The sequence below is a fragment of the Cololabis saira genome, chromosome 3 (genome assembly GCF_033807715.1).
Source record: "Cololabis saira isolate AMF1-May2022 chromosome 3, fColSai1.1, whole genome shotgun sequence".
NCBI classification, from domain to species: Eukaryota; Metazoa; Chordata; class Actinopteri; order Beloniformes; family Belonidae; genus Cololabis; species Cololabis saira.
The window spans coordinates 42,238,873-42,310,961 of NC_084589.1; positions in this window are offsets into that span (position 1 = coordinate 42,238,873).

Here is a 72,089-nt window from a genome sequence, read left to right on the forward strand (position 1 = left end):
TCTCATGCAAACATCATTGGTCCAATTTGTTTTAGCAGCCATTTAGGAGCAAGATTGTCCTTGGATTCACAAAGGAATCTGGTCCTAGTCACGTAACAAGTACAGCAGGCATCATCCCCCAATCTTAAATCTGCAAAATAATATTCTGGTTTACAGTTTTTAAATGTGTGCAGGTGTCGTATGTTAACCTTTCCAGTATCTTTCCAATATTTCTGCAAAGTTGTCTGAACTGTGGCATAACCAGTTTGGTTCAGACTCAGAAGTTTCAAGTCTCAAACGCTAAGGAATCCAATCCTTGGACTGGGGTTGCTGCTCACATCAGGATGGGTAGGAAATAAAAACTGTTAACCACATGATATTGTTTTTATATCATTCCTGTCCTATATATATATATATATATATATATATATATATCTTCAATCCCCTCTCCCAACCCACCCCTCCATCGTTCAGATATAAATCACACCTTGATCCATCAAATTACACATTCAGTAGGTTTTTCAGTTCCGTTATCAAGTTTGTCCACAGTGCTATTGTTCCTTGTTGCGCTTGATTAATACTTGCATAAGAAAGTTCCAGATACGAGATATTCAAAAAGCTTCTCAGCCCCCTTAATGATGCTTTGAATAAAATATACAAGGTCAAATCTTTACAGGTTTCCACTCATTTCTTATAACAAGGATTTGATGTGCTCCTTCTGCACTTTCATATACTAACCAAAAAAGGAACTGAATTCTATCTTCAGGTTTCCATTTGAAAATTTAGCAAAATCACACGAAATTTGTTTTAACAAGCTTCTTGAAACGATGGCATTAGGCCTCATTATACTCTATTTTATACTGTAAGTATATGCTACCTGCCAGCTTCAGTTGTATTTATTTGTAGTTAAACGCAGTCGGCTTCTGTTTCACTAGTAGGATTTTATGTTTGTTTCGACAGAATTGAGGAATCCGAAGGGCTTGTTGAATCCAAGTCTGAATACTACCTGATCCCAAAAAGACACATATCTGTTAAAGGAGCTGTTAAAAGTTTATTTGAGCTCATCTGAGATCTGTCAGGCAGCGACCTCTGAGAACATGACCCCAGTGTCTCAGAGCAGAGAACACTGCTCATTTTCTTCTGATTGAGAAGAATGTTTTAATCATTTATGCTTGGATGGATGGGTAATTACACATTCTCCTCTAATGGGACAAACTCAGAATGCATATCTATTCCTGCATTACACAGACTTTAAACTTCAAATTGAGCAGCTTTTTGTGGATTTAAGCTCAGGAAAAAAAGATGAATAATAATAAAAAATCATAATAATGATAATTAAATCAACAGATGAGCTAACCTTTTTGATGATGACAATGTGGGATGATTAGCAGTGCAGGAAACAGCTGTGATCATTTGTAATTGAGAATTTAAATGTTAAGTCGAGTCAACTTTATTGTCTATTCTGACATGTGCAACACAATACAGGATATAAATTGTCATCCTCAAAGGCCATACGGTGCAGAAGCTAAACAAAAAAAGACACAATGTGCAAATTTTAAAGAATAATATAAAGAAGAAAAAAAATACTTTTTTCTCACTACTCCCTTAGTGAGCTGACGTGAAATAAACAGACCACACAGGATGTTATATCTGTGTGTGTGTGTGTGTGTGTGTGTGTGTGTGTGTGTGTGTGTGTGTGTGTGTGTGTGTGTGTGTGTGTGTGTGTATATATATATATATATATATATATATATATATATATATATATATATATATATATATATATATATATGTATATATATGTATATGTTTGCTGAAAAAGTATAAACTAAATGTTGTCAGCATTCCTTGAGACTTTATTTATTCATTTATTTTAACTAACTATTGAAATGCAAAAGGACAGATTAACTCTGTGCAATATTAATTTTTTGAAAATCCAATTTTTTTGCTGTGCCATGTTTATGATGGAGGTTAAGTTCGGTGCAGCGTGTGGGCTCATATCTTCTGTCTCTGCTTGGCTGACACCAAATAATACATTTATATTTTTCCCTGAGTCCTCCTATTTGGATCATACTTCAAACTGACATGCTGCAATCTCAATTTCATTAGCAGAGAAGCAGAGGCACTCATATTATGCTGCATGCTCAGCTGGCAATGGACACTGCTTTGCCTTTAAATGTTGCTGTTTGTCTTCTATGTGTTTTGGTTTATTCATAATTTTGAAGCAAACGACCAATTATGCAAATAGAACCCAAAAGTGACCCCTTCAGCAGATTTCTAATGGTCTTTTTTGTCAGTGTCTGCCATGTTTTTTGTGTATTTCTGATGAATCAAGTAAAAAGAACAGGCGATGCCTCACTCTGTGTCATGTGTCATCCAGAAATGAATAGTAGAATGTCAAGCTTAACTTGGGACTTTTTTGTGTTTGGTTCCTTTTGAGGAGTGCACCCATAAAGGAGCAGGTGAGCATAAGTGCAGTTCAATTGTGGTATTAACATTGAACATCTAAAAAAATGATTGGATCTCTGTACATGAGGACAAAATACTCTTTATATCCCACAACATGCCACCGATTCTGGATGGGTGAGTAAAGCATCAGGAATAAAATCAATACGAAAACATTAGGGTCTGTCCCAAATGATGGAGAAGACAGTCATACAGCAGTCCACTAAAAATATATATATAAAAACCACCAACTGGACAAGAACCATGCAGCTCAGGGCCAGAATCTCTTGAGTGCAGGAGTCAACTCACTCACTCCTCAGCCCTTTAAATCCCTGACAACGAGGTGCCGGCCGAGGCCAGGACTGTGCAGCGTACCACTCCCGTCCCTCCCGTCCATGTTATCGTTTGTTTCCACTACTGTCTTTGGATGATCGTACAGCCTGCAAATCCAGTTCCGTTCCCTTCCCTCCCCCCATCTTTCCTCTGATCCCAGTGTCAACATTTACCTTGGAGCCCTTGTCAAATACGTTGAAGGAACATACACATATGGTGAAAGACAGAGGTGGAAACGCACAGAGGTGGATATGACACACTCATGCACACACAGATGGATTCTAGACAGAGTCTTCAAAATAAAGTGACCACAACATATGTCTGTCTGCACATGCTGACAATCAAAGATCAGATTGTGATGGAGACAGTTGGGTTCCTCTTTTATTTCACTAAGATGATTACGCCTCACTCAGATTTTCCATGACGACTTTGTTAGATGAAAGTTTGGGATACAATTGGTTTATTTTCAAAATGTCGCTGGCCTAAACAGCCGTTCTTTTCAAGAGACAGTTGACCTATAACAGCAACAAACACATCAAAGCTAAATACTTTATCAGGGTAGTTTTCAGCCTTTGAGCTGGAAAGTTTTAGCCCACGCAGTCAACAGATGGGAAAACCTCACTCATGACCTGCACCTTGAGCTTTCCTGCACCTATTATTGTCATGGTTTTGGTATTTAGTTACTGTTATATTTTGAAACCCGTGTCTTTGTCTTTCAGTTATGTCTTGACTTCCCTTGTTCCCATCTGCCGTGATCGTCTGCAACTGTGTCTCGTCAAGCCTTCTGTGTATGTCTTGTCTTGTCTTTCCCTTGCTCAGTGCTGGTCAGTACAGTTTCTACCCTCCTTGTGTCCTGTCAGGTTTTTTTGTCTGCTCTAGTGATTAGCTCTTGTGTTTTTGGTAGATCCTGCTCAGCAGCGCTTTTGGTTTGTTTTTGTTAATAAATCACATCTTTTGGAACTCCTGCCTCCTTAGTCTCCTGCATTTGGGTCCTACAACCACCACCTATTTAACCAGGAAGGGCAATTTCTGGTTTTTGCTAAGCTTGGTCCAGAACTTCGAATTTAAATCTCAAAATGGTTATCAGGGAAAAAATACCTTATAATTGTTCCACTTTTGAATGATGATGTAGAAGCTGAGGCCCCGTTTACACGTAGCAAAAACGCTGGTGTCATGCATTTTGGCCATTCGTTTACACGAAAACGAAGCTCAAAGTCAACAAAAAATATCATTTCTTAAAACTCCAGCCAAAGTTGATATTTGCAAAAACTCTGTCTTCACATTTGCTTGTAAACAGAGGGAAACGGACATAGGCTCCACAACGTCACATTATGCTACAGAAACGTCACCAGCCATGTGTCATGTGTGCGACCTGTATTTACAATTTGTTTGGCCCCTGTAGTTACTTGTGTGATTTGTTTTTTTCCAGGATTCCGATTGGCCCAAATAACTTTATGCTTCTCGTTACACTGCCGCCTGTAGGTTTGGCATGCTAATAGAACCCCTTAACACCATATTTATGCAGGTTCGTCTAAATGAAGAGATTTTGAAAACAATCTGATGTAAATAATGGCATTTTCCAAAACATAGAGGGGGAAATATCAGTTTTTGTAAATAGGAAACAAATATTCAGGCCACGTTTACTATGTGTAAACGTGGCCTGAATATTTGTGACAGATTCCTTTTGTCATGATATCTTGTCGGATCTTAAATAGTAGGCCTACCTGACTGATAAAATAATCAATGCATGTGTTTCAGAGCACTCAAAACATAAAGTTTTAAACCATTTTTTCCCTCAAAGTGGTTTCTCTTGACATCTTGACAATGATGCTTTAGTCACTGTGAAGTTTGGCTTTGCTGTTTTCTTCCGTGTCACTTTACAGCAATTGTTTTCTACTTTGGTCGGCGTAGTCAGTTATAAATATTTTAACATGTGAATATACTGCAGTGTTTCACAAATTAGGGAGGTTAGATCGTGCAGTGTGAGTGGATAGCAGATGGAGCTCTTTTTGCTGAAATGTGTGTTTTTGGTTTTGGGCTTGGAGGTTTCGATTGGTGGTTCCAGCCGCTCATTAATAAATGAATGGTCCTAAATGTAGAGCTCTGTAAAAGACCTCGACTTCCATGACCATTCCACAGATGACACAGATTTGTAACCGAGATAGGCTCCTGATCACCTTCTGTGGGCCATTCTGCAACAATAACAACAGAGTAGGGATTATGTGGTGTCAAGGAAGCAAGATGGGGTGTTGAAAGAGGCAAAAATACAAAGAAGAGGCTGTTCGATCCAGAAAATCCTGTTTTTGTTTCTTTTTTGGGGGTGGGGGGGTTAAAGATTAATCGGTCTTGCCAGTGTGCTCTTTACAACATCAGGAAAATCAGACCCTACCTGACAGAACATACGACACAGCTCTTGTTGGTTCAGGCTCTGGCCATGTCACATATTGACTACTCTACAGTTAAACCTCTGCAGATGATCCAGATGCAGCAGCATGTGTGGTCTTCAACCAACCCAAGAGATCATGTCGCTCCGCTGCTAATCTGTCTGCTCCAAATCTCTGCTTCTGACTACCAAACAATTACCCAAACGGCTCCTGTCTACCTTCACTCTCGACAGCTCCGCTCAGCCAGTGAAAGACGCCTGGTGCTTCCACCACGACGTGGTGTTAAATCAGTAGCCAGACTCTCGTCCTCCATTGTTCCCCAATGGTGGAACGACATACCAAACTGTCCGATCTGCAGGGTCTGTAAGAGCAAGCTAAAGACTCAGTTCTTTAAGGAGCACTTTTGCATCTACAGTAGTTAACTTCTCTGCTCATCAGAATGAGTTAGAAGTTTCGTCCAGGTCTTTGCATGACTCAGCACTTAGAAAGCCAAGATGATTATTATGTCAAGATGCCAAGAAGATATCATGATGGCTTATTTAAGACCTAGTTTTGCTGAATAAAGGGACTGTTGTGTTGGGTGGGGGAAAATCCTCTAGCACTGGCATGGCAGCACTTGTGTCCAACTGGACTCTCAGCAGTCTGACCAGCACTTATGCAGCTGGACCCTCCTGCGTGATTTCTCGCTTGTTTTATTCTCTCAGATGAAAGTCGCTTTGGATAAAAGTGTCTGCTAAATGACAGTAGTAGCAGTATTAGTCAAATGTTAACTGTAGCAGTTAATCACGATAAATAGATTTAAAAAGGCCTTTAAAAAAAACACTGAAAGGAATAAATTAGGAATGAGCCCATCTCAGATTAGCGAGTGCTATTGCAGTGTCCCTACGAGGACCAAGGATAAATGCTTGAGAATACTTCTGTCCAATGTCCCCCATCGACCTTTCAAGTCTAATCAAAAAAGACAACAAATCTCCGACTAAAGTACAGAGAGTCAAGCTCAGACGGGACAAAAGCAATTTTATTAGCTGGCAATATAGCAAATTGTTGAAAAGCACAAAAGCACTACAGAATAATGGGGGAAAAATAAAAGAAGAAAAAAAAAAAGAAGGAAAAAAACAAACAAATGAGCAAGATCGTACCTTATTAAAAAAATTATGAAGTTGGAATCAGAGAATACTGTTCCAGTCAGTGCATCTAATGTCATTACATGTGGAAACCAACACAAATGCTCATATGACAACACGGTTTTTGGACTGCAGTTCACACAGCTTCAAGGTCTCAAGAACAGACATTCACGCATACATAAAATATGAGTGCTAATGACCAGTTTCTCCATCACTGCAACATGCAATTACCATCGTAATGTTTTGCCATTCATTTGCTTTCACAGAATTGTGAAAAATTGGTTTTAATTAATAATTTGTGAGTGAGGAATTAATTGGAGGATGCGTTTTTTTTTACAGCTGTGTGAACGTCCCCCGTCTTGCACTGAGGGCACAATTAAGTGATGATTGCCGAGGCTGCCATGCTGAAATCTGACGAGCTTTGAAGACCAAAAGAAGCAACGATGATGAGAGTTCGGAGGGAAGAAGTGAAACTGACAAACAAATGGAGGGTATAGGGTTTAAGGACTGTCACTGTGTCATCTCTCACTGATGCTAGCCGCTGGTGTGGGAAAGGGTGCTGAATACTAATATTTGTTTAACACAATGTGACTCATAGAAATAAGCTTTTAAGTGGCTTGTGGCCTTCTGTGTGTCTGACAGAAGCTGTCACTGTTGTGGCATCATAGTTTAGTGAAGACATTTTTGACCTTTATGCCCCAGACGCTTCCAATTTCCAAAGCAAGATTCCAAGAAGATTAAACACATCTTTCTGAGGGACAAAGAAAAGGACAAACAACTGAAATACTGTGATTTCAACAGGATTGGTTCTGTCATCACTGTCGGTTTCATCAACAAGGAATGGCAGATGATTTCCTGTGAATTTGTTTATTGCAGATTCAAACAGCTACAGTTAAGCTACGCTGACAGGGCAGTTCTTTCTTCCTCTCCAGAGCCCATCAGCGACCACAGCAAAGAAAGATTATTATTTCAAAGCCTCATTGATCACACAAAATACATTTCATTGGCATGTTTTATTTAGCTGTTGTTTTTCTAGGCATTGCCATGCATCTTTTTTTGCATTATGCATAAAATCAGACAATAATGTAATGCAATAAATGGACTCTCTCACATCTCGCTTATCTACACGCTTTGTAAGGCACTTTTTAAAGAATCGTACTTACTCACGGACAGGGCGACAACACATTCAGAAAAATAAAATCAATATATAATAATGGAATACTTTTATTAGGGCCCGCGCACTGACAGTGTGAAGGCCCTATTGTATCTGTAGGAATTTTTTCTTTCTTTCTTTCTTTCTTTCTTTCTTTCTTTCTTTCTTTCTTTCTTTCTTTCTTTCTTTCTTTCTTTCTTTCTTTCTTTCTTTCTTTCTTTCTTTCTTTCTTTCTTTCTTTCTTTCTTTTTCTTTATTCTTCTGACGAAAGGAGGGCCTTTTTTCCCCCCTAAACGTGCCCAAAAAGTCACCAAATTTTGCACGCAAGCCAGGCCTGGCGAAAAATTTGATATTTAATGGTTTGCATTAATGGGCGTGGCAAAATGGCTCAACAGCGCCCCCTAGAAAACTTTGTGCCTCAAGCCCCACAATACGGTTTGACGTACATGCACGAAAATCAGTACACACCTGTATCATGTCGCAACTTAAAGAAAAGTCTCTTGGCTCCATGGCCGAAACCAAATAGGAAGTCGACCATTTTGAATTAATCGTGTAATTTTGGCACAATTTATGCCATTTCTTCGGCCGTTAATGCGGCCCGAACCGTAACTTGCACCCAGGTGTGTTATACATCAAAATGTGAGTCTAGATCCTGCGACGATGGGCATTATTTTTCTCAGTCAAAAGTGTTACCGTGGCGACGATAGACGCCAAAAAGCGCGCCCCCCCTTTATCTGATTGGTCCATATTTGATAGTTCCTACTTTCTGCCATAACTTTTGAATGGTTTGAAATAAAGAGTCATGGGTGGTGCCATCAAACTCGGTTTTGAGTCCTTGAACATAATTGGTACAAGTTAGCCCCGCCCCTTCTTCTGATTGGTCGATATGTGATAGTTCCTATTTTCTGCAATAACTTTTGAATGGTTTGACATAAAGAGTCATGGTGGTGTCATCAGACTCGGTTTTGAGTCCTTGAACATAATTGGTGAAAATTGCACGCGCGAGGGCCAGTTCATCGCTGCTTCCAGCTTTAATTCTTACTCTTCTGTTGTACACCTAATTATTTTTATTTCCCAGTTTTGGCAAAGAGTGCTTCCAAGTTAGAAGGAATATTTTCCTTCACCTCGATGATTTGTCTCCCTTGCACATACAATAATGTATAATACGGTTAAAAAATGTACAGCACAAATCTTAATACCCAATAATGCAAATTTGGTAAATTTGTTCCACTTTGATAGCCTAGAAATCCAGACGTACTGCCAGAAAATGTAAACTTGCTTTGCAGGTATGTCTAGCTAGCATTTGTTGGAGCTCATTAAATATGCCCAAAACTCAAGGGGAGCCAATCAAATGACTATTCCTTGGAGAGTCTCTGGGTTAAAGATTGAACAGAAGGCGGCACTCAAATCATTCCTTTGCAAGGTAGATGCATTTCCTTCTTTGCAGACAGGCTACAGCAAAAGTTTAATTGACTCTTCTACACAACTCACTCTCCTGTCGACATTTTGAATACATCCCCTTGGTCATTGCTCTGATTGCTCATAGCACGAACTAACTCTGTGTAAAGGCAGTTTGATAAGCAACCCTTGGTCCCGCCCCTTGGATGCCGAAGCTGTATGGATCGTTTTCAGACCCTACATCTTTCGAGTCTGAAAACTAGTATTTTGTTGGACCACTTTAGCTTCAAAAATAGTCAAATTTGTCATGCCAATGTTTCATTAAGCTTCTGCAATGTCAAAACAATTATTTCCAGTCAGAATTGCATTCATTTAAGATCTTGTACTGATGATGAGTTGTATCACTGTGTAAAATCTTCTCCAGCCTGTCCCAGAAATTCATAATGGGTTTCACATCTGGACCAACAAAGGTGTGAAAATGACATCTCATGCTCCCTGAACTGCTCTTTCACAGTTTGAAACTGATTAATCCTGGCATTGCTGTCTTGGAGAGCATTTGTGCTATCAGGGAGGAAAACTTCTACTGATGGAAAAATCTGGTCATTCAACATCTCCAGCCTGTTATCTGACCTCATCTTTGTGTGCAGAGCATGACTGAACCAAGCCCTAACTAAATGACAACAACATAACATAATACTGGCTCCACAGGCTTACATGGCGGACACTCGGTATGATGCTTGCATCACTTCCTCCCTGAGGCAATTATGACTCTGCAATAGAACACATTTGGACTCAGACTGCATGACCCTTTTCCATAACTTCAGAGTCCAATCTGAATGTTCTCTAGCAAATTGATTTTTTCTCCCCCAAATTAGACTCCTTGATAAATGGTCTTCTTCAGGCTTGAATCCACTCCCACTTCGTTATTAAACATTGCTGTGAGTTTTACTGTTCATGCTTAAATTCGACATGCAACACTTAAATAAATGCATATTTCCAGGATCAATGAAGCATCAAGATATACCACATAACCAGCAATATCCGCCTTACATCCCCTTAAACCAACGAAGAACAGAGCAGGTCAGCAAAGAGGCATGCAAGTGACATCACATTTGAGCTTCTGCGAAGATGGCTGTGACCTTGTGGTAAAAATGTGATACGTGAAAATTTTCCTGCTAAAGTAGTTGAATTCAAGGTTTAATTATACAACCACTCACCTTTCAATGTTAAAAACATGATTCAGTTTCACTTCTTTATGGTGCTATTTTCTGAAGTCATATTTCAAACATTCAAGACCCTCCTGAAACAGAGACATATTTTCTGTGACTACGTGATGCACCTCCATTATGGACACTTAACAAATTAGAAACTGCACACGGCAAGAGATGGGGTTACGCAACTTGTTGCAGAGAAAAACCTAAATCACTTACCTCATGCAGGGTGAAGGACTGTGGGACATGTACCCTTATAAAGGCAATAAAACAGGTTTGTTCATAAATCCTCCATAAAATCAGGTCTGAAAACATTGCTCTTGAGTAATGTGGCTTGAATTGTGATCTGTTGGCGAGACTGCAACCAAAACCATAAACATGACAGTCCAAAATGTAAAAAAAAAAAACTTCCATCCATCCATTATCTATACCCGCTTTATCCTTTGCAGGGTGACTCACGGGGGTCTGCTGGAGCCTATCCCAGCTCATTTCAGGTGAGAGGCCGGGGTCACCCTGGACAGGTCACCAGTCCATCGCAGGGCAAAAAAAAAACTTTTCTTATAAATACATTTCTTATAAATTAAATAAATACAAAAACACCAGCAAGCAGTATATACAAGCAGGTGGTATAAACAATGTAAAGGTTACTGAAGTATCGTACTTTCTAGACTATAATCCGCTACTTTTTTCACACACTTTGGGGGCACTCTGGGGCTTTAACAACGATGCCTGCTAATTTATGGCTTTTTACGGGCTAACAAGCTTCATACACAGGTACACATTTGCAGTGATTAACAAGTGATAATTCAGATGGATTACTTTTGTTCTAAACTTTGCTTTTGGAAGTGTCTTAATGGACAGATTATTTCCCATCAAGGTGAAGAAAAATCCAAAATGTGATGGAAATATTGGGTTCCGGAGTTGTTAAAGTCTCCGCTAGTTTGACTAACTACTTAGCAAACTGTGTTGTGTTGAGTACATAGTACAATTAATCAAATCCGGCAAAAACGTCAAACGTTTTGACGTTGAACCCAGACCGAAATTTTGAAAAATGCTAAATTATTCTTTTGGGGCTTTTTACAGGCTAACAAGCTTCATACGCAGGTACGCATTTGCTGTGATTAACAAGTGATAATTCAGATGGATTACTTTTGTTCTAAACTTTGCTTTTGGAGGGGTCTTAATGGACAGATTACTTCCCATCAAGGTGATGAAAAATCCAAAATGTGATGGAAATATTGGGTTCCGGAGTTGTTAAAGTCTCCACTAGTTTGACTAACTACTTGCCAACTGTGTTGTGTTGAGTACGTAGTACAATTAATCAAATCGGGCAAATCCATCAAACGTTTTGACGTTGAACCAGACCGAAAATTTGAAAAATGCTAAATTATTCCTCATTTTCCATTAATAACACTTTCAGAAAACATATTTAATTTGACTGGTAATATGTCCAAAGAGCCAGTTTCTGGAGCACAGGACTACACCCTCACCTGCTATCCAAATCAAATAGCTCCAGACCCATACGGTCCATAAGGAGACCAAATTCATGAGGCTGATTCCGTCTCAGCCTGGCTGGACTTCATGGGTCAAGATGGGTCCCCTAGTAAACCTTGTCTGGGTAAAAACAATGTGATCTGTTGTACTCTCTCCATATAAATCTCTATCACCCTTTGTCTGACCTTTCTCACAGGACCAGTTTGCCCTGGGAGACCCTACCAGGGCCTACTACCTCAGATAACAGAGCTTCTTGGATCCCACAGGGACACAAACCCCTTCATTACGACAAGGTAGTGAGTTGAAGTGAGAGAAAAAAATAAGATTGCCAATACAAGTGCCGGAAATGAGTTTCCTCTTTGGGGTAGCTGGACTCTCCCTTAGCGAGTGAGAAGTTCAGTCATCCGAGAGGAACTCGCAGCAGAGCCACTGCTTCTCTATACCAGCCCACTGAGGTGGTTTGGGCTTCTGGCTAAGATGCGTGCAGACTGTGTGGTCAGGTCCAACTGGGACGAGGCCCGAGGATGACCCAGAACACACAAGAGATTATACGTCTTGGCTGGCAAGGACTCACCTTGGTGTCCTCCTGGAGGAGATAAGAGATGGAAGTTGATAGGAAGGATGGATATGAAACTATTTAATAAAATGTAAGTTTAAAATATAATATAATACAACTTAATGTAATATATTACTTTGATAAAGCATGACAACCCTTCTTGTGCCACTGGTCAGCTCTGGTCGAGGTGAACATGGATACTACCATACAGACCACTGATTTCATACTGCACCAGTGATCTATAGCCATGTGCCATATGACAGAAAAGAAACGCAAAATCAATCAGATTTTTATTAAAGCAAACAAAAAACAACCAGATTGTGTCCACCTGCAACCGAATGGCGGTCACTGACCTCAGCACAGCCAAACACAGAAGTAATAACCAGCCACATTCCCTTGAGGTCTCCTCTCTGTCCTCTAATCCATCTGAGACGGGCTGCACTGCTCCAGTGGAGATGAATAACCACAGCGCTCAGTTTCAGCACTCTCATACACGTTATGCACCAAGGGCATTCTTTGCACACACAAAATCAGCCCTGTACATCACACCAACAACTATGGACACACCTGGAGAAAAAAAAAGAGTCCAAGTAGCAGATCAACAGTCCAGAGGTGGGCATGCTCTCCTGGACTGACAAGGTTGAATCTGTTATAGCAGTTACAATGACGTACCACAACATGCAGCATAGCGCTGGAAAGATTGTTTATATTTTCCACAGGTATCTAGATAGAAACTTGTAAACCCAAACGGATTATGCACCTATTCCAACTGTAATCCTTAAACAGCACAAGTGACACCTGAGGCCTTATTGTTTCCACAAAGACCTCAAATATGAGGACTTTGGATGCTTGTGACCTATAAAGCTGTCTACTTTATTTGTTTCACTTTTACTTTATCATTATTATATATGTAAAAAAAAAAAAAAGAAACAACAAAAAAAAACTTTCATTCTAGGTTATTTTGCTTTGGGAAAACTAGCATTGTCACTACAGATGAAAACAAGTTCTCCTCTCTGAAAAAGCTGTCATATTTAGGCTAAGATTAGAAAAACAACATATCATGAGGTTATTGTTTGCTTCTCTGCTTTTGCAGCTCATTTGTGTGTTTAATTGAATAGACAAAAGAAGATTTGACGGAAAAACAATCCTGCTCATTCAGAATATGCTGTTAACAGACAAAATTGAGCGTGAAATACTTTGTATGACACCAACATATAAATAACAGCTTTTCATAATAGAAATGATCCACTGGTGCAAATACACGAGTCACTCTTAAGGTTTCTCCTGTTTCCATTGAAGAAACTTGCTTTATGGATCGTTGGAAGGTCATCGACCCAAACAGCTTCCAAAACAATCAATGAAGTGCACTCAGATTTTTCTTTTCATGATTTGCGGGAGTAGTGGCTGGTGCACTCTACTCAGCATCAAATTATGGTAAAAGTAAGTGGCCGAAGCCCTGATTCAATTCTGACGGAAAACCCTGGAGCTTCTCGCGCCAGAATTTAGAAGTGCTTTGACCTCTGAATGTCCCTACTACTACTACTACAACTACTACTACTGTCATTTAGGAGACACTTTTATCCAAAGCGACTTACTGTACATCTGAGAGAACAACACAAGCACAGTCACATAGGAGCAGTGCTTTAAGTGGGCCGGTACGGAGCGGTACGCAGTACCGGCACTTCTAAATTTTACCCATCAGTGTACCGGAAATTATTTACTGTGTGCGGCGCGTACCGGTACTGTTCTTCCCAGATTCCCCATCAGTCAGTAACTCCCCCCGATCTCCCCAAAGTCCATGCGCGTCGCCACCATATATTTTGGGGGGGGGACGCGTCCCCCCCACTCTTGAAAAAAAGTCGTTCGGACCCCCTCACATTTGCTAGTCCAGCGTGTTTTCATTGCTTCACAATCAAATCCGTTCCACTTTATGAGTAGGAGATTACCCATATCTACAGAAATCCACCCCGCCTTTTACTTCTGTTTTTTAACACGGCAGCAGCAGCATCATTCAAAACATTCAGTCAGTCTGAGGCAAGCCGATGTGGAGATGCCGAGATGGATATAAGAAATTAAGTAAGTTATCAAGTTTTACCTTGAGTGGCCGAACAGCAAAATTGCGTTGTTCCATGGTCAAACACAGCCAGCTTATATATATATCGACGCAGAGCCTACGGCGTAGGGTACGGCGTACGTTGCGCGTCGCCACGTAGCCTACGCCGTAGGCTCTGCGTTGGTGTAACGCAGAACCATAAATCAGCTCTGGAGCTGGGAGGCAGACAGAAATCAGCCTTTATTCTGGCGAGGTCGCAAAAACGTGCAAAAAAGTGATTATGTACATTCACTGAGTGAATATTATGAAAGTAAAATATATATTTCTCGCTGTATGACGACTAAAAGCATTCTGGGATTTTATTTTCTCCCTAGAAAACTAGTTTTTTCTTTTTAAATCAGAGGGTGTTGTGTAAAATGCCCACTGTGACGTACTGGGTGCCTTCACAGGTGTTGAACACTGGCCTGCTTCTTGTTACACCTCACATCTCACATATAGTTGTATGTTCTGCAGGTCACTAAATAGTTTGTATTTCCTCATTACTTTTTTTTCAAGAGATTTTTTGTTGCATGACATTATTAATCCTCATTTAATAAATTGCCTAAAAAGTGCCAAAAAAGTTGTCAGTGTCAGTCCTCTATGAATTAAACCAACACATAATAGTAGTCAGTAATTGCTGACCATGCCAGCTCCAAGGAAAAACAAAGAGAGAGGGAGATTATTTTGGGTGTAAAATGCACCAGAATGCGGGAAATTGAATCTACTATTTTCAAAATTTTCTGGGGGAGGACCCCCAGACCCCCCGCCATATATCTATATATCTATATATATATATATATATATATATATACATATATATACACACACACACACACACACAAATTTACATAGTCCCATATTTGTATGACTGGAGGGGGAGAGTACCGGCACTTATTTTTTCCCACTTAAAGCACTGCATAGGAGGGTACAGCTGGATAAGTGCTGGTCAGACTGCTGTGAGTCCAGTTGGACACAGGTGCTGCCATGCCAGTGCTAGATTTAAAAAAAAGGTTTTTTCCTTTTCTTCGCCCAACCCAACAGTCCCTTTATACAAGAAAGCTACGTCTAAAACGACACCATGTCCCTGCAAGAATATGACATTGAAAATACATACAGTATTGAACTGTGCCACTTTAGCTCACTCGTCCGCCAGCCTCTAGTTTCAGTCAAATATTGATTAGAAACCAAAGATAAGTCAATCTATCCAGGGCTTTTCAATGCATCATTCCAACTTGGCCTCTATAGTATAGTTAATGCATATAACACTAGTTAGTTGGTGTTCTAAGGTACCAACATTTTTAAGTTATTTCAGTATTCTGGACTTTAAGGGACAAAATATGGACCTCTGAGTAGGCAGCACAAACTCCATTTTGCTGAGGCCAGTTATATGTACTGTATGCTGGTGACTAATAGACTATAGGTGGTAAATAAGAAGACATGAGCTGGGAAAACTCAAACCTAATATTGCCATGTGTTGTTTAAGCCAAATGTTGCCCAATTTGAAATGGAATGCAGCAAATGTTAGGGCTGAGTATGATCTGGAGAAAATTACAAACTGGGCTCTGTCTAGACTCTAGACTCTAGAGTCTAGAGGATATGTAGGCTGCCACACTCACATTTATTCAATTTCATCAGACAAAGCAAAATTTGGGCCAAAGAAAACTGTTGATATGGCCTAGCTTGGATCAAAACGTCTTAGGTCTAACCCACAGCAAGAATGAAAAGTGAGGTGGTGGTAATCTGGGTTTTTCAATCCATGTTCTTGCTGGTGTGACAAATGCATTGAAACAGAAAATAACTTATGTTTGTTCGTTTGTTAGCTTTTTTCAATCAAAGGTGCTCCACAAGGTAAAACAACTTTCTCTGCTTTCTTAGTGTAAGATGTAAGCCTGTACGCCTGGCTGGCATTGGGATCACTGGTGTCGCACTCCGCTGGTTCACATCATACCTCCCTGACCGCCAACAGTTTGTACAGATAAGGGACCGTAAGTCTGGGTGTTCAGGTGTTTCACTGGGTGTCCCCCAGGAGTCAGTCTTGGGACCACTCCTCTTCATCATCTACCTCCTCCCCCTTGGCACAATTCTTCGTCATCATGGGATCCATTTTCATTGCTATGCCAATGACACACAGGTCTACATGTTTAGTTTAGTTTAGTTTATTTAAGGATCCCCATTAGAAGCACACAAATGTGCCTCTAGTCTTCCTGGGGTCCTGAACATAAAAATACAGTACAGTGCAGTCATACAATAAAAAAACGACAACAAAAACATTAAAAAAAAACAATTAAGCAGGCTGCACGGACTAAAAATGATAAAAACATAAATTTAAGAGTAATACTGATAAACAGTAAAGTAAGTAGAGCCAAATTAAAAATAATCAAGAGAGAACAAAGACAATCAGACAGGCTGATTGTATAACAGACTATACCAGACACAGAACATGCTCAACGGACAAACAGTATAATCCACAGAGTACCAACAAATAAACCAACACAAACAGACAGGCAGAGCCATATGTGAGGACATACTTCTCTTAGTTGGTGAGATATTTCTTGGTAAGTTTTTTGAAAGTGATTTTGTTATTTACAGTTTGTTTGATATGTTTAGGCAGAGAATTCCAGAGAGCTATTGATCTGTATATGACAGTAAGCTTGCGAGAATTTGTTTTTGGAGCTGGGAGCGATATATTACCAGAGGCAGCGCCTCTAGTGCTGTAACCGTGCTCTGATGTCATTTGTAACCGACGAGCCAAGCTCAATGGAAATTTGGTGCTAATAATGCATCGCAAAAACGTTAGAAGACGTAATAATATTTTCTGCTCAACAGTCAGCCACATCAACTGTGCATGCATGTAGTTTATGTTGGTTCTAAATGAGCTACCAAGAGCAAGCCGAGCCGCCTTATTCTGAGCAACCTGTAACTTCTTCAGATCAGATTTTGAAGCTGAAGACCAAATCACAGGACAGTATTCCAGATGAGACAGAACTAGAGAATGCAGAACTGATTTCCTTATTGAAGGAGTGATGAAGGTAGCACACTTTCTAGTCATGCCAATTCCTTTTCCCATTTTAGTGACATTGTTATTTATATGATTTGACCATGATAGTGAGCTATCAATGGTTACACCCAGCAGTTTTAATGTACTGACTTGTTCAATATTTATGGTGTTTATATCCAAATTTAATTTAGGGTTTTTTGCCAACATATGTCGAGTTCCAAACACAATGGACTTTGTCTTGGAGGTATTTAAAACTAGCTTATTGCATTCAACCCACTCATTCACTTGTTTTAGTGCATTATTTAGGGAACAAGTTACTGCTTGCTCAGACAAAGCAGCGTAATACAGGGTAGTGTCATCTGCATACATAACTGTGTTGACATTTTGTATATACAAAGGCAAGTCATTGGTAAAAATTGAGTATAACAAAGGCCCAAGGCAGCTTCCTTGTGGGACCCCACAGTCCATTGCTTTCCAGTTTGAGTAGCTGCCATTAAGAACCTGAGAGATAATGCCTAAACCATGAGGTTGCAGTGGGAGAGAGGCCATAACATTGTAGCTTGCCAATTAGTAAGCTATGATCGATTACGTCAAAGGCCGCACTGAAGTCCAACATTACTGCTCCCACTAATTTCTTATCATCCATGCCTGCTAGCCAGTCATCAGTCATATGTGTAAGTGCAGTGCAAGTTGAATGGTTTTTCCTGTATGCGTGTTGGCAGCCAGAAAGTAGATTATTTTCAGAAAAGTAGTCCATCAGTTGCTCAAATACAATTTTCTCAATAACTTTACTTAGTAATGGTAGTATACTTATTGGGCGACTGTTAGGACCGTTAAACATTTTGTTTTTATCTTTTGGAAGAGGAATGATTTTGGCTTCTTTCCACATGGTTGGATGAATCCCATGGCCTAGGCATTGATTAAAAATGTGACATATTGGAGTGGTAACAGAGCTGACAACAAGCTTGAGCAATTTACTTTCTAAGTTATCAAGGCCAGGAGAAATGGAGTCAGGCTGTGACATAAGTAGTTCTGCAACAGTTTTACTATCAATCTGACTGAATTTGAAAAGGCAGTTTTTGTCTTTCATAATAGTATTCTGTATCAACGTGTATGATAGTGACCCATCACTGCATTGCTTATTCGCTCTTAACTTTTCAACTTTACTTTTAAAGAAGTCATTAAAATGATTTGCAATGTCCTGAGGCTTAGTTATAAATGCTCCATCTTCAGATTGTATGAACGAGATAAGTGTGTTGGTTTTCCTGCCAATTATATCATTCAGTGTGGACCATAATTTTTTTCCATCATTTTTTGCCTCATTAATCCTTTGTTTAAAGTACTCTTTCTTCTTCCTTCTGTTTAACTTGGAAACTAGATTCCTTAATTGACAATAAACTAATCTTTCTGGCTTTGAATTTAGTTTGTTAGCTTTTTTCTTTGCATCATCCCACATCTCCTCCAAACACACCGGCGCCATCCCTACCACCTCCATCATCAACTGCCTTGAAGACATCCGGAGCTGGATGAGCCTGAATTTCCTGAAGCTGAACGGCAATAAAACTGAGGTCCTGCTCATTGCCTCCAAATCCTCACTCACCAAATCTCAACACAGAGACCAGTCCCACCCATCTTCATTGACGGATTCTCTGTACCCTTCTCCCCCCAAGTCAAAAGCCTCGGCATCATCCTGGACAGCCCTTTCATTTGCACCTCACATTCAAAACATCATCCGGTCTGCCTTCTTCCACCTCCGCAACATCTCGCCCATCACTGCCACAATCCAGCACCGAAATCCTGGTTCACGCCTTTATCATTTCCCGCATCGACTACTGCAATGCCCTCCTCACCGGACTCCCCGCCAAACTCATTAACAGTCTGCAAATCATTCAGGACTCGGCCTTATCACCCGCACCAAATCGTCTGACCACATCACCCCTGTTCTCATCCAACTTCACTGGCTCCAAATAAAATGTATTATTTTTATTATTTTATGTATGAAAAGTGAGTGAAATAATACAAACACACCCCAATTTGTGGAGCCAGGTTTGACCACCGAGATGAAAACAACAGCTTCATTTTTACTCCCTTTTATTGGGACAGAATTTGTGTTGCTGGGCAAGCTTATTAGCTTATTACCACAAGGCAATTATTATATTGGCAACTGTATTGATTACATCAGCTTCTAAGTAGTCCTAATTTGATCCTTTTTATGGAGCTCTATGGCCAAAACAGATCACAGTTCTGGTAAATGCATTGAGGAGATTAATGACTAAATGTGCGGCAACTTTCTCCAGTTAAACAAAAACAAACCTGAGGTAATTTTCTTTGGAGCCAAAGAGAAATGATTACAGGTCACCACAGAACTTCTATCTATACACCTAAAACCATCTGGGTATAGTGATGGATTCAGACGTAAATTTAGAAAAACACATACATCAATTGTCAGTCTACTATCACCATAACAATATATCACATTTAAAAGATCTGATGTCTCAGCAGGACCTGGAATAACTAGTTCATGCATTCATATTTAGTAGGCTCGATTAATGTTACATCTTTACAGATTTACCTAAAAAGTCAGTTAGACAACTGCTGCTCATTCAGAACTCTGCTGCTTGAGTCCTCACTAAGACCAAAAAAGTGGACCACATCAGTCCAGCTCTGAGGTCTTTACACTGGCTGCCTGTCTGTCAGAGGATAGACTTTATTGTGTTTAAAGCTCTGAATGGTCGAGGACCAGAATACATCAGCGACCTTCTCACCCAGTATGAACCTGCCAGACCCCTCAGGTCATCTGGATCTGGGTTTTTTCATCAGATCCCAGAGTCAGAATCAGACATGGAGAAGCTGCATTCAGGTTATATGCTCCAACTCCCAGACAGCTTCAGGTCAGCTGAACCGTTCAGTGTATTTAAGTCCAGGTTGAAGACTCACCTGTTCTAAGCTGCATTTGAGTAAAGCTCTAAACCTGCACTGTTATTTTTAAACTTGTTTAGATCATATTTGATATATTGATTTTTATTTTTTTAATGTCTTTGTAAAAATCTATTGCTGTTATTTTTTTCTTTTTTGTTTAAATTTTAAATCATGCTTTATATTTATGTTTTAATGTCTGTAATGTCTGTAAAGCTTGTTGTTGAATTGTGCTATACAAATAAACTTGCCTTGCCTTATCATGCGCTTTACAACCTGGTGCGTCTTATGTATGAAAATAGACCTGTTCACTGATATTGCGCCTTATAATCTGGTGACCGTGCGCCTAACACAAACAAAGGAACTACACAAACAGGAAAAAAAACACAGGACTGACGAGACACAGGTGCAAACAATCAGGGCAGATGGGAACAATGGAAGTAAAATCTTAACGAAACACAGGGATACAGACTTTCAAAGGCAAAGGCAAAGGCAGAGGCAGATTTGAGGAGCACACAGATACAGGAATCGATAACTTGAAGACTAAAAAAAAAGAAAACATAACTGACTTGACATACGCTACCACAGAGGTGAGTGACAGGGCTCTTATAGGTTGCTGATGAGTCTGAGGAGCAACAGGTGTTCCTGCTGGTCATGTGAAGTATTGACCTGATTACAGTCACTCTCTCACAATAACCCAGACACACACACATACACACACACACACACACACACACACACACACACACACACACACACACACACACACACAGAGGAAACCAGAGGCCCTATGGCCAAAATAAGAGTGTGCGTGTGTGTAGGGGTTAGTAGGAAAGGATGAGAAGAACCTGCTTCTCTCCTTCACACAATAACCTTGCTGGCATTAAAAGTTATTCCATTTTCACTCCTTCATTTTAAATGTATTTATAGGAAAAATGTATATGTTTTTTACAATTTTATTCAAAATCAGGATTTATATTAAAAAATTGAATTACAGTTTTGACCAGTATTTGATTCTTTCCTTAGCACAGTCACCATACTGCTCCTCAAACGCAATCTGTCCCTGCTACAGACACATTTTCTGCTATAACTCTTTTTAGTGGGTTACGAGCACATCAGCACTCTCAGGCGACATGGACGTGAATGAGAAATGCTTGTGCAAACAGTTGCTAAGGCCCAATCTGTAATCCATATTGTTTGTCCTACTCCATGAAAAAAGGAATACTTCACTCTTATTGCTTGTCCTGGCCCTTTCAGACAGAATGTAATTCGTTCTCCCCTCTCCTCTGGGTTCGGCACATGCAGTTTGAGGATTACAGGACAAAACAGGGCTTTTAAATGTTCACAGTGCCAGTATTTTACAGTATATATTGCACACCTACAACGGGCCTTCCAAGTTAAAACACACATGCAACAAACCTTTTTTTAGGTGAAAAGCTGCTTACAAGATATTGCTTTCCTTCTTAGGTTCAAAATAATTGAAAAAGTTGTGTTGAACTATCCCAGAATGAGCTATGTTTTCATTTTGCCTTTGTGTCTCACCAAAGACCTTGTCTATAGACCAAGTGAGTTGTTTTTTTAACAGCTTGCCTATTGTGGAGGAACTGGCATGGGGAAGGTCCCTGTGCATGCTGGTTCCATTGCTGCTGTTTGATCACGGTCATCCATGTACATGTCACCTGAACCACCTCTCCATCAACTGGGATCGAGCCTTAGCAACTTTTAGGGTATTACATTGAGAGTGACCCAAAATTAGACTTATTTTAGGTTTCTGAAGGGTGATTTTGAAGGAGTGGACTCTGGCCAACCGCTGCTTAATCAGCGGGCAAATGTATGGAATGAACAAGCTTGGTGGTTGGTGAAAGAGTGGAAGGCAGCGCCGAGCAAGTTACGCCACCGTTTGCGGATGGATTGTAGATGCGTGGGCTAACGTGTCTGCTGGCACTGTTGTTCGAGCTTTTGCAAAAGCCGGCATTATTTCCAAGGGGCCGCACGGCAGGGAAAGTGACTCTGGCAACAGAGAAAGTGGAACTGGCGTATTTGATTTAGCGCAGCTGTTTAATTCAGAAATGGAGGATGAGGACTTTGATGTGTTTGATTAATGACGATTACCGGTAATTTTTGATTATTCATTGGTGATTTAAAAAATGTTAGTACTTTGTAATAAAGACTTAAATAAAGCACAATCAAACTCAGTTTTGCTCCCGCTCTATTTTTAAATACGCACACTTGTATGCTTGTGTGTGTGTTGTTGTAAGGCGGCGCGACATATGTGTGTGTAGACTGCGCCTTTTTGTACGGTGCGCCGTATGTGTGTGTTAAATACAGTAATGGCACACATAACTGAGACTGCGCCTTTTCGTATGGTGTGGCGAATGGTCGTAAAAATACGGTACTTGGAAATGTTACAAATATCTGTAAAATAACCACAAGCGACTTATCTCATTCAAATGAATCAGAATTTATTTACACTGTTTTTAAGTATTAGAGATGGTGGAACATCAACCCTTGGAATAAAGTTCTGATATCTAAACTACACATAAGCAAACAACTAAACATGAACACGTCTGAATTATAGAATTGGTGGACTAAATCACGGGGTGACTGAGTGTCGCGATATTTCGTCTCACCCAGTGAGAACACAGACACACAAAGTCTGAGGAGAGGCTGCCAGCTAGAGCGGTGTGTAAAGTTCTGTGAAATTACATACCTTTGCATTTCATATATTAGGCTTTGGTGCTAGATACGAACTGATTCAATGATATTCTTAGAATAATCTTAAAGACAAGACTAACCTCCAAATGAGAGGAAGTATTTGTATATCTAAACCAGACTGGCTTTCACAAAAAGTGCTCATTTGCACAGACATCTAACTATTTTAGCTTGACTGTTTATTTGCATGTCGTGTTATATCCTCTTTTATGGTAAATGCAAGCTGTCTACTGTAGATGTGCACAATGTAGCTCAGGCAATAACGCTTGTCTCAGGCGTTCTTTTAAAGAGAGGTCACGCCAGTGCCACTTCTAATTAGACAAAGCAGATGGTGTGGTGGTGAATCACTGTTAAGTCATGGCACATTTTCTCTAAAAGAAAAAAAGAAAGACTGAAACCAGTCCAGGCAGTGATCCCTGGAGACTAAACTGCATTTTCATGCAGCACGTGAAGGAGAATCACAGATTGTTTCGGTCAAGTTTAATGGCACTGACTTCAGCCACTTTATTATTTTCTCAAACTAATTGTTTAATCATAACTACAAAACATACAATACTGTATTGTTACTTTATTTTATAAGTAAAAACTTTAATAAATGTAATGGGGAGTTTTTACCTGCCATTGTTTACAGTATGTAATAATGCTCGGGGGTCATGTTTTGGGTCTCTTTAAAGCACCTACAGAAAACTCCTGTTGCAGTAGACGCCATTTAAATAAAATTGAATTGAATTAATTACTAAAAGAATTTCAGTAATATTAACAATACTATGAAATGGAATGAGGGCATTACTTTTATTGAATTTTATATGATACTCTACTGTACATGATATTGTTAAAAAGCACAGGTGCAGAGCAGAGACGAAAACTTTCAGATCCACTGGCCTGAAATTTAAGCATTATTTAATTTAGTTGAGAACAGAGATAACAGGAACAGAACTTAAAAAAAAAAAATATTTTACCTATGTGCCAACACACTTTCCTGGACCACAAATCTACAACCACTGATGTCTAGATCATTAACCTTAAAGCAATCTAGACTCTCAGGATCACATTTCACTTGATTAACAAGTTAAGTTTTGTGCTACAAGAAGTCCATCAGAGGAAAGCGCACTTTTGTTCTTGTCACTGTGAATGTTTAACAGATTCAATCACGTTATGGCTTTTCCAACTACGTGTTGGCCATAGTTATTGATAATGAATAAAACTTTTATTTTAAATGTGCCAGTTTGCTAATTCTGATCAGACGTTTTCTTTCTCTAAAGAGAAACTTCTCCCCCACTGTGACTGAAGACTAGAATGAGGAGGTATCATCAGACAGCTTTTATAGATACCATCTTCAATGAATGTGATGAGGATTATTTTTTCCTACCTCTCTGCAGTTGTGCTTCATGTAGTACTGGAAACCTTTACAGAGTTGTGGCTGCAGGAAATAAGACAAAACTCGACTCTTTTGCCCTTTTGGGATCAGTGTTACTGGTACAAAGAGCCATTCTCATATCACCTTAAGGTGGTAATAATTGTTCTGTGAGTGTGGATGGTTGTCTCATTTGTCTCCGTGTGCTCCTGTGATAGACTGGTGACCTATCCAGAGTGGACCCCAACTTCTGCCTGGTGGAGGAACAAGTAAGGAACAAGTAAGCCAAGCTTGGCAGGTTGACGGAACAGGCCCACCTTGCCAGCGTTGCCACAAACTTTCTTACCCTAGGTTAGATATGTTCATGTTTAACTATAATGCTAACCAGCATTACCTTTATTCATTCTAATCAAATCTGTCCATCCGCAGCCAAGTCCGGTCGGCTAGCCGCCCTGGAAGAGCTCGGCTCCCAGCGTAGGGCTGTCCAGCGTCTCAGAATGAGGTGGAAGTGGCTCAGCGGGAGCAGACAGCTGATGAACCTGAGGCCATGCTGGCGGTCCACTAGGTGAGCCCTGCTTGCAGCCGTCAGCAGTAATCTGCAGTCGTCTCCTTACCTACTGTAAGCTTCACCCCTGCAGCCACTGAAGCAAACCCATAGCCAGTTGCAGCGGTCTCTCAGTGCATGATCTACATATTGTCTAATCTAGGTAGGGTAGCCACCCGTCCCGTAAAATACGGAATTGTCCTTTATTTGAGAAAAAAATGCTGCGTCCCGTATTGAACTAATACGGGAAGCGATTTGTCCCGTATTTTCATTAACGCCCCATACACACGTCTGTCACACACACATCAACACTAAATTTAATAATAATGAACAAAATAAAACACAGGAAACATTAAGGCCAGCAAAATCTTTGTGGTGGGACAACAGGACCTGCTGCGTCTGTGCCCAGATCTTTATATGTGCCAGAAAGCGGGGAGGACTCGGGCTTCACCTCCAGGTAGGGGTTGGGAATTGGGAATTAAAAGTTGTGTTCCGTATTGAACCAATACGGACATATATTATGCTCTTATTTATTGATGTCATAATCTACAGGTGAAGGTCGGAAAATTTGAATATATTGCAAAACGTCATCCGTAGTAAATTTAACTAAAGGTGAAACAAATATATTATTTCCCCACTACATTCAAAGTGAGATATTTCAAGCCTTTATTTGTTATGATTTTGGTGATTATGGCTCACAGTTTATGAAAACCCCAAATAAAAAATAAATTAGAGAATATTTTATGAAATCAATAAACAATTCCATCATCAAAATTATAACAAATAAAGGTTTAACATATCTTGCTTTGCATGTAATAAGACTAGGTAATATATTAGTTTCACCTTTTAAGTTAAATTATTGAAATAAATTAACTTTTACACCATATTCTAGTTGAATTATTGAAATAAGTTAACTGTTACACCATATTCTAGTTGAATTATTGAAATAAATTAACTTTTACACCATATTCTAGTTGAATTATTGAAATAAATTAACTTTTACACCATATTCTAGTTGAATTATTGAAATAAGTTAACTGTTACACCATATTCTAGTTGAATTATTGAAATAAGTTAATTTTTACACCATATTCTAGTTGAGTTATTGAAATAAATTCACTTTTACACCATATTCTAGTTGAATTATTGAAATAAATTAACCTTTACACCATATTCTTCACCTGTAGGCTATATTATACATCTTGGCTGATGTGGACATACGTAGCATAGGAGGCTATTTCAGTTGCTATATGCTTGGCTGTCTATACAGTCATGCAAGTTCAATGCTATCAAAGCACTTTAAACTTTAAATCAAAGCATTTTGTTTTTTCATATAAAATAAACAAATTTGTATGCAGTTTAGAAGTTTTGGAGCTTTTTTTTTGGCTCCTGCGCTGCTGAAATCGGGGCGTCCCTTATTTCTATTTCTGAAAGGTGGCAACCCTAAATCTAGGTCTTATAATGTACAGCTCAGAAGCCAAGTTCACCAAAAGGGCTAAGCTAAAGTGTGAAATTCAGCCAACACATTAGGATTTCATGTGCATGTTATTCTACACAGCGTGAATTTGAGCTTCTGAAGTTCAAGAGGTTAAAGGCAAATAACCACTGCCAGCCGTCAGTGTCAGCACATCTGTATTCTGTTGTTGTCACAGTCAGCTGTTTTTCACAACAGGGCCAAGCAAGAGTGGGGAATGTAATTGGATGAATGGCAAATCTCGTTACTCACACTGTATGTGCAAAGCAAAGAGACTTTCAGCAGCGCTATTCTTTGGCAATACTGTAGTCCTCCTGAAGGATTATGTGCTCCATGTGCCACTACCACTTGTCATCATGCACTCAGAAATGACAGACAGGAAGGCAACCTTTGACAAAGGCATCTGCTATTTAAAAGCAGCTCAAAAAGAACAAACAAAGTAAATAAGTTACCAAAAATGTACAATCAGCATCTCCAAACAAACAGTTGGAAAAATGTCCTGAAGTGTACAGTGTATCTGTGCTACCCCCAGTTTCACAGGTCAGTGATGGATGGAAGTCAGCAGATTGCTGCAACCCAGACCGATTCATCCAGGACTGTTGTGACATCTATTTCTAATGGCATCTGTGCTCCACGTGAATCAAACCTAACACAGTCTGACAGAAACATATGTCTCTGATGTGCCTGCGTGGCTCTGCCTCTCCAGGCTCAGCTCCACCGTAGAGATGAAAATGAAAGCTTTGTTTCAATTCTAGCAGCTCAGACATGTAGTTGATTCTCCTTTGATATTGTTGCAGACCAGCAGATGACTCTTCGTTGCAAGCAGGGAGGCGTTACCATCGAGAATCTTTCATTTTGCACCAGATCCTGTTTTTGTACAGCAGCCACCACTTCAGCAGTAATTGCAAGGTTGTCTGAGCTTTGAGAAGAAATAACTGGAAAATTAATGTAATTCAAATTTCACCCTGTCAAACAAGAACCTTTCAAAGGGCTTTATTTGGCAAAAGACTATTAATATACTATTAATTATTATACTTGAGTAGGAGTGGTGGTTTTGATGAGGATACTATACCTTTTTTTTTCTTTGCAATCAGGAAGCAAACACTAAGTTGCACTATAATCTTCTCAACCTAGGACCATGTTTATTATAAACAAAGAAAGTGAAAACATTTTTAATGATTTTGGATTAATGTAATTGTGAAATCTGGGTTAACTATAGATTCCTGACATGGTGAGGGCAGAGCAGGACCCAGATGCAGGAGTTCCAAAAAACGTGATTCATTGTAGTGAAAGCGCTGCTGAGCAGGAATGCAAAGAAACACAAGCGCTTAAACATGAGCAAAATATTCAAATGCATGATAGGCCACATGGAGCGTCAAATACAGATCAACAAGATGGAAGGGAAAGACAAGACAAGATATACACAGAGGGCTTGACGAGACACAGGTGCAAACAATCAGGGCAGATGGGAAGGGAAGTCGAGATATAGCTTAAGGACATGGACTTTCAAAATACAACAGGAACCAATACAGTATACCAAAATGCATTCATTTTATTAATTCAAGTCCAATTTTATTCTTTTTTGGGGGGGATGTATCCATCTGAGGAAGCAACAGGACCATAAATGGTATAAGAAAGTTTTTTTTTTAGCTTGGATATCTGTATTAAATCTTTAAAAGCTTGAGTTTTGATGCTGATTCACATTATTTGTCTGTTTTCATCAGGAAGTCGGAATGAAATAGAATTTAATAGCTAATTTTGGATGCAGAAAAAGGTTACTTGATTTAAAATACACAAATAAATACCCTCATAACTCTGTGACAAATGGCTATTAGCATAAATAAGTAGGGCACCTTTGTAAAAGACAGGTGTTCAGTGCTAAATTATTACTTTTTTTGATTTGGCAGTGTTTGAAAAGAACACGACTGCGGGGCTGGGGAGGAGATATCATGACATGATGTTTCATTTTGACCTCAATAGATCAGAGATAAAGCCCAAAAGAAGAAGAAGAAAAAGAAAAAAGCTTTGTTAAATAATTTGTTGTCAAGATGTTTCCTTAGTATTCAAAGTGACCTTATGCTTTACTAACGTCGTTTGGTAAAACTCAGGACAGGTAATGTTTTAACACAGCGTCATTGTGTAACTCGCTTTACTGAGACGAGGCTTAAAGCAAAACTTGGACATGTTCAAAAATGTCAAAAACTAAATGTAGTAAAGTTAAAAAGGGCTGTGACTGCAATTTTTGAAAAACAAACAAAAACATATACACACTAGGGGGGTGGGGGGTTCACACTTACTGAATTTTTTTTTTTTTTATACCTTAATTATAAATAACAGGAAATATGATTTTAATGACAATTCTCGACTGTTAGGGATTTTGTTTCAATAAAAAGAGAAGCTGGAAAGTAGGGAAGTAGAAATGTCAGATGTGTGTTTGACCAAAGATGTAATTCTCAACTAATGCAACTGCATCAGGGCGCATGCATGCGGAGGAGGGAATTGAATGCACCATACACATTTAAAAATGTCAGAGGTCTGTGTCTAACCAGTAAAAGTCAAATTAATGAAAATCTCATGTATTACTGTATCTGACCCTCTAAGGAACTGTAAAAAATTAAAAGATGAATAAATGGAGCACACATGGTTGGAGATAAAACTCAATACAATCTCCATGAACCACATCATTATTCAACTCGGTAAGACTAAAGGCTGAAAGTTTGATATAAAGTGAATTACTTTTTTTTCTTATCAGGAAATATTCAAATGAAAATATAATGTACTACTTAAAATGTAAAATGCCAGAAGGAAGATTTATGGTTATTTAATGTTTCATACTGTACTTTAAGCCTATCAGCAGTCACAGGAAGGGGAATTTGAAAGGTAAGGGACAGAGGAAGTGAGGAGGAACCTGCACATCAAACTCTGTCTGTTGGAAGCACCTGAAGAATTGCAGAGGAAGAGTTACAGTGTGGAAATGATAAATGGTCTTCCTTGACCACCCCACAAAATGTGGTCAGATGAGGAAGACAACTAATCTATAATCTCTTAGAAAAATTACTAGCAATTTATCTTTGAACGACGCACTCAAGTCCAATTTCTTTCAGGTGGAGTTACACAGCGATTGACACTTCGTTTCCCACCAGCAAATCCCACCTGGTAGAGTTGGACACAGATGCAGGAGACACAAGGAGGCACGAGTTCCAGAAACGTGATATATTTTAAGTTAAAACAAAGAAAAGCGCTGCTTAGCAGGGCTGCAAAAATCAGAACATGAACATGACAAAATCCAAAATAACCTGACACATGGGGGGGTAGAACAGTACGGACCAGCAGGGAAAAATATATACTCAAAAGGCTTGACGAGACACAGGCGCACACGATCAGGACAGATGCATGTCGCTGATCTCCTACTTCCAATGTTGAAATTGAGGTAAAGCTCAAACAGTTATTGGGGCTCAAATCCAGACACCATGGTCACATTAGAGTAAATTGTAGTTACAGACTGAAACTTTGTCTAAATATAGGGGTGTAACAATATATCGTGCCACGAAATTTCGCGATACAAAAACCCCACGAAACGTGTCGTGGAGGTGACAAAGTGTATCGCGATATTGGGTTATTAATATTAATCCATTGTGTTTACTAGTAACGCGCATCCGACCGCGCTTCGACCCGCGGACCAATATCTTACTACGCTCAGAAGAAAGTAGTACCTTTTTGCGGTTCCAATCACGGGACAAGGGTTTTGAGCTCTGAACTTTTAAGTCTGGTGTAGAGTTAAGATTTACCTTATTAAATTAAACGTTTTTCGGGTCGTGAGTAGGATAAACACGGGAAAACTTCTTCCGAGTTGGAGTGTACTTTAATGTCTGCTCAACAGTGTAGGATTTTAGAGCATCAACACAGCACCTAGTGCTGTATCACTCCGCCCAATCTAAAACAGACTAATAACTACAGATAAACTGACTAGTGTCATTATAGTCCCTGATTTACATCAGAATATAAAGAATATATTTATAAAATAATGAACCCTGAATTACCAAAATAACCTTCTTAACAAAAATAAATCTCCTCTTACACTTATAAAGTGAGCATGAATCAATCTTTTTATGATGTAAAATTGTATGTAATTATTTACTTTTATTTATTTATTTAATTTTAGTTGTTAAATTTCTGGAAGAGAAAAAAGTCAAATCATACATGAGAGAAACTATTCAGTTTGTGGCTAAATATTTTTCCTTGTATGAAACTGAAGATAATGCAAACCTGACATTTACTTTTAGTTCAGTTTGTGGAAAATGGTTGGCCTGGCTTTCTCTTTAAAACTTAAACAGTTATAAAGCATTACAAACTGTAACAATAGGGCAAACGCACAGCATTGTTTTGTATTTTGTGTCTTTCAAATAAAATACAATTTTTTCCAGTCATATGTTCCTCATTCAAGGTTGTTAAAAAAATACTGCTATAATATCGTATCGTTATCGTGACCTCAATATCGTGTATCGTACCGTATCGTGAGATTAGTGTATCGTTACACCCCTATCTAAATACAAACATTAGTCCAACCTAGAGGTTGGACTAATGTTTGTATCCAGCCTCAAGCTATCAAGGCAAAAACACAAAGGTTTTGACCACGATTGTCCTATACTGTGAACAACCCTTTGAAAAGCCAGCTGTTCTACCTGTAGTGCTTCATTGATGGTTGGTGAATAAGTCTGGTTAGTGCAAATCATGTGTATCCTTATGAAAGCTAATGTTGATTTGAAACAACCTTGTCAGAAATGGTACATTCTTTCTCAGCTTGCTCTGCACATTTTCCTGTTTACTTATGTTTTGTTGATGAAAGCTGAACGCGACGCCATTTAAGCTGTCTAAAAAGGTGCCACTTTGTTGAAAGACTAATCATTCTCTTGTCAAGTCTAATTGAAGCTACCTTTCTTTGAATGTTGCCACAGTAGGAGTTGGCTTTTGGTGCTTAGCTTGTGTGTAAATCACTAAAACCTAAGAGCCATGTCAACACTATTTGATGGGATTTTATGTGGCATTGGGATTTTAAAAGCTGTGACAATATCATCATTGTGAAAACTGAAGAGCATAGTGAAAAAATGACATGCATTATTTAGAAAATCTATTTTAAAAAAAGCTTTTATTCCTTGTAGAGTTTTCTGCTGGCCTTGCTGGGCTCAAGATATTTGCAGCTGATTCTAAATACAGCTGGGAGAATAAAGTTGTGAGGAACATACAGTCGGTCTGGCCGTTTTCTGAAATTGTACGTAGCTCTCAGCAGAAATCCACAGCTGACTGAGTTCTATATATGTCTTTGAGCACATAAAAATACCTTCTGAATATGTGAACAAGGATAAAAAACAGATTTTGTTTTGATTTCTTTATAGGAAAGAGATTTTAACACTTACTGAGGACTGTTCTTTCTCTTTCTTTACCTTATATTAATATGCAATTTTCTGTTATTTTGTTGTTTTTATTCAAAGCTCTTTGTAATAAAACGAATAATCAATTTTTTATAAAACTCTATACTTCCCTTTTTTCTGAATTTTATTTTTGACCTCTTATTATATACTGTTTGTGTGTCATAGAATTAATTTATTTAAATGTCAAAAATGTGGTGTTCAAATTAGCTACAGTGCTCAATCTCCAACAATTTAGCTGTACATTTGGGTGATGTATGAGTGTGTGCCCAAACAGAGATGAAGGATGGGCTGTCTACGAAGCTCACTTTGTTTAACTTCATTTTGACCCCCGACCGGTCGAGGCAGATGGTCTGTTTCCTCTCTTTTTCCCTTCTCTGTTACCTCATGGTAGCACAGAATAGGGGTCTGCACCGAAGACGAAAGGAAAAATTTCTATAATCTGCTGGGTTCTTTAACTGTGTTTTTGTTGTTCTTTTTAATGGATAGACATTAAATACATTTTAAATATGAACTGTGCTGGAATGAACCGCATTCCATCCATCCATCAATCCATCTTTGTCAGCTTATCCATAACCGAGTCATAGGGGCAGCAGCCTCAGCAGAGATGCCAAGACTTCCTTCACCCCAGACACTTCCTCCAGCCCTTTGTGGGTAATCCGAGACGTTCCCAGGCCAGCCGAGAGACATAGTCTGTCCAGTAGGGGTGTAACGATACACTAATCTCACGATACGGTACGATACACGATATTGAGGTCACAATAACGATACGATACGATATTATAGCAGTATTTTTTTAACAACCTTACATGAGGAACATATGACTAGAAAAAAATTGTATTTTATTTGAAAGACACAAAATACAAAACAATGCTGTGCATTTGCCCTATTGTTACAGTTTGTAATGCTTTATAACTGTTTAAGTTTTAAAGAGAAAGCCAGGCCAACCATTTTCCACAAACTGAACTAAAAGTAAATGTCAGGTTTGGATTATGCATCTTCAGTTTCATAAAATAAAAATATTTTGCCACAAACTGAATAGTTTCTCTCATGTATGATTTGACTTTTTTCTTTTCCAGATATTTAACAACAAAAATTTAATAAATAAAAGTAAATAATTACATATAATTTTACATCATAAAAAAGATTGATTCATGCTCACCTTATAAGTGTAAGAGATTTATTTTTGTTAAGAAGGTTATTTTGGTAATTCAGGGTTCATTATTTTATAAATATATTCTTTATATTCTGATGTAAATCAGGGACTATAATGACACTAGTCAGTTTATCTGTAGTGATTAGTCTGTTTTAGATTGGGCGGAGTGATACGCCACAGCACGGCACTAGGTGCTGTGTTGATGTTCTAAAATCCTACACTGTTGAGCGGACATTAAAGTACACTCCAACTCGGAAGAAGTTTTCCCATGTTTAACCTACTCACGACCCGAAAAAGGTTTAATTTAGGTATGGCTTAACTCTACACCAGACTTAAAAGTTCAGAGCTCAAAACCCTGCAAGAGTCCCGTAATCGGGACCGCAAAAAGGTACTACTTTCTTCTGAGCGGAGTAAGATTTTGGTCCGTGGGTCGAGGCGCGGTCGCCACGCGCGGTCGGATACACGTTTCTAGTCAACACAATAGATTAATATTAATAATCCAATATCGCGATACACCTTGTCACCTCCACGACACGTTTCGTGGCGTTTTTGTATCGCAAAATCTCGTGGCACGATATATTGTTACACCCCTACTGTCCAGCGTCCAGGAGGCATCCAGTACAGATGCCCAAGCCACCTCAGCTGACTCCTCTCAATGTGAAGGAGCAGCGGCTCGACTCCGAGCTCCTCCCAAGTGACCGAACTCCTCACCCTATCTCTAAGGGACCGCCAGCCACCCGGCGGAGGAAACTAATCACGGCCGCTTGTATCTGTGATATTGTCCTTTTGGTCATTACCTAAAGTTCATGACCATAAGAGAGGGTGGGAGCGTAGATTTACCAGTAAATCGAGAGCTTCGCCTTTCGACTCAGCTCTTTCTCCACCACAACAGTCCGGTACATCGACCGCATAACTGTGGACGCTGCACCAATTGGTCTATCAATCTCATGCTCCATCTTTCCCTCACTTTTGAACAAGAGATACTTAAAATCCTCCACTTTACACACTACAAACCGCTCCAGCACATGCTGAAGGTCCCGGTCCGATGAAGCCAACAGGACAAAATCATCTGCAAAAAGCAGAGATGAAATCCTGTAGTTCCAAAACTGGATCCCGTCCGGCCCCTGGCTACGCCTAGAAATCCTGTCCATAAAAATTGACTAGCTCTGATTAGACTGCACTGGATTTATTTGCTTTCTTTGTGAACTGAAATAACTTTTGTTGTGAACTGGTGCTATAGAAATAAAATGAATTTATTTATTTTCTTTTGTTTTTAAATTGTACTTTTCACCCACAAGAATGCCTGATAGAAGGTGTAAATTGATAACTTTTTGTTGAATATTTGAGATGAAACAAAGTTGAAAAAAGTGCAATAAATCATTATTCAAAGGTTTCCTGACAACATATTATTTAGATTTTTGTAAAAAAAATAATGGGGAAAAATTTGAAATATAACTGTAATATACACCACTATAACAATAATAGTTTCCTTGTATCACGAGCAAAAGAATAAAGTTTGTAAAAGGTGATTTCAACGAGAAAAAGAAAAGACTGGTAATAAAAAAACTACAACAATAACCTTCAGGCAATCGTCAAATCCACATTACTAAATAATAATGTTTATCATTGTGCTTGGTCGTATTGCTTTTTCTTTTCTTTTTTTTCATTTAAAAGTCATAATTTATCCAGTCACTTTTGTTTCTCACGTCCTCATGTAGACTCTAACTTTTTTTTTAATGTGTAGACTAAAAAAACAAATGTATTGATGAAGTTCTTGTCCCTGCAGCTATCTCAGCAGAAATGAGTCAAACTGAGGTCAAATTTTGTTTCTCCAAGAGATTAAATGAAAGCAAAGATGCTGATCAACACATTTTTAAACACATTTTTCCACCTCTTCCCTTTACAATTCTCATTAGAGTTGTTTAATGCATTTCGGATCTGCTCAACACCTTTTTCCCTACTGAAAAGCTCTTTATTCATTCAGAGAAGCGCCATCCCCTGCTCCCACTTCCCCACTGACTCAGCAAGGCAGCATGAAATAACACTGCTTCAATTTAGACTGCTCCTCAAATAACCAGATAGAGTTCAAAGGGTGCTTAATCTCAGCTGTCACTCAAATGGCGGGGAAGGAAGGCCGACGTGAATGAAGAACAAAACGGAAGCTGAAAGTGTTTGATGGATAGCGGCACGCTGAGGTGAGCCAGAGGGCTTTGATTACTTTTCTCAGTGGATGTGCACTGTGGATTCATAGTCCACATTTAAGAACACGTATTGTGTTATTTGATGTTGTCACTTTCAGGTCCCCCTCCCCCCCTGTTTACAAAAAGAAAAAACAAAAACATATTGACACGTTCATTAAATTGCATTTAATTGTCTGAAGTTGGCAGAAAAAAATTTACAGCTAAAATAATCCATCCTTAATTCTGATGGTGCTCAAAGAGTAACACTATTTTGGTGAAAAAGACCAAGAAACTTGCAAGAAGCTTTCTTAAATGAACATTTTATGAAAAATATCACTTTTTTTGTGCTTTGGAGTTTATAATTGGGTGTTTGATAAGACCAATGACATTCAATGGGTCATTTAGATTTTCAGCGTAATGCTATGTCACCAGGCCGGCTCAGAGTAGAATTAGCCATCTTCCCTACCGTGATCTCCAATTTTGATCTCCACCCACCTTTAACTTAACCTTAGAAGTGAGAAGTCAAAACCTTTTGGCTCTTTCTTTTGCTTTGCAATTAAAAGCCAGTTCTCCTCACTGGTTGCAGAGTTACTTAACTGAAAGCTACCTCAAGAGACAGCAAGTCCCGCTAGAGGTGTCGAGGTTAAGACGCTTTTATGACGGTGTTTAAGATTTACCCTCATTTGGTCTCCTGCTTGGTCGCCCTCTCATTTTCTCAGCCATAATTATTTTCTTGAGTCTCTGCCATTATGTCAACTGTAGCTCTAGAGTGATATGCGGTTGTTGCAAGATATGGGGCACGTCAAAAACTGGAAATCACTAACTAGTCGTAAAGTTATAGTCATAAAACAGCCATTGAAATTGAATTAAACCTGATATTTTAACTCAAATCTAAACTCCTGTGTGTTGCTTTAAGAAAATGATGAGATTTCTTTACCAGGGACTGCTTTCACAAGCAGGAAATCCAACTTTTTTGTTGGTCTCCTTTTATTTTTTTCTCCTTTTCTGCAGTGTAACATTTCAGTTTACTATTTTTTTCATGAATCTTTTCCCAGGGTATTATAAGCTTCTTGGTAAAAGCCTGGAAGAGAGAGTAAAAAAATCAGGTTTTTGACATTGGAAGTAACAAAATGTGACCACGTTCTTACCAGTTTGCTGTACCTGAGGCCATAAAATGTAATGTATCCTCTTTCAAGAACACCTTCTGTCGTGAATTGGGCTCTCTCTTTAACTTCCCACGCTGCCCTTGAACGTCATCTTAGCTTCACGTGTATTTAAATACTTCCTCATAGGCATCTACTTTGTGATGTTCTATGTTACTGCAGCTTGATTGTTGTCCTTTGTTGTAAGTTGCTTTGGTTAGAAGCATCTGTTAAATGTAATGTATTGTATCTGTTAGTCAAAATGCCTGGAAAATATCTCACATCTTATCAATTTCCAAAAGGCATAAATGTAACAAATTTCTTGTGTATATTTTAGTTGCACCATAACACATGTGAACAGTACACAATGCAACTCCCTCTTCAATAACCTTACAATTTACAAACATTTTATGAAAAGTTTCAAAGTTGGGGGTATTTTATCGGACATTCTGTAAGATTTATGGGCTCTCCCATATGGACAAAGGGTTAAGTTCTGGTGGGTGGAGCATTATATGTTGGCAAATCCTTCAGTTTTTTCCTTCAGAGGTGAATTTTGAAACACATTTGTCATTGTAACCCTTAAGTAAAAATGCTCTACAGGTACTGGCATCATGCGAGTTTGAAGTCCAGGGTCTGCACAAATGTAATTATGCATTGAGCCTGCGCAGACGAGTTCCTGCTCATGCTAGGCTGAGCCAAATGGTGAGCATGGATGACCATGTCATTCAGTTTACATTGTCGTATTGTGGACAGAGATCTTTATTTACAACACAACTTGGTTGTGGCGTCTGCCTTTCTTTTGAGGTGGATCATTGAATTCTGCATATGGATTTGCCATGGGGTTTTGCAATGCCCTTCCTGACAGAGCCCTCGCCATTTATTGGAACTGTGACTGTAAAGACACTGGCTTTTATCCCCTCAGTAGCAGGGTTAGCACGGAGTTGACTTGCTTTAAAAATGATGGATTAAATCCTCTGACTAAATTCTCTGCACCTGCTTTTTGTGCCTCTCTAAATACTTACGCATATCTGCTATATGCCCAACTGAGCCAATATTGAATCTTCTTTGGAAAACACTGGTGCAGCAACTCAATGCTTATGCTCGGGCCAACTTGAATTGTTTTGGGAGCATGTGTTGTTTCCTTGAAACTAAAGTTCTTGCGTTGCAGCCCCAAATGTTATCTCCGTCCGAATGAACTAATCTCTCAAAATTAAGGATGAAAGTTTTCAATGCAGCTGTAGTGGACAGCCTGTTATGTGAACTGAATGATCTGCCATACCTCCGCGTGTCTCAGCATATGCCTCAACTCCTAAAGACCCGTCATTCCTTTCTGCCACAGCCTGATAAATCAAGGTACCTAATCAGTGTATAAATATTCATGAGCCCTGTTCAAAGTGCTTTTGAAGGTGTAACTCTTCACAATACCTTGGCCCACAGCCTTCTTTATGCCACAAATCCTCCAGTCGAATGGCAAAGTTGAAAAGTGTAGAAGTGGAGTCCGTGGCTGAATTCACCCTTTTAGCATTTAGAGTAAGTTCTCCCTATGAGAGCACAATAAACTTTTTTTAGTTTTTAAATATCCTATGTGTACTTCTATCTCATTCACATTCAAGATTGAAATATGAGGTGTCAAAACATAACCAATTATGAAAAATCATAAATTTGAGTTGAATTTGGAAAAGGGAATGAGGTTGTCAGATATCTGAGATGTATGCGTTTTCAATTTAGAGTCTCTTAATGTCGCCAGCTTCTCTCACCATTCCGTTAAACTGCCATTTCTCCTTGTACTAATTGAACACTCCTCTCGTTCTTGCCTCACACCATCATGTATTGCTCATCTATCATTGTTTGTTGGGAGCACTGTGGTTGTCCTTTCCACTGACTTTGAGAGAGCACTTTATCTTATTTGTTTGTTCCCTGACATGCGCATGATGCACTCGACCAGACCAGCCATTTAGAAGCTGGGTACCATTCAAGAACAGCCTCCCTTGCCATATTGTGTTACCAAGTGCATTGGCTTTGTAAACGGCCTGCGTACTGTGTCATTTATCACTTGTAAACTAAAACTATTTACCACTGGCATCTAATTTACTTAAAAGATAAGCTACAGAAGCAGCACTCAGAGTGGCACAGACCTGCGATCCATAACGGACTAGAAACAGCTCCATTTTTCTTTAGTGATTTGTATTTTAGGGATGCTATGGAGCACAGACTCATTCATCTACTGCAGATACATTGTTAGTTAAAAATTAATCAGATGAGTGATGGAAGGTGCCATTTACTGGTCACATCAGCATTACAGAGTTGGGGAAAAAAGCCCTGTGTGTTATTTATTCATTTGGAAGGGGGATGAAAGAGTGATGATGAATTTCAACAGGTAAGGACACGGTGAAGTCCATATCAACTCTGCATGCATCAGGGCTCCCCAAGTCAGGACAGGCATGATGAATTTAACAAAACCCGAGTCTGTGTCGTGCAGACCACTTTCAATCAATTCCCAGTGATTACAATCATAGTATGTCTTACATGGAGGTTGCAAGGAATGCTTTAAAATGAAATAATAACAATGTGGGACCAATAAATTGTCAGTTTGCAGCTTTGCAGTCTTATAGGTTATGGAGTTTGCTGACAGGAACCCTCAATACAAGCCAAGGCTCTGTTAGCACAAGCTGTGTGCTGCTTAGCTAAGCTTTGTCTCCAGTTGCGGTAGTCTGTAAAATATGAATTGCTATGTTCTGTTGAATCTTTATTCATGTCAGGGTTTTGACACTTCCTCCCAGTTTTAGTTCCAGTTCTGTCTTGCCCCGCCTGTGTCCCATCTGCCCTGATTGTGTCCGCACCTGTGTCTCGTCTTGTCTCGTTATCCCCTCAGTATATCTTGTCTTGTCATTCCTTGGTTCCCTGTCGGTCCGTACTGTGTCTTCCTCCATGTCTCCTCGTACCTTTTTCTTGATCCTGGTTTTTTGTTCATCCTGCTTTGCAGCGCCTTGTTTTGCCTTTTTGGAATAAACCCCTTGTTTTTGAGAACTACTGCCTCCAGCCTCCCTCTGTCTCCTGCACTTGGGTCCTAAAACAACCTAACCATGACAGAACGGACCGACCAGGTGGACCCAGCGGGAGAGTACCTCACCATGTTGGACTTCCTCTGCCGTGAAGCGGCTAAAAACGTGCGTGAGTGTTGGGACCCCTTTTGGGGAACACGCCTGGCTCTGGGTGGGCCCAGGAGCCTGCAGAGGCAACGGCAACGGCGTCAGCGCCAGCCCCAACCTGTCCCTGTTCCTGTGGTGGTCCCGGACGCACCTCTCCACGTTCCTGTGGTGGTCCCGGACGCACCTCTCCACGTTCCTGTGGTGGTCCCGGACGCACCTTTCCACGTTCCTGTGGTGGTCCCGGACGCATCAGCCCCTCCTCCGGTGATGGTTTCGGACCCCCCTCAGCCAGCTCCGAGGGTTCGTGTCCCCCCCCAGCAGGCTCCGAGGACTCGTGTGTCCCCCCAGTCGGCTCCGAGGACTCGTGTTCCCCCCCAGCCGGCTCCGAGGACCCGTGCCCCCCCTCAGCCGGCTCCGAGGACCCGTGCCCCCCCTCAGCCGGCTCCGAGGACCCGTGCCCCCCCTCAGCCGGCTCCGAGGACCCGTGCCCCCCCTCAGCCGGCTCCGAGGACCCGTGTTCCCCCTCAGCCAGCTCCGAGGACCCGTGTTCCCCCCCAGCCCGCCCTGGATGTGGACTGTGGGGACATCTGGGATCTGTCCCTTGAGGGGGGGCCAGCGCCCCGGACCCGGGTACCCCCACAGCCAGCACCTCGGACCCGGGTACCCCCGCAGCCGGCACCTCGGACCCGGGTACCCCCGCAGCCGGCACCTCGGACCCGGGTACCCCCACAGCCGGCACCTCGGACCCGGGTACCCCCGCAGCCGGCACCTCGGACCCGGGTACCCCCGCAGCCGACACCTCGGACCCGGGTACCCCCGCAGCCAGCGCCACGGACACGGGTCCCCACTCGGGCAGCTCCGGGGATCCTCTGCCCCCCGACGCCGGCTCCCCGCATCCTGTCTGCTCCTGTTCCGGTTCCCCGCATCCTGTCTGCTCCTGTCCCGGCTCCCCGCCTCCTGTCAGCCCCGACTCCGGATCCTGAGGCGGTCCCGCAGTCCTCTGTTCCTGAGGCGGTCCCGCAGTCCTCTGTTCCTGAGGCGGTCCCGCAGTCCTCTGTTCCTGAGGCGGTCCCGCAGTCCTCTGTTCCTGAGGCGGTCCCGCAGTCCTCTGTTCCTGAGGCGGTCCCGCAGTCCTCTGTTCCTGAGGCGGTCCCGCAGTCCTCTGTTCCTGAGGCGGTCCCGCAGCCCTCGGTTCCTGAGGCGGTCCCGCAGCCCTCGGTTCCTGAGGCGGTCCCGCAGCCCTCGGTTCCTGAGGCGGTCCCGCAGCCCTCGGTTCCTGAGGCGGTCCCGCAGCCCTCGGTTCCTGAGGCGGTCCCAGAGCCCCGTCAGGTTCCCGAGCCCCGTCAGGTTCCCGAGCCCTGTCAAGTCCCCGAGCCACGCCAAGAATCCCTGTCACGCCCCCCGCCAAGACCCAGGCCTAGGCCTCGGGGACGCCCCCCCGAGCTGTCTCGCTGGTCTGCCCGGTTCCGAGGTCGGCCCCCGGAACTTTGGCCGTGTGTGGCTTGTGGCAATTCACACGAGCATTAAGTAGCAAAAGCGATGACAGCTAGCCAATGGCTATGTTAGCTGCCAATCAGAAGACCACACCCACAAATATACATAAATGTGATGCTTTATGTAATTGTGTGGTACAAGTCCTAAAAAAAGCATGCTGAATACCTGCAGTTGCTGGCAACTCCACATCGAGAGCCAATGAGAGAGCAAGTCATCAGGTGACGTCACCATCAGTGTGTAAAACCCATTGATGTTGTACAACAACAAAGCTATATCAGAAATATCAGTGAATATGTACTAACGTGGCAATAAATCATTATACAAACAATTTGCAGCACTCGTTCCCGCTTTACTGTTTCACGTTGTTTCCTGTGTCACTTCTCCCATGTGTTCTGTTGACTGAGCATGAGCCCCATTCTTGCAGCTCGTTTGTTCCTCCACTGCCGCACCTTTATTCCACCCTGCTGTGCTTTGTGAATCATAGAGAAGTGAAACAACATGGCATTGTGCCTATTTTCCCTTTGGGGGAGCAGTAACAGAGGTATAAATGAGAGTTGGATGAATTAACAATGAAGAAAAGGATGACAGGAGTGAGAGGATGGCTACAATCAGCATGCAAAAGTGGAAAAGTCATGCAAAGGGTCTGTCTTGTGCAAAACACCATAATGCTTCGTGAAGGCACAAACTTATTGGGCTGTCATGGGATCATTGTGAATGCACAGCTGGAGAATGGAGGTGGAATAAAGAGGGGATCTTCAGGGTGTCTTTTATAGCACAGCCGCTGTGTAAAAGTGGCTGTGGTTTGGAGACCAGATAGAAATGTTGGGGGACTGACCCCTTTGCTTAGCAGTCAAATTATTGCTTTTCTTTTTGGTAATTTTAATTTTGCATTGAGCCTTTACTTAAAATGAAAAAGCGTACCTGATTACGTTTAGAAACCAACATTTATGTTTCCGTTTAATAAAAAAAGAGATGAAAATTTACTGTGGTAATGGGGTGTGTCTGTCTACCTGTCAGTATTTTGGAGAATAGCCGGACTCTTCTTGATGATTTCATTTTCTCCACAATTGTCCTGTAGTTCAGAATAATTAAAAATGACTTATTATAAACATGGGCGTCAGTTTGATTTCAGAAGTGCTGGGGACATTTACCATAAACCTGAGTAAGGTTTGAAAAGTGCTGGGTACGAGCTAGGCCCATTACTTCCGAATTGAGGTTTCATGATAAATAATAGGCATTGCATTAGATGATGCGTATTGACGCGATATTGTCCCCATATTAAAAGCCATCTGCGCAGTCTTATTTAGGTCGTCGGAAACATAAACATATTGCAAGCCTTTTATTATTTTAATATTTCTGATCATGGCTTACAGTTTAAGAAAACTCAAATATCCTATCTAAAAATATTAAAATATTCTGAGAATCTTAATCTTAAACTGTAAGCCATAATCAGCAATATTAAAATAATAAAAGGCTTGCAATATTTCAGTTGATTTGTAATGAATCCAGAATGTATGACATTTTTGGACTCCAGAAAAACAATCACAATATTCTAATTTTCTGAGACAGTCCTGTAAACTTGTTTGTGTCGTTGTGCTGAACCACTTCTGAATATCCCCGGTTACTTTGTGTTAACGGAGCAGCAGAGAGCAGCGTCTTGCTGCTGCAGGAAACTGCGCGCTGGAAGCAGATGAGTGACGGACACTGGCTGATTTATGGTTCCGCGTTGCGCCAACGCAAAGTGTACGGCGTAGGATACACAGGGATGCGAACGTAAGGTACGCCACGCTGCGTAACCTACGCCGTAGGCTACGCCGTCGATTTAACGCGGAACCATAAATCAGGCGCATTTGTCAGTTTTTTCAGACTTTTCGTCTTTTCAACTGAGCATGAAGACACATAAAATGAGGGTGCAATGCATGCTTATGCACCCTCGTAGAACCGGGCCTGCAGAACGCAACTTTTAATTCCCAATTCCCAACTCCTACCTGGAGGTGAAGCTCGAGTCCTCCCCGCTGTCTGTCACACACAAATACAGATCTGGCACAGACGCAGCAGGTCCTGTTGTCCCGCCACTAAGATTTTTCTGGCCTTAAAGGGATTGTGACATGAAAAACAAATTTTTCTTGATTTTTTGTGTTTTGTTGGGTGTCTTGACATCAATTACACCCAAAAACAACGAACTTTTAACATTCAGTGTATTGTGTGCTTTCTGGGATTTTCCGCATAACTGTGCAAAAACGGCGCACCTGGTTTGCTGGCGGGCCGTTACGTAACGGCCCGCTAAATCACCGCCCCCTCCACCCAGCTCCCTGCCTCCTCTCCTCTCCAGTGCACCATAAAGGCTGATTTATGGTTCCGCGTTACATCGACGCAGAACCTACGGCGAAGAGTAATGCGGCGACGCGCACCGTACGCTGAACCCTACGGCGTAGGCTCTGCGTCGATTTAACGCGGAACCATAAATCAGGCTTAACACGGAGCTGTTTACAGCCTCTTCTGTTCTCATCAGCGGAGGAAAACTGCTAAGAAGACCCGCGGCCACTGACTGGACTTAAGATAAGGGGACACTTTATTTACATGCCTTTATTTTTATGATTGTTTGCTGTGGTTCGCCCTCCTGCTTTTCCATGCATGCTTCGCCTGTCGCTCCGACGCCGCTGTGAGCGTATGGCTGGAGGAGGAGGAGGTTTGGAGGAGGAGCGGAGCAATGATTGACAGGAAAGGGGGGAAAGGAAGCATTTTTCACGGCGCAAAAAAACACTGTAATAAAAAGCCAGGAAAAGAGTACTAGAGTGAAGTTTTTCTTGTTACACTCTTTTAGACACATTTGAGGGATGTTGGCCAAGACTTTTAATAGTGTTAAAAGCATGTTAAAAATGATGTCACAATACCTTTAATGTTTCCTGTGTTTTATTTTGTTCATTATTGATAAATTTAGTGTTGATGTGTGTGTGACAGACGTGTGTATGGGGCGTTAATGAAAATACGGGACAAATCGCGTCTTACTTAATTTTTTTTTTTTTTTTTTTTTTTTTTAAGTGGTGGGGACAAATCTGCTCGTCAGACAAAGTGGTGGGGACGTGTCCCCACCGTCCCCGGCGTAAATGACGCGCCTGATTATAAAACATTTCCATTCACATGCAGCAACCTTGTGAATGAGACCCCTTGCAAAGTTGATCTCCTAACTCTGTCTGAGCTTTACTAACCCACAAGTAACAAAGTTAAATCTTTGACAGTGAAACATTTTTATCTCCTGGCTTTCCCCCCCGATTCTTTTTAGAAAAGGGTGGGTTTGATGTTTTTTCTTTAATTAGTCTCTGAAACCCACCATCTGTTGCAGCCTAAAATGATGGTGTGACATCAGTGAGACTGAACTAGAAGAGCAGAGCTGAAATTAGTAAAAAGCTGGATAAAGTCCACACAGTGTGTTCAGCAATAGTGGAAGTATCTCTTAAATGATACATCATGAGAATGTGGCACAAAAAAAAGGATGATTTCCAAATCCTAGCCTGCTCACCTGCCATTATGGAAAACAAACAATAAAAATGTGTTCGTGTATGGGTCTGCTATCACCCAAAATGTAAAAGAGGAATCTCAAAACTTTGCCTCCAGTTGCTGCTACAGTCTCTTTATCCATGGTTACCATGGTAACGTCAGGTGGTAATAATTTGGAGAAAATGTACTTATTCTTTTTACCTTTAAAATGCAGTTAAAATGGCAAAAAAAATGACTATGAATGACCAAACAATTTCGGTCTCAAAATGACTCTATTTCTAACTCAAAAGCCAAGAAAATAGAACCAACTCGTAGCTTTTTATTTACCTTGGATATCATTTCAGTTGATTTTCAAAACTGTAAGTACCATTGGCATCTGAGCCTTTGAGAATTGTCCTGCAGCTAAATCCCCCTCCTCCCAAGTAACTTGGCATTAACAAGCACCTCTACATCAAGGTCACCATTTTGATCAGGTTTGCAGCTAGGGGGCTATAGTGGAGAGAAAAATTCAGCTTTTCCTCAACGAGTCTGTTCATGTTTTTTCTGATGATATTCATTGTTGTGGGTGGACAAAACTGTTTTTATTCTGATGGTTTATCGTCTTCCCTCCAGGGGAAGCTGTGGAGGAGGAGCCAGTGCTAATCAAAACTGCAGAGCAGCTCTTTACGGGATCCAACAGTTTCTCTGAGGAACAGAAGCCCTGGATGGAGGCGAGGTGACCTCGGATGAAACCAACTCAACCTCCAACCACTTTGAGTTGCTCAGGGCAGTGAAGCTGCAGCCACGCTGGAGTGGAATGCAGGGAAAAGGAATTAACTTCAAGGACAACGCAGACAGTGCTGCAGGATTTAGGCAGTGTGGTTAAGTGTAACAGCTCTCTTGTTGTCTATTCCCATTTACAGTTATGTATTACTAGAATGGGCCAAGCAGACCAGTGGTGATTAAGTCAACATTAGCTTCGAAGAGACAAATTTAATCACATGTTATATAACAGATATAAAGGAATTCCACATTTTCTTTGTATAAAAGCAATTAATTTTAACTCTAAAAGACACAAGAGCTTTTCAAAATGCTTTCTTTTCCCTTCATGAACTAATTAAATGAATGCTTTTTAAATTTTGTGAAAAATGCTATGGCAGTATGGTAAATTTGTTCAGGTGCTGTTATCCGCCGTCCCTTATTCTCCGTCCTTAAAGACATGTAGCAGGAATCTGGCCCGTATTGCTGGCAGTAAGTCAGATGGTCAGATGGAGGTGGGGGTTGGACTCCATCGGGGCTGCCATTTGTCACTCATTCTGTTTATCTACTTACTTTTTAATCTAACTCCTGTGGATAACATTTCCAGGTGCAGCCATCTAAAAATCTGGACCTCTAAAAGGTGCTTTACTTTACTTTTGTAACATTTCCATAAAGATGTCCACAAATTGTACTCCAATGGCTTTTACATACTGGCCCAAAGAAGAGAGAAAGATCCTGTAAACATGCATCCTTTTATAAAGTCTATATTTATAAAGTCATATATATATATATATATATATATATGACTTTATAAATCTGATCATAAAAATACAGATTTATATTTCAGCCCTGGAGCATATACCGTATTTTCGCGACCATAAGGCGCAACTTTTTTTTTTTTTTTAAATGTGCCGGGCGCCTTAAGAAACGGTGCGCCGTGTCTATTACCTGAATTACGGTAATGTCAGGTCGGCCACCATGAGAAGGTAAAAAGAGAAGGGGGCGGGTGAAGCTGAATGAGACCATCCACTGAGCTGTTTAATGCGAAACAGATGATGAAGACTTTTAAGGATTTGCTTGATGTGTAAAGTGAAATAAAATACAATCAAACTAAGTTTTGCTCCGCTCTATTTAAATAAGCACACTTGTGTGTGAGTGTTCTGCAGCGCCGGCCGGTCGGAACCGTCCACATTCCCCGGTTAAAGCAGCGGCTGCAGCAGCGCGGTGATGGTCGCTGCTGCAGCCGACTTCCTGGTTCCCCAAGCGGGTCCGATGACCTGGTTCCCGGCCGCTTTAAGAGCAGAGATTTCTGGGGTCAGTCTCAGGTCAGATCAGCTTCACTTTCCGAGATTTGCAGCCAAATCTGTCGGTTACAAACCCGGTACCGGATCCCGACATGCGCGTGTGTGTATTCGCGGCGCGACACACAGATTCTCATGTAGGCTATGTGGTGCTGGACTGGCGCAGCTGATGGACAGAAACTTATGGTGATTTTTAAAAGAAAAACTTTGCATAAGAGGTTTCCAGCCGGAGTCATTATAAGGGTGAATGAAAAGAGGGGGCTGGATGAAGGGATGATGATGATCAAGAAGCTGAGACAGGTCTGGAAATTCGGACTGGCGCAGATGAATTAACGGAGCTCCTGTCGGATACAAACCCCGGTACCGGCTCCCCGACAGCGCGTGTGTGTGAGCGGGTCCAGCGCGAGGGTCCCGGGACGCGGGACCGCCGCGGGACCAGCGCGGGGGGGGGGGGGCGGACCGGGACCCGGTCCGCCGCGGGACCAGCGCGGGGGGGGGGGGGCGGACCGGGACCCGGGACCCGGTCCAGCGCGAGGGAGCAAACGGGGAGCGGGACCCGGGACCGCCGCGGTCGGGATTTTTAAAAGAAAAGCGTTCCCTAAAGAGACTTTTCCAGCCTCTTCCCTAAAGAGACTTTTCCAGCCAGAGTGAAATGAAAAGGGCTGGATGGATGAGGAGATGATCAGTGGCTGAGACAGGTTTGTGCAGCAACCCGGTGGTTTTTTTAAATTCTTTAATGCAGAAACAGAATATGAACCTTTGAAGGGTTTGATTGATGTGAAAAGTGAAATAAAATATCAAACTAAGTTTTGCTTCTGCTGTATTTTTAGCGCGTGTGTGTTTTGCAACGCGTGTCTGTGCAGCTCCGTCTCCGTAGACGGCGCCTTTTGGGTCGGTGCGCCGTATGTGTGTTTTAAAACCAAAAATGACACACAAAACTGAGGGTGCGCCTTTCCACACAGTGCGCCATATGGTCGCGAAAATACGGTACACAGATTAAGCCATGAAACTACACAATTTTAATAGTTTGGGAAAAAAGGAAGTCTCTCTCCAGACTTCACTGAAAGAGGGGAAACTTCCAGATATTTATAGTGTATCAGCTGTTTGAGGGCAACTTTTAGAAAATACATGTGACGTGTTACATGTCCAAATGCACAGTTTCACAGCTTTCACTCCTCGCTCACACAAAAGGTGTCGGAAGCGTCCTCGGCATCCATTGACTTTGAACGGGGTGACGTCAAGCACTACTGAACTGCGTTGTGTGGGGTCTGTTCGTTGTGGTGGCAGCACTCCTTCCACCAAAAGTTGAAAAGCAATTTTCCATTTTTCACAGTTTGGTGCAAGCATCAGCCAATCAAATTGTTGCTATACAGCCAGTGTTAACCTTTGAAGTTGCAGAGGTGTCAAAAGTATTCACATTCATTACTCAGGTAGAAGTATAGATACTAGAGTTTAAAAATACTCCTGTAGAAGTTGAAGTATCAACTCAAGTTTTTTACTCAAGTAAAAGTATAAAAGTACTGGTTTCAAAACTACTTAAAGTATAAAAGTAAAAGTAATGTAAGGGGGAAAAAAGCCATTAAGGACAAAAGCCATTGAAAATGAATGCATCTTAGTATAATGCAAATATATTAAAGAACCATATATGTGTACTATTGAGCATTAACATGTGTTTCAGAGAGCAGGAGATATGATGACTAGTTGCCTATAAGTATTGTAATGGTGCAAAAAGTCAAACTTCAGAGGCATGTTATCATTTATCCTAACCTTTATTGGAATGTACATTCAAGTTTAGTTGCAGGAATCTGAGGGAACGGATGTAAGAACAAAACTGGACAAGAACATCTGAAACAACCACAACCAAATTCACTCTATCCGGATGGAGCAATTTAACTGGATAGTTTTTTTTTAAAGGCCGAAATGAAATAGAGTAACGAGGCTGTTTTTAAAATGTAAGGAGTAAAAAGTACAGATAATTGCATGAAAATGTAAGGAGTAAAAGTAAAAAGTCGTCTGAAAAATAATTACTCCAGTGAAGTATAGATAACCAAAATTTCTACTTAAGTAAGGTAACAAAGTATTTGTACTTCGTTACTTGACAACTCTGTGAAGTTGTTGACGGAGAATCTTAACAACAGATCTGTAGTTAGGGTATGTCAGAAAAATCCACCGTCAAATGTTGTCAGAATTAACCTGCAAGATAGCAGGAAAAATAGAGTGTAAACAACAAAAGAAGTAGTTTTTTTTTTCCTTTTTTTTTTAATTCTCATGAAAGTTGATAATTTCCCTCTCAGCAGTAGTATCGTTTTAAGCCTGCGGCACACCGTTATATTTGTTTCGGTATTACTTAAAAAATCAAATAATGCTTTAAACTTGTTTTTTTTTTACACAAAATGTATCAATCCCTGCAGATCCAATCTTTTTCCTATGAAGTCAGACTTTGATTTAGAAATGACATCTTCATCATGACGTGCCACATAGACCACCATTATAGAATGGCATTTCTGAAGGCAGGGGATTATACACTATTGTTTCCACCACGTAACTTGATATGAAATGCTGCTTAATGTCTGATGTCAACATGCCAGTCCCTTTGGCTCCAGGACGCAGCTCTGTTGGACTCCATGGAATCTGGTGACATTTCAGTGGATTGTTTATTTCAGAAATGCCTTCTCCCCACTGGAGAAAAAAAGAAAAGTTAGGTCAACAGAATCCGGCGGGTGGGAGGAGTGATAAAGCTCAGCTTTTCACGGTGAGTGTGGTTGCTTTGAAAGAAGAACACATACAGAATGTGGATGATAAAAGGAATATCCTGAGCTCTGTCTGTGAGCCACGGGGGTCCTCTCAGGAACATATTAACATATGAATCAGTGTGTTATGACCGAGTCACAAGTGACTGAAATATGTGATGAACCGTATGAGGTCTGCTAATGAGGCAGAAAGAGACAGGGGTGAGGCAAACTAAAGAAGTTTAGATCGTAGAGAAAGAAAGTTACATGTGCAGAGGCATTGTCACTCCCAGCATATTTTATGGCAGACTCTTTGGCACTTTTGAAATTCACAACATTTTAGAAAACACTGTCCATATCAGTCAGTTGTATCGCTACCTGTTTTCTTTAACCCTTGTATTGTCTTTGGGTCAAAATTACCTAATTCTTCTGTTCCTTCTTTCCTCCTGCTCTCTCCTTCCTTCTCTCTTTCTTTCTTTCCTTCTTTCCTTCCTTCCTTCCTTCCTTCCTTCCTTCCTCTCTTCTTTCCTTCCTTCCTTCCTTCTTTCCTCCCTTCCTTCTTTTCTCCCTTCCTTCCTTCTTTTCTCCCTTCCTTCCTTCTTTTCTCCATCCCTTCCTTCTTTCCTTCCTTCCTTCCTTCTTTTTTCTTCCTTCCTCCCCCCTCCCTCCCTCCCTCCCTCCCTCCCTCCCTTCCTTCCTTCCTTCCTTCCTTCCTTCCTTCCTTCCTTCCTTCCTTCCTTCCTTCCTTCCTTCCTTCCTTCCTTCCTTCCTTCCTTCCTTCCTTCCTTCCTTCCTTCCTTCCTTCCTTCCTTCCTTCCTTCCTTCCTTCCTTCCTTCCTTCCTTCCTTCCTTCCTTCCTTCCTTCCTTCCTTCCTTCCTTCCTTCCTTCCTTCCTTCCTTCCTTCCTTCCTTCCTTCCTTCCTTCCTTCCTTCCTTCCTTCCTTCCTTCCTTCCTTCCTTCCTTCCTTCCTTCCTTCCTTCCTTCCTTCCTTCCTTCCTTCCTTCCTTCCTTCCTTCCTTCCTTCCTTCCTTCCTTCCTTCCTTCCTTCCTTCCTTCCTTCCTTCCTTCCTTCCTTCCTTCCTTCCTTCCTTGACCCGAAGACAGCACAAGGGTTAAACAAAGACAGTTTCTCTTTTGCCACTAATAAAATCTTGCACAACATCAGACCCCCCCCCCAAAAAAACACCTAAGAACTGTGCCTGTAACTATGGACGACCAAAACTGATATAATTAATCACATTTTTGCAAAGAAATGGGAAGGATCCTGCTTTTTCCTGTTGATTGACCAATAGTAGAGCTGGATCAAGAAGGGCAGCCCTCCTCATTAGCATAACGAGGCAGAAATGCTTAAAGTAAAAAGAGGAGACAAGGAATGTAAAAACAAGGAATGCACGTATAAGGAAAGGGGGAAAAACAAAATGCATACATTTCTGTTTCATCTTTAATTATGTCAGCTTGGGTCCTCCATATGTAACCGAGGAGACCACTGTAGTACTCAAAGGCAGTTTTCCTAAATCATTATTGTCATTATTTATTTGGTGGCAGTTGATAGATTCTGGCTGCTTGTAGGCACAGCTGCTCGGGGACACGCCGAGTCTCTGGTCATTAGAGTGATTATCAGCAGGTGTGCACACCGCAATTAGTGCTTTCTGTGCCAGACAATGCTGAGGAAATGATGTGTTCTCCAAATAAAGAAATAAATAAACACAAAGTAAAATCAGAAGTATGTCACAAACTTAGAATGGAAATGTACTAACCAGTAATGTTTTGTCAACAGCCGGCTGTGTAGGTGGTGAAGAGATAACAATGTGGGCTACATGGAAAGCTGGAAGAAAAAACTGCAAAAAACAACAACTACCATGGTGTGATCAAGAGAGGTGGCATCCATTGCATTTTGGATGGCAGAAGCTTTACTGTATATCTAGAAATATTGATATATTTGTAAGCCATTCCAAAGCCTGTGAATCCAAGGTTGAGTCTAGAAGGCAGAGTTGTCGTCTCGGATGATTATAAACTGGACTCAATTGGGAAGAACTGGATTCTTTGGTAAATGGATGATAACAAATTCAATTTTAAGTGGAAAATAATTGGATTTTGCAGTATACAGATAAGCCCATCATGGGTGGTTTAGGGTCACGTCATGGACCTGCGATCACTGGTGCATGTCTCGTTTACCAAGATAGGCTTAAATGAGAGTTTCAGAACCTTCACAGGGTTGAATGATGCCCTTGCCTGAGGCTGAGGACTTCAGCGCTCCCCAAAAAGCTGCTGGGGGGGAAATGGGGTAACTCAGTGTTGATTGGGAATGTCGTTGGCAGGAAACAACGTTGTTCAGGCCTCTCGTGTCCCTCCGAGCTCAAGTCTTTTTTTTTTTCTCCTTTATCACCACCATTTATCACCGTTTCATGGCTTAACCTTTGTCCTGTCTTTGGGTCAAGGAAGGAGGAAAGGAAGAAGGGAGGAAAGAAGGAAGGAAGAAAAGAAGGAAGGAAGGAAGAAAAGAAGGAAGGAATGGAGAAAAGAAGGAAGGAAGGGAGAAAAGAAGGAAGGAAGGGAGGGAGGAAAGAAGGAAGGAAGGAAGGAAGGAAGGAAGGAAGGAAGGAAGGAAGGAAGGAAGGAAGGAAGGAAGGAAGGAAGGAAGGAAGGAAGGAAGGAAGGAAGGAAGGAAGGAAGGAAGGAAGGAAGGAAGGAAGGAAGGAAGGAAGGGAGGAAATAATGGAGGAAAGAAGGAAGGAAGGGAGGAAAGAAGGAAAGAAGGGAGGATAGAAGGAAGGAAGGGAGAAAAGAAGGAAGGAAGGGAGGAAAGAAGGAAGGAAGGGAGAAAAGAAGGAAGGAAGGAAGGGAGGAAAGAAGGAAGGAAGGAAGGGAGGAAAGAAGGGAGGAAGGAAAGAAGGGAGGAAAGAAGGAAGGAAGGGAAAAAAAGAAGGGAGGAAAGAAGGAAGGAAGGGAGAAAGGAAGGAAGGAAGGAAGGAAGGAAGGAAGGAAGGAAGGAAGGAAGGAAGGAAGGAAGGAAGGAAGGAAGGAAGGAAGGAAGGAAGGGAAAAAAGAAGGAAGGAAGGAAAGAATGAAGGAAGGAAAGGAGAAAACAAGGAAAGAATGTACGAGGGGGGAAAGAAGGAAGGAAGGGAGAAGGAAGAAGAGAGCAGGAGGAAAGAAGGAAGGAAGGGAGGAAAGAGGAAGGGAGATAATCTGTGTATGCTCCAGCAGCCATTTTATGGCTCAACATTTATGTTCTTGTTGCTGTTTTTCTTCTTTTACTATACTGAAAGATGACAAAGTGACCAAGAGTGGTGCAGTGTCAGTATCCAGTACCACGGAGCGTTAGCTTGGCACGCCAGTGGCTTCTGGAGTCGAGACTGTCACGGAGACTCAGCGGCTGAACGGAGGATGAGGTCGACCCTGTCACATTTACCGCCTCCTCAGTTTTACCCCAGACACCCACAAATGGACCCCCCCCTTTTGTAGTCTCAGGTTTTATTCATTTATATGTTTACTTGACAAGAACAAATGCATTAAACATTGCTTCATAAAAAATATAAAATAGATGACATGCATACAGGTTTCCAGCATGAGCTAATTTGCAACCTCTGTCCCTGGTTAGGCTTCCGAGGCTCACACTGATTTAACCAGATATTGAATTTTAAAGTACGGCATCCAGTAAAATAAATGAATACTAAAAACACTGTTCTTCAACAGTGACAGAAAATCAGCATCGGAGGACAAAAGGGAACCTTTTAGGTCTGAGGTGTGTGTGTGTGTACATGCATGTGTGTGTGTAGAGTTTGTGATGTAAAATGTAAAGTACTCAGGCCACGTTTACACATAGCCGGGTATTTACAAAAACGGATATTTCCCCCTCTACGTTTTGAAACGTGCGACGCACACCATACGGCGCGCGTACCGCGTACCCTACGCCGTAGGCTCTGCGTCGATTTAACGCGGGACCATAAATCAGGCTTTACTTCCAAGACGGAACGAGAGTCTTTCGTTTGGAGTGACAGAGAAGTGGAGTTACTTTTAAGTGTGACTTTAGAATATAAAACAGGTAAAATACAAGAAAATATTGACGGTGGCCAAACAAATTGTAAACACAGGTGGCACTCATGAAGCTGGTGACGTTTCTGTCTCATAATGTGACGTTCTGAAGCCTAAATCTCCGTTTTCCTCTGTTTACAAGCAAACGTGAAAACTGAGTTTTTGAAAATCTCCACTTTAGCCGGAGTTTTCAGAAATTATCGTTTTTGGGGGCTTTGAGCTCCGTTTTCGTGTAAACGAACGGCCAAAACGCATGAAAACGCCACCGTTTTTTGCTCCGTGTAAACGGGGCCTCAGTTTCTGGTGCTGATGTCTTTAAACTCTCAAAGAAGTGAAACTTTCCTTCAAACTTCTGCTATCTTAATTTTCAGCGAGGTCCAAGAATCAGGGATATTAGTCTGCTGATTCTTCAAGACTGAACTGTGGTGTTGACATATTTTCTGTTGTGCAGTGATACAAACTTAAGTTTTTTTTTTTTTGTTTTGTTATTTTAATTTCAAAATGTCTAAAAGCCTGTATGTTTTTTCAGAGTTGGTGAGGACATAGAGCCTACGTCAACGATTAAAATGCAGACATGGGAAGTACTCCAGCACAGCGTGAGCTCGGCGGGTTAGGGAGGTCTGTCGAGTCTGAAGCCAGAACTTCAAGTTCCATTTAAATCATCTTAGATCACCATGATGTTGAACTCTTAAGTTGCTACAGAGAATTCATGTTCAAAGCATTAAACTTGTAAAATCCACGTTTTATTCTTTTTGTGAGCATTTCTCAGATCATGCTGGAGCAGCACTTAAATTTCATTAGACTGAAGTCCTGAAGGTTGATGTCACATTTTTGTCCAAACTGAAAGTGCTTGATCAGTGTTGAATTACTGAATTATTTCTGGCCAAGGCTTTTATATTTATATAATCAGCTCTCCCAGGGAAAAAAAAAGAAAAAGACTTTGACTTTGTTTAACACTCTTCATTAAGTCACCTCCAGGAAACAGGAGCAATTAACAAAGTCTTTTTTTTTTTGCACTGCACTGCCCTCCCAGGAGCTCCAAACCAAAAGTACAGAGGCAGGAGAGCACGGCACATAACAAATAACACAATAAATGGACTACCGACTGAAGAAGGTGACGCATGGCTGTAGGTGCACACATGCAAACACTCAGGACTAACAAGGAGCAGGTGGGAATAATGAGGACGAAGAGGACCGACAAAGGAGGTCATCAAGACGCCGCACACGAGGGGAAAACGCACGTTCAGAATGAAACAGGAACCCAAGCGAACCAACAAAAGCAAGCGCAGTTCAGGAAGGAGTTAGCGTATATGAAAACTGGAAAGACTAGAAAAGTGTGTAATTTTTTTTTAAAGTCTTTTGAGAAAAGTAAGAAAGTGAGTTGCAGTTAGACATTTGTAAAAATGTCTTGTTATACAATGGCGGGGGACATAATGGTGGGGTTTCCCTGGAGAGCATGACCCCCTGCACAGGAGTCATTCTAATCTACAGTCATATTAAATCTTTTCCTCTGAGGAGCCTGCAGTGTTTTCTTTATGATTAAGGGGGTTCTCGGGACAATTAAAGGGTTTGTACCAATCCATCAGTTTTTCTACCTCCCGGATACAGCGATGCTCTAGCCCAGGGGTAGGCACCCCCGTCCTGGAGAGCCACAGTCTTGCATATTTTACATATTTCCCTGCTTCATCACACACTGATACAAAGGGCTGTGGCATTCACATACTTACAGATCTTGATGACAAGCTGAGGACGGTCATTAATTACAATCAGGTGTGTTTCTGCAAGGACCAGGGTTGCCTATCACTGCGCGAGTCGTGAAATGAGAGCTGGTTTGCACTCTGGACATGTTTGTTTCGTCCTGTGAACCACTGTTGTGAGTTGCTGCACTGGTCGGACCGAGACACAGCAGAGGAAAGGCGCGAAGGCAGCAGTTGGCAGTGATCTGCAGTTGTTTCAACACTCTGAAATGAGATATTTGTCCAAGTTGGTGTGTGTGTAATCCACTTGCTGCACAAACGACAGACAGAGCATTCGTGAGTTGCCTCAGGCGTTACTTATTTGCCAGTTACGAATGCAGGTGTGAGCCACCTTGATTTAAGAATGGGTGTTAAATACATAACAGCAGAGTAGAAATTCCAGAGGGTATCAAAAAAATAGCAGTTTCTGTAGAAAGTAAAAAAAAAAAAAACTGCTTTTAAAGATAGTCCTGGAGACAATTAAGTGACTATTCCTTCAAGCTGCTACAAAGGACTGATACAATTCTGCTCTGACATAAACAAGACAGGCTGTTTCCAGAGTTTTTAACATGCAACAAAACTCCCTTGATCTTTTATTTAAACATACACAAGTGTAAAATAAATAATCTAGGGTGTCTTCACTTTTCAATGCTTTTTTATACTAAAGGCAGGGTACGCAACGGCCTGTCAAAGGCCTTTTTCTTTTTTTTTTCCCCAAAGGCCTTTCAAAATAATATTTCCATTTTCAAGTGTGGACCTATCGTGCCATTCATTCACCAATATCATCTAACAGTTAATATTAATTCAGCTAAATAAAATGATATGATGAACATCCCCCTCACCTGGCAGGCTCTCATCACGTGCCCTGCCCTGCACTTTGCAGGTCTGCAGGAGATTGACACTTCAACTGAGGATATATTTTCACTTCCCGGTCTGGTTTGCAGCAGTAGCATTATGTGCACATTACCTGCGTGTGTTGTTTTTGTTGTTGTTGTAAGGCACTTAATTTCACTTTGCCTTACTACAACAACAACAATGCTTTGCAACTGCGTGACATGTGCTGTATATTGCTGTTAGTAATTAGTAGCCATTAGCCGCTCGCTGACAGAGAGAGGGATAGAAATGCAGTTGCTCGTCTCTCTATGTCTTTTTGCCCACCGTTTTAGAGATCATGTGATTTTAATTTAAAGTAATTTAAATTAAAGGGGACCTATTATGAAAAACAGGTTTTCTCTTGCTTTAACATATATAAAGTGGTCTCCCCTCAGCCTGCCAACTCAGAGAAGGAGGAAAGCAACCAAATTCTGCAGTGTCTGTACAGCCGCCCGGATGAGCCATCCCTTCCATGTGGCTTCTACGAGCCATTCAGATCCTGCTCCCGTCGTTACATAACGACGGGAGCCATCTACATAGGTTGGCTTCCGATGCGTGAAACCAAGCCCACAACTAACTCCGCTGGCCGGACCTTCCGCCATTTTTTCGTAGCGGTGTATTCAGGCAGGCAGCCAATCAGCACAGAGCTTCATTATCATAACCCCGATCACTCAAAATCCCACATTGATAATGAAGTTAGAGAATGGGAAGATAAAGACATGACTCAGAGGCTGAATTTCTAATTTATTTAGCAAAAGCAATCAAAAGCTTGTTTTTAAGACATTCAAGGCCTGTTTAAAATAGGTATTAGATGCCATAATAGGTCCCCTTTAAGTTGCAATCCCTCACTTGGCTGCGTGTATGTGTGTGCGTGCGTGCACGGGAGCATGTTTTATGTGCATCAGATTTTTATTTTATTTATCAGGATATTTAATAGTGCAGACATGCCTCGTAAGGAGAGGAGGTTGAGAGAGAGGGAAGAGGAGAGGAGTGATGCTGCTAAAGGCAGTGGATCCATCAACAACTGGATAACAAGAGCACAGCAAGAAGCACATGTACCAGTTATTTATGTTGTATGATATGTATGTTGTCATTTCTTTAGTTTTGATTAGTGGGCATCCAGACTTATTATAGTTTTGTATTTTTCCATTAGTTTCCATTAGTTTCAGTATTAGTTTGTTATTATAATATGGGGTATTTGTCGTGGGTAAGGATTAAGAAGTTCAGAGCAGGTATTACAATACAAAATACAACAGAGTTTTATATTGAAATGTAACAAATGTATTGTCGGAAAGTGTTAAACTTGTGTCCATGTGTCCCTTTTTTAAATTTCAGCCCCTGCCCCTCCAAAGGTCTCTGCACGTCCCTAATTTGAAACATAATCCAGCCGCCGTTTCACTGGCACTAAAACAAGCATGAAACGTCTCCCATATCTGTGACTGGCTGGAAACATTTTTGTTATGTTTTGGCGGGTGGGATTGCACAAATCAGCTCGTCCTCAGTTAGTGGAGGCAAACTGGAGGTTTATAGCTCTCAGGAAGAACCTGTTTTTTCCTAATCAATGCACTCGTCAATGTACTCATCAGAACAGGAGCTGGCAGATGGAGATTCGATATTCACTGACTGACAAAAAAAGGTCATATAAAAGTCACGTAGAATTGCTTACCGTACCTTCTGAGAGAAAGAAATCTAGAAACTTCTGTTAGAACACATTCAGAGACATTCTTACATCATGCTCTATTTTACTCATGAATTTTTTGGTAAATGAGGATTTCAACTCTTGCAGTTTTCCAACTGGAATCTGAGTACATAATCAACGATGTACAAGTGCAAGATTACATCTTAACCACAAGACTTTAGCAGGCAGATAACCGGATTACTGACATGTGCATTCAGACGGGATTAAAATTATCTCAAGATCTCGTTGTTTGCTGAAATAGGGTAGGTAATTTGCGGTGGATTTATTTTACCTCACGGATCGCACACATGGCGCATTCGGACGGGATTAAGAACACAGACATCCTCCAATGTTTCATGTATTCTCCAAACATATCAGTATTACTTTGGCTCTTCCTCATTTTTATTTATTTATTTTATTGTGTTGCAAACATCAAGTTCCACATTTGTTTTTGGCATTTCCTTTTTTTCTAAATCAAGTAAAATGTTTTGACTTTGCTCTGCATCTTCCTGGATATTAAAACCATTTCTCGCCTTGTTAATATCCAACAGGCTCTAATTGGTTCACTTTAATAAGTGGACTTTAATGTTTGATATTGTTCAACTTAAATATGGAAAATCAAGTCTATGTCATTGTTATACAAAAAAGTGCATAAATATAAAAATGATTTTTTTGGCTATGTCAATAAAAATTCATAGAGTGTGGCACAGATGCATCATTCATTACTCTCTGCTGACAGCGTGGCCACACAGTGTTAAGTCTAAACACTGCTTTGTCTCTGTAGGTGCAAGAAACCTCTGTAAGGAAACAAGATGTGGCAAGTGAAAGGCTCCCATTCGCAGCCTGACATCTCCTCTCGCTGTGCAGACAGGCAGTAAGGTGACCTTGATGATAAAGGCGAGGCATTCAGCTCGAGAAAGAGGGGCTGAGGAGCCAAAACCAGCTCTCCACTGTGGTCTGTCAGACTATTATCAATGCTGCTTTGCTGTTTTTGTTGGCACACCAGGGATGCGTGAGGAAGGGGAAGAGACTGACAGAGGAAGCATGAGAAAGAAGAATGAAAAAAACAGAAGTGTGGGGGGGGGGGCTGTAGATGGATGGTGGCAGGAAAGGTGTCTCCAGGAGATGGCAAACATGCTGGATCGAAAGATGCAGTTTGTCCTACTGGCTGCCAGGATGTCAGCTCCGCAGTAATGAAGTTAAATGAGGGCACAAGTCTGGGAGAGTGTGTTTGGGAAATAGGTGATCACCAGTGACCAGAAGAAAAGAGAACAACAAAGGGAAAGGTTGGGAGGTGATTGACAGAGTGCAGGGGGGCACGGTGCTGGCTCAGTCAATCAATAACCCCGTTCCTCTCGGGTCACTCAGCAGCCTCATCAGCGGCTCCCATCTCCGACTTGACAGAGGGCTCTTTCCACGTGTCATCCCGCTGAAAGGAAATGTCACCTTCCACTGTCGTTTAATGAGGTTCCATAATAATGGAGAAAAATCTGGAAGTAACAAAAGAGACTTTCCTTTTGATTCTTTAATGGAGCGACTCCTGGTTGCCGAGGAGAGCCAGCAAGACTTGGAGATTAAGGTTTTCATTATTCACATTGTACCTCTCTGGCTTTGGCACACTTTCGCAGTAACAAAGAGGAAGTTAAATTAAAATTCAGGGGGGTTTTTTTATCAGAAAAGATTGATAAATTAATTATGGGGAGACAGTATAGAGCTCAGTGCCATGCCATAAAATATGGATCATTAGGCAATATTGTTTTTAATTTCCATTTTAAGTCACATGTTCCGAGTCTCAGCACTTACTGCTTTTTGTGTTAAAGTTTCTGTCAGCTGCAAACGCGTCACAAAATGTTCTCTAGGATATAAAGATCCAGTGTTGCACTCCCTGAGAAAATATATTAACCTGTTAGAACATGATGGATGCAGCTGTAAAATGTACTTTCTTGTGTTAATATTGTAAGATATGTTGGTTGTTTTGTCCTGTTGCCGTGCAACCGAAATAGAACCCATGGTGGCTGCTTTTATGCGAATAGATGAGTGTCATCATAAATACAAACACATGTTCAAAGTACTTTTTAATTTCTTATTTATCTCAGGAAGTATTGCTAAATTGTGGCATTATTTTTCTTCTGCTGCTGCTCTTTTACTTTGCTGCTGCCACAATGCAGTTTCCGCACAATGGGACAAATAAAGGTCTTCTTCTCCTTCTTCTCCCTTTATAAAACATCTTTTTAGTAGTATTTTCTTCATAATACCAGTGTATTTGCTTCAAGCAAAAGTTACTTATCTAAAGGCTTTTGACTGGAGGTTTTTGACACTTTGAAGGTTTAATATCTCATCACAAAGATACTGTTTTTTTGCTGTATTTGCAGGCTGGTTTCAGAGAGCAGGGTTTTCATGATGCTCCGACTCTTTTCTTGCAATTACCGAAGAACTGTATGAATTCTAAGTGAGGAATTTAATTTTTCTTTGATTGCATCAAGAAAAAAGAAAAAAAAGTGAAACTAATTTATTATTGAGAATACAGACTTGTTACTGAAATTCAGATGAATTCAACTCAATTTGATGTGTAATTAAATACGCTTGTAAAAACTGATCATGTGCTGAACTTATTGTAGACAGATGTTTATTTTTAATGTTATGAATTTGCTTTTTCTTTCAGCAGATGTTATGTTTCATGACAAAGCAAGCATGCCATTAATAAAAACAGATAAAATAAGAATTTTTGAGTGTGCCAGAGAGTAATGTCCAGGCAAGTATTTTTAATTATCATCAAACGTAATGAATTCAGTGGGCCTGTCAAAGTATCGAGCTCTCTCTTTTAGCACTCTAATTAAATTTTAATTGAGAACAAGGTCCAATTTGCACTAACAATGAGGGAAATAGTTCCCTCCATGCCCTCAAGTGCCACATAGACAATGTAAAAAGATTTTGCATGAGAATGACACAACACAGGTGTAGCTCGCTGTGCATGTAACATGAATGTGTCTTCAGAAATTTTCAATATCATTTCCAGAGACATTTTCCCAAGTCTGAGTTCTTTGTTTGTAGCCTTTATTATTCTTAATTTGCCATCCATCCAGTGGTGATTAGGAGTCTCACTTCACTTGTTTCATTAACTTTATTGCTAATAATATATTTCATTATTGCCTGTTATTGGAAGGAATATTGCAATCTGCTCATGATAGCTCATGTCAGAAATAGTTAATTAAGTAAATGAATGCTGGAGCACAGATAAATAAAGAACACAAATTTGCATACCGTAATTGAATGTCACTCTTGGTTGTTCTGCACTTTCCGCTGATGGATGGGTAGAATCTACACCACGGGCTGTAATAGAAATAAAAAAAGCACCACTTTTTAGCACACCAGCACAAGCAAAGCAGACAGTCTCGCACAATGGTTATCTCCGTGCATTAATCTATACAATACAGACACCAGCACTCAACAAATGTGAGGACTCTGCCTGCAAACAGCACAAACTCCATGTTCAGTCCACAATCAGAACACAACATGTTGCTTTAATATCAATTGCTGAAACCTCTAAAAGGCTTATATCACAGCGCTAATGTTTGCATAAAACCTTATCAAACACAAATAATGGAAAACTCCACCCGTGTCCCAACAGTCAGTGACAATGACAGTTTGGCCTATCATTTTTAATACGTAGCTTATCGCATCTCTGCCTGTTTAAGATGGCAGCTCCATAACCAAAGCTGACATGTTGACACGGACCAATTTGAACTGTCAGGTTATGACATTTTTCACTATGGAGTATTTCTTTAATTTTGTTTGCTCTTTGCTTATCCTGGGAAGGTTCCATTGAGACATAAGCACTTTATCTTATTTCCCCAATATGCACATGCTTGACTTCCCTCTATGACTCCTTTCCCATTCCCTCCTTGGTATAAAAACAACCTGAACTCACAAAAATCCGTGAAATGCCCACGACCTCTCACCACTATTGTCCGTGGCACCAGCAATATCTGTGAGCAACACAGATATTGTACTATGCGAAGTCAATTGGGATCCGTTGTCGTGATATATACACGAATTATTACATTATTATTATGTATATATCATTCTTTATTATAGTGGCTAAATTATGAGTTTTTGACGCGCAAGTTACTGTTTGTTACTCATCAAAACAGCATTAAAACACTGTTAAAACAGCGTTAAAAACATGCTTTTACAAACTGACAGTGACAAACAGTAACTTGTGCGTCAAAAAATTACTTAACTCATAACTTAGCCACTATATTAAAGAATAATATATACATAATAATAATGTAATAATCCGTGTATATATCACGACAACAGATCCCAATTGACTTTGCATTGTACAATATCCGTGGTACTCACACAGAATTTTACCATTTCCATGCTGCTGCCACGGAAAATAGTGGTGAGAGGTCGTGGGCATTTCACAGATTTTTGTGAGATCAGGTTGTATAAAAACTTTGATGACCTGCCACTTCTTCTGTATGTTGTGCACAGAAAAAGAACAAGCGTGGATTCACAAAATCCGAAAATGAAAGAGAGCTCGGTTACAAGAGCATCTTTTACTGAGGATAAATGTTGCCCACCTTGCCTTGGGCAGTATCACACGGCTTCATGTGGGTGTGAAGAGGGTGGACCCTCATTTTTCATTTTGGCTAATCCTGACCCAACACTCAAGGATAACGGCCCAGCCACCATGGGCTAATGAACTATTAGTTAGTAACCTATGCCTGAGTCTATTTGAACTGCCAAGTCTGGCCTCTCCCCCAGGACCAATTTGCCTTGGGAGACCCTACGTGGAGCAATGCCCCCCTGGCAACATAGCTCCTGGGATCAAGCAGGCACACAAGCAGAGCCCTGCAGCACAATGAAGTGGCAAGTCAAGGGGACGGCAACTGGTTAGGATGTCTACTAGACACGGACAACTGGGAGGAGGCCTCGGGTACACTAAGGACACGCTGGAAAGATTACATCTCTTGACTGTATTGAACACCTTGGCATTCCTCCCAGAAGGGCCGGAGGAAATGGGCTTGGGAGGGGAAGATCTGGGCTTCTCTGCTGAAAGGCGGCAGCCAAGAACTCAGATAAATGGAAGTTAATGGATGGCTGGATGCTTGTTGTTCAACATCAGTTAATAGCTATGCTGGCAGTGTTTCTCAGGTAAAGTAAACTTATGAAGATGAAATCACCAGCCGTCAAACATGGAATGTCTTCTTTAAATTGCTGCATGCTTAAAACCCCCCAAAAAAGCTAAGTATGAAATAATTTCATACATAAAAATGTCATTTTGACAGCCTTGCTGGTTCTGTAAATTGCCACTTATTCTATGTACCCCGTTTTTACTTGGGAATGCGATTTGGATAAAACAAATCTATTCCTTTATTTTTAAAGATATGCACACATGAATCCCAAGTTAATCTCAATAAATGGAATGCATTTTATAAACAGATCATCTACTTTCCATGCAAAATTTGCAACAAAAAAGACAATCATGATTTCACATAAAACAACAACAACCCTCAGACAGAAGTCTCACAGTGACAAACATTTACTTTATGTAGTTAGGCATACCAAAGTGGCAAAAATACAGCTCTACTTCTTACAGAATGGCATAGTCCATCTTAAACATGATACACGCCACAATTTCTCATCCAAACTGTCCATAATGGTGAAACTAAATACTGACATTCTGAAATGAGAAAATAATAACTAACCTTGCAGAAGTTGTAGGCTTGTGAGAAACGGAAATGAGCTTTAAAATGGGAAATTATGCTTTCATTATAGGCCATTTCTGCTGAAATTAAGTTGGCTCTGACTGTGAATACCAAGCCCCGGGATGCATGAGGAGAAGAAAAGAACATGTATTTCTCTTCTTTTCTGCTATAGTACTTTTTTTCCGACCATCAGTATCACCCGAGAAGATCACACCCTGTATGGCACCAGCTCTATCACGACTCCAGCTGCCTGGCCTGTAGACAGATTTAAGAGACAAAGGATGTGGGGATGGCGGCAAGAAAGAGAAAGAGTTCTTTGCTCGCACCTAATGAGGATAAGAAAAAAAATGGAACTTCCTTACTTTTCATTCTTAACTACTTGAGATGCCTGGGCAGGGGTGATAAAGACATTGAAAAAAGGGAGTTCATTTAATGCAACTGGATGCAATAGAGAGGCTTCAAATAGAAGGGTTTAAAGGTGCCGTCGCCTGCACTGTTTGACAAATGTGCAGGGAGGAGCTTTAGCAGCTGATGTTGATCACGGAAAAACTGACTTTTCCCAGTTCATTTGGCTCTGACATCCCCATTTATTTAACGCCGCAAACTGCATGGTTCCTGTATGAAAAGCACATGATATTGTAAATTAAGAGGCACCTCTGCGGTGCATATCTATCCATTAATGCGACTGCCCCGCAGTTCAAACCTGTTACCAGGCTGTTCCATCAGATATGATGCTTATAGATTCAGCTCATGCAAATGGAAAGCAGAGCAATTATGAAAGATGCTTCTATGACAAGTGGCCACACGAGAGTAGCTATCATGCCGATCAGTCAATGAACTTCCCCCAGATACCAAAAGCACACAAAGTAATGGATGGTTCAGTGGTTAAACTGCATCTTCAAGGACTTCTCTTCAGTGCTACTGCAATTTTGGTTTGAGTTTTATTGAATAAATAACTACACTGACATAATGACACGTCGTTGTTGATCTGAGGTGGCGTTTTTCTAATTGTAAACCTGGTTAGGACCAGATCTTCTTTTTTTTTGACCCAATACATAAAATCTTGGAACTGAAATAGCTTGTATTTTCTTTTCCACTTGATTTTGTGTTGCATGTTTGCTTTAACTTGCAGTGCCCTCTCCAAGGTACTAACTTTATGTAGGTATGGAGGCACCCTCGAGGTTTCCTCATATTTACAGCCATTGTCAAATTTCCACTGATAAGCTTATCAAAAGAGGAAATTGCAAATGTAAAAAAGGGATTTCTCCTTTTGGAGAACATTTTCTTGACTAAATTACAACATTCAAGCAAAACATTAAGCACAACATCTTGCCTGAAGCGGGGTGTAAACCCTCCCACAGTTACCAAAACATAGTGTTACCTTTTTTTTTTTTTCATAGTGTTTCCTCATAGCTATAGGTAGCTGAAAGTGAAACTTTTTCCAACCCAAACACACCCAAAGCTTACCCAAAATATAACTTCATTGTGACCTGTACCACTGAAAATGTTTCACTCTAACTTACACCAAATTCAACAGTGTATTTTTTAGCACTTAGATAAACTTTACAAATGTTTTAACTCCAGTTTCATACAGCTAAACACACAGAATATACCTAAAAAGCACTTAAGTAGCTGTGTTGTCCACTTAAGGACCACTAAGTACATCTGAGCAAACCATGACTGAACTGCTGATGCTGCGTTTCAGTCGTGCATTACAATCTTTTAAAAGCAAATGTTAGTTTCCATTATTGCAGTGGCAATATCAGACAGTGATATTGAACAGCTGCTTGTCCGAAACCTTCATTTACAGTTGGTAACAAAGGCAATAAACTATGCCAGACTGTACAGTTCAACAGCCACACTTTAAAGTTTGACATTTCCCACTTCCACATACTACCAAGTACGGTCTAAAACAGCTTTTTAAACAGAAATGTGTCACTAGTATCCGTTTTTTCCACTGCCAATCACGTGGATATTGTGTATATACAGTGTTGAATCATACTTCTACTGATAACTTCTGCAACCTACGATTCCTGAAGGCAACATGACTGAGGAAGGTCCCCCGCCTTCTCTGTTATGCTGTCACTCATGATGCCACACCCCTCTCAGTTCATGCCACGCCCCCTACGCCAGATCGGGGCCAAAAGTCTGAAACTGAAAAAAAAATTTGAAACTGAAAAAAAAAGATCTGAAACTGAAAAAAAAGAAGTGAAACTGAAAAAAAAAGATCTGAAACTGAAAAAAAGATTTGAAACTGAAAAAAAAAGTTCTGAAACTGAAAAAAAAAAGATCTGATACTGAAAAAAAAAATTTAAACTGTAAAAAAAGAATTTTCAGGTTCACATTTTATTTTCAAATCAGCAAAACTTTTGGCCTTGATTAGGCTCCATACGCGGGAGGAATAACGGATTACCTGGAGAAAACCCACGCAAGCACGGGAAGAACATACAAACTCCACACAGACAGACTCCTGCCGGGTTCAGGAGTCCAACCAGGAACCTTCTTGCTGTGAGGCAACAGTGCTAACCACTTAGCCACCGTGCTGCCCTGTTATGTCTTCTGAAACAGCACATTGTTTCTAATAACTGCCTCTAAGTCATACTAAATTCCCTTTGAATTTTACTTGTTGGGATTTTTAATAACATCCAGTCAAAATGAGTGTTACCTTTTGTTTTGGGCTTTGACCTTATATTAAATTACACCACTGGATGATGTTTGTTAAAAAAAAAAATCTCCGAGGCAAAACAGGTATCGCATACATTCTACACACTCTGTTTTATCTCAACACAGATACATAGCTATTGAAAAAGTGTACATGTGCATCTGTCAGTGTATCTATTGTTCAGACACGAGACAACAGTTTATGTCTTCTTTGCTTTACATTCAGTAAGTGTCAGAATGATTAAGCCAAGATCCTAATTGTGGACATGATGAAAAGAAACCATCCTTGACTGTCAAATGTGAGAGGTGCCTCCATGTCTGGAGAGCTTTTTTTCCCTGTTGTAATATTTTATTACAATAATGAACTTAATTGCTTGTTTGCTGTGTAATATGAGACACAGAATGTAAGCAGTCACTTTATTGCTCCACTTAAGCCACACAGAAGTGGGTTTCAAGTGTATGTGCTAAATATCTTCTGCAGAACCGCAGCAGCATTTCCCAACAGCTCGTTTCGTCCCCCCTCCCTTCCCTGTCACCCCTAACATTTTCCTGGTAAACACTTTGGCGAGTAAGATACAGGTGCTGCTCTGTCACTTCCAATTAGGTGCCAGTTATCCAAATGTAGAGCTCTGCTAAACAAGTGTCAGGACAACATTAGCAATGGGTCAAACTGCATTATGCTCAGACACTCCGATCGTTACGTTCAAACGGGCCGGCTTGTTCCAGGCACACGGAAAACACGTCAGTGGCAAATAAATGAGACTTCATTCAAACACGCAATCCATACCAAGAAGATTACCTCTTAAATAATTATACATTAAGCCGTATTTTCTCTAGAGATAACGGCTTTAACGTCTAGCTTCGGGTGAAACGTGAATGTTTGAACAAACATGTTGACTGGTGAAGCCGCAGAACATTCATGTGCTGCCAAGCCTGCAGTACGGAACAAGCTTTTACAAGCTTCACACCTTCCAGCTGGCTGATAGAACCAAATATGCAAACCTAAAATATTTCCTGAATGAGCATATTGACTTGTATGTTTGCATTTTCTTTAAATAGTAACTTTTGTGATGTTTTTCAAAAAGTAGCACATCGTGTTCATGCATCGTAGGAAACATCAGCTGGTGTTTGCATCTGTTTACTTCTGCCTCGTATCTCTGCTTGCAAATAGTGTATTTTAATACACAATTCCTAAGCCATTTGTATTTATTTCTGTTGCTGTAATCAGCGAGCACAATTAGTGACTAATCCAACTGATCTTACAAAAGCATACAAAGACAACACTGTCTAATTAAAATCACTTTCAACCGCGCCAGTGTTTTAATAGGAGGTAGTAGCTCCTTGTTTTTGTTTTTTTTTTAGCAGTAGTGTCGAGTCAAAATGCCAAAATATGTGACGCTCAACAACAAACCTCAAACTACATAGCCGACAGCTGGTTTCAGGTGCAATTCCAAACAGATCTGCATGGATGTGTCTGCATCTGAACAGTCTGGTTGCTAAAATAGGATTTCAAACAGTCTTCTGTGTCATTTGCTACAGTATGTGACGGAAACACCATATCTACCAAAGTGACAGAAGTCACAGAGGATTTCTTCATTAGCTAGCCTTAGTCGTCAGTAACTGAACAACTAACCTGCCAAGTCTCAGCCATTTACCATGAGATTCATGCAATTCACTGTGGTGACTGGGTCTCATGTCATAGCACCAATATCAAACATTGAGAATTCATTAAGATTAATAGTTAGAAATATGAAATTTCATATATGACCTACGCTGCTACCCAGAGGTTGGTAGTAACGAGTTACATTTACTCCGTTACATTTACTTGAGTAAGTTTTGGGAAGTTTTGTACTTTTAGGAGTAGTTTTGAATCACTATACTTTTTACTTTTACTTGAGTAGATTTGTGAAGAAGAAACTGTTACTCTTACTCCGCTACATTAAGCTACGTTGAGCTTGTTACTTTTCTCTTATCCCCTCCACGTACGCGTCAATCTCATGACATCACTGAGTGATTCTTTGGGAAAAATATTTGTTTTTGCATGTTTTGTCACATTTACACAGACTCAAACACACACATTATACGTATATGAGTTCATGGGCTTGTTCTAGTTCTGCCTGCGTACAAAGTAGTACAAAGGCTTGAAATTTTGTGCTTAATTAATTTTTTTATTCTGTTTTTATTTTATTTTATTTATTTTATTATTTATTAAAGTACTTGAATTTACTTGAAGATTATTTTAATTTAAGCTATTTTTTATTTTTTATTAATTTTAATTTATGTTATTATTTTATTGATTTAATTTGGCTGAAGATGATTATTTTGTACTTTTGTCTGTTTGAATGGTTGTGTTAAAAAAATAAATCAGACGTTACTCAACAAGTACCTTTTCACTTTTACTCAAGTCATTATTTGGATGACTACTTTTTACTTCTACTTGAGTTATATTATTCTGAAGTAACAGTACTTTTACTTGAGTACAATTTTTGGCTACTCTACCACCTCTGATGCTACCATATCTGTTCAAGATTGTTCTTTAACTATCACTTGTCTGTGTATATATACATATATGTAGGACGTTGCAGTGATGCATACTGGCGCAGCAGCCCAGGAAACCTTAGTCCATCCACTTTCCACCACGCAGGATTACAGTGGTGGTGGCTTCTCTCTAAGAAAGTTTTGAACTCCTGCTTCAATACCAGTGTCGGGCTGGGTGGAGTGCTACTCAGCTAGTGTTTGGGCTTGGGCTGATGCTGGGATGACTGCAGCTCCAGCGCTCTCATAAGGCGTTTTTAGATTGGATCCCGCGAGTATCGCTGGATGATAAACGCATGTTTAACACACGTTGGCAATATAAACGCAAGGCGTGTTATTTGACACCTCGTGCCTGAGGGGAGGGAAAGCGAGTCGGGAGGCGTTAACCACGAAACAAAACATAACCAGTGTGGGCGTGTAGAAAGACGTATTATTCCTACATCAGCAAGATTCATACGACGTCAGGCGGGTGTAAATTTCAAAACAAGGACGGATGAACATCGGGATGAATGTGTTTGGCCGGATTTTGGTTCTTTCAAAGCCCCGGTTTATTATCTTTGTGTCCAGTTGTTCAAATAATGGACCATTCTTTGTGGTAGCCTAACCCGAATAAATTGTGCTCGCTGTTGGTGATGTCACGATAGTCAAATTCAGCGCAATGCTTCGATACATAACGTTGTCATAATGATCAAGATCAACATGATCGACAAAATTCTATACCTAATTCCAGAGGTGGGTAGTAACGAGTTACATTTACTCCGTTACATTTACTTTAGTAAGTTTTGGGAAATTTTTTACTTTTAGGAGTAGTTTTGAATCACTATACTTTTTACTTTTACTTGAGTAGATTTGTGAAGAAGAAACTGTTCCTCTTACTCCGCTACATTAGGCTACGTTGAGCTGTTACTTTTCTTTTATCCCTTGTATCCGCGTACGCGTCAATCTCATGACATCACTGGGTGATTCTTTGGGAAAAATGTTTGTTTTTGCATGTTTTGTCACATTTACACAGACTCAAACATACACAGAGTTTCTATGAGTTCATGGGCTTGTTCTAGTTCTGGCTGGTTAAAAAAGAAAAGTACAAAGGCTTGAAATTTTGTGCTACTTGTGCTTAATTTATTTCTTTATTCTGTTATTATTTTATTTATTTTATTATTTATTAATGTATTTGAATTTACTTTAAGATTATTTTAATTTAAGCTATTAATTTAAGCTTTTATATTTTATAAATTCTAATTTATTTTATCATTTTATTGATTTAATTTGCCTAAAGATGATCATTTTGTACTTTTGTCTGTTTGAATGGTTGTGTTAAAAAAATTAATCAGACGTTACTCAACAGTTACTCAGTACTTGAGTAGTTTTTTCACCAAGTACTTTTTTATTTTTACTCAAGTAATTATTTGGATGACTACTTTTTACTTCTACTTGAGTCATATTATTCTGAAGTAACAGTACTTTTACTTGAGTACAATTTTTGGCTACTTTCCCCACCTCTGGCTATTTCTAAAAATGCCCGAACCACCTCCTCTGGCTCAATGCCGGGGAGAAGGGCTCTACTCTGAGCCCCTCCTGGATCACTGAGCCTCTCACATTACATGTATTTCTGCAAGGGAGAGCCCACACACCCTGCAGAGGAAACTCATTTTGGCCGCCTGTATTTGTAATCTTGTACTTTCGGTCACTACCCACAGCTCGGGACCACAGGTGAAGGTGGGAACGTGGAGTGACTGGTACATCAAGAGATCAGCTCCTTCTTCACCATAATAAACCAGTGAAGTGTCCACAACACTTTCATTACTGCACCGGTCTGCGTGTCAGTCTCCCTCTCCATTCTTCCCTCACTCATGAACAAAACACTGAGATACTTTAACTTGTTCATTTGGAGCATCTATTTTGCAGATATCCACTTTAAGTTGTTTTTAAAAGGATTACATACTGTAAACAACTACTTTTAAGGCCCTGACTTTGAAAAACTGGCCACCAAGCTTGGAGTGTAAATGCAGCCCAATTAAACACAGCGGGTTTTCTTTTTAATAAAGGAAAAGCATAAATTTCAATCTTAAACAGGTCAGACTGCAGATTTATAACTTTGTATTATTTTGCATAATTTCATTTTGCCCCTTAGTCACGTGTTAATAGTTTCAACTAGGGCTGGGCGATATATCGAGATTTTAATATATATATCGATATATTTTCAAACGCGATATGGTACGAGACAATATCATTTATATCGATATAGCTTTTTTTTATGATTTTGATATAGCTTATTTTGTGACAAATTAACTTGAATGTTTTATTTGAGATTTGCACAAATGTTTTGTTATTTGCACAACTGTCAACCTCAGTGGAAAGTCTGCCTGTTACTGTCTACATTGTATTAATTGCATGGTGTATTTTAATTTAATTGTTATGCAGGAAAGGGATATTTGTTTTATTTTATTCAAGAAGCATTTTTATTCTATATATACAGGCAGTTTATTTTTATTTCATTTGTTTTATACATTTTGATATTGTGCAGACCTCTGTTAATAAAGGTACCTGTGTGACATTTAGCACCAGGCTTTGTATTAAAACTGACTGTTTTTTTAAGGGTTTGCCTCAGAAAACAATGAAGCTAACAGAGATGCTAACAGAGATGCTAACAGAGATGCTATGCTATAATGCTTTGGGGGAAACCCCAATTATGTCACAGAAAAAATATCGATATATATCGAGTATCGCCATTCAGCTAGAAAATATCGAGATATGACTTTTGGTCCATATCGCCCAGCCCTAGTTTCAACCTGTGTAATATCCCTACTTCATACCGTTCATTCACTGGTTTCTCCGTTTCAGAAGCATGTCAGAAACAGGAGAAAACTGGTGACGTTGCTCTTCCCTGAGCCAGCCAGTAAGAGTTGGAAGACAAACTGACATAAACAGAAAAGCTTCAATGTGGTAAGAAGCTTGGTAGCAAATTTGTGTAATTAAAAAGCGCCAGAAACATTTAAGGGTCCGATCTATGTCCCCTCGCTCTGGTGCAACCCCTTAACCTCAGCAGGGAGCACAGCAGATACTTTGTCCCATCCTGAAATTATAAGTAAAGTTTCTGAGAATGAGGAAAAACTGAAATTAGTTAAGCGCTCCATCGGCTTCAGTACTCCAGATACAGTATGTCCTCCTCTGTGGCGAGGTCGTCAGGTTATCTCATAATTAGTCGCACATTCCCTCAGAATGAAACAGAACTAGCCATTTTTACTAGACCTCTTGCTGTACTTAAACCACTTCCCTCCCACCTTGTTGCAGCATTTCATCACTCAGTCGCAAGAAAAACAAAAATTGATTCATAACTTAGTTTCCCCCGTTTAATTTTAAAAATCATAAAAATTAGTTTTTTCCTCCTTTTATTTACCGTATTTTCTGGACTATAAGCCACACCTGCATATAAGCCGCATCCGCTCTATTTTTAAAAAAATAATTAAAAAAAGATATACAAGCCGCATCCGCTCTATTTAAAAAAAAAAAAGATATGCAAGCCGCAGATATTTATGTTGTTAGATTAGATATTTACTACATGTACAGAACGATTTTGAACTGTAAATGATGTACTGTATGTACCTAAATAGATCCTTTCCTAACAGTGTCACGGCAGCAACTTTGCTGATTAAAACGGGACAGAACCAAGAGAAAATAACCGGTATTTATTTATCTATTGATCTGTTTGAAATCTGCTTCTACTTACTTCTATCTGCTAAAGAAGAAGTAGTGTATTCTTCTTTGCATTTATTTTGTCTTAGTTTTGATTCTAATTCCGCTTAGCACTCCCCCGAGCAGTGGAAGAAAAATCCACAGAATAGCCGCACCTTTGTATAAGCTGCACGGTTCAAAACC